Source organism: Varroa destructor, unplaced genomic scaffold, assembly GCF_002443255.2.
Source record: "Varroa destructor unplaced genomic scaffold, Vdes_3.0 BEIS01000007.1, whole genome shotgun sequence".
Lineage (NCBI taxonomy): Eukaryota > Metazoa > Arthropoda > Arachnida > Mesostigmata > Varroidae > Varroa > Varroa destructor.
This window is the reverse complement of record NW_019211460.1, coordinates 16,248,663-16,319,468: the sequence shown is the minus strand read 5'-3', so window position 1 is coordinate 16,319,468 and position 70,806 is coordinate 16,248,663. Positions and strand designations below refer to the sequence as shown.

The 70,806-nt window shown below is 38.8% G+C and overlaps 6 protein-coding genes and 1 non-coding gene across 29 annotated transcripts in view; 2 read left to right on the top strand and 5 right to left on the bottom strand.

Moving 5' to 3' along the window:
* LOC111254393 (uncharacterized) overlaps positions 1-10,292 on the bottom strand; it is a 14,568-nt gene extending 4,276 nt beyond the window's left edge. The window contains exons 1-13 of one of the 16 annotated variants that reach the window (XM_086976203.1): positions 10,113-10,292; positions 9,588-9,848; positions 5,851-5,895; positions 5,310-5,495; positions 3,201-3,333; positions 2,891-3,033; positions 2,624-2,780; positions 2,135-2,361; positions 1,561-1,839; positions 1,254-1,385; positions 894-1,130; positions 574-744; positions 1-265 (exon numbers count right to left, since the gene is read on the bottom strand). The exon at positions 1-265 is cut by the window's left edge and continues 537 nt beyond it. In XM_086976203.1, coding sequence (XP_086832329.1) covers positions 137-265; positions 574-744; positions 894-1,130; positions 1,254-1,385; positions 1,561-1,839; positions 2,135-2,361; positions 2,624-2,780; positions 2,891-3,033; positions 3,201-3,333; positions 5,310-5,462 — 1,761 coding nt within the window. In that variant the 5' untranslated portion in view covers positions 5,463-5,495; positions 5,851-5,895; positions 9,588-9,848; positions 10,113-10,292 and the 3' untranslated portion in view covers positions 1-136. Of the gene's footprint in view, positions 266-573; positions 745-893; positions 1,131-1,253; positions 1,386-1,560; positions 1,840-2,134; positions 2,362-2,623; positions 2,781-2,890; positions 3,034-3,200; positions 3,334-3,513; positions 4,158-5,309; positions 5,496-5,845; positions 5,896-6,315; positions 6,791-9,587; positions 9,849-10,112 lie in introns of those variants that run through there. The other 15 variants (XM_022815179.2, XM_086976199.1, XM_022815175.2 and 12 more) reach the window with 15 other exon arrangements.
* Positions 10,293-10,420: 128 nt separating this feature from the next.
* On the top strand, positions 10,421-14,471 carry LOC111254395 (solute carrier family 75 member 1-like). 2 transcript variants are annotated; one of them, XM_022815191.2, is made up of 2 exons: positions 10,421-10,551; positions 12,153-14,471. In XM_022815191.2, exon 2 carries the CDS (start codon positions 12,158-12,160, stop codon positions 13,565-13,567), a length of 1,410 nt encoding a protein of 469 aa, XP_022670926.1. In that variant the 5' UTR covers positions 10,421-10,551; positions 12,153-12,157; the 3' UTR covers positions 13,568-14,471. The 2 variants fall into 2 exon arrangements, with proteins under 2 accessions (XP_022670926.1, XP_022670925.1); XM_022815190.2 differs by having other exon boundaries at positions 10,492-10,869.
* Positions 14,472-25,073: 10,602 nt separating this feature from the next.
* Positions 25,074-39,323, bottom strand: LOC111254397 (mitochondrial ubiquitin ligase activator of nfkb 1-like). 2 transcript variants are annotated; one of them, XM_022815196.2, is made up of 5 exons: positions 39,186-39,323; positions 27,773-27,984; positions 27,251-27,465; positions 26,715-26,951; positions 25,074-26,134 (listed from the first exon to the last, which is right to left on the bottom strand). In XM_022815196.2, exons 1-5 carry the CDS (start codon positions 39,204-39,206, stop codon positions 25,845-25,847), a joined length of 975 nt encoding a protein of 324 aa, XP_022670931.1. In that variant the 5' UTR covers positions 39,207-39,323; the 3' UTR covers positions 25,074-25,844. The 2 variants fall into 2 exon arrangements, with proteins under 2 accessions (XP_022670931.1, XP_086832332.1); XM_086976206.1 differs by lacking the exon at positions 39,186-39,323 and adding an exon at positions 29,645-30,920.
* bbc (choline/ethanolaminephosphotransferase 1 bbc) lies at positions 30,890-37,213 on the top strand. The gene has a single exon (XM_022815193.2). The coding sequence runs from the start codon at positions 31,871-31,873 to the stop codon at positions 33,044-33,046; it is 1,176 nt and encodes a 391-aa protein (XP_022670928.1). The 5' UTR covers positions 30,890-31,870; the 3' UTR covers positions 33,047-37,213.
* Positions 39,324-39,394: 71 nt separating the features above from the next.
* Positions 39,395-55,434, bottom strand: LOC111254392 (peroxisomal ATPase PEX1-like). 6 transcript variants are annotated; one of them, XM_086976197.1, is made up of 20 exons: positions 54,614-55,434; positions 54,380-54,497; positions 54,095-54,131; positions 53,520-53,644; positions 53,216-53,324; positions 52,798-52,912; positions 52,051-52,346; positions 51,539-51,692; positions 51,104-51,396; positions 50,540-50,809; positions 49,834-50,035; positions 49,484-49,692; positions 49,145-49,279; positions 48,718-48,844; positions 48,387-48,583; positions 47,801-48,000; positions 47,402-47,541; positions 46,569-47,035; positions 44,696-44,947; positions 39,395-39,873 (listed from the first exon to the last, which is right to left on the bottom strand). In XM_086976197.1, exons 4-20 carry the CDS (start codon positions 53,528-53,530, stop codon positions 39,694-39,696), a joined length of 3,357 nt encoding a protein of 1,118 aa, XP_086832323.1. In that variant the 5' UTR covers positions 53,531-53,644; positions 54,095-54,131; positions 54,380-54,497; positions 54,614-55,434; the 3' UTR covers positions 39,395-39,693. The 6 variants fall into 6 exon arrangements, with proteins under 6 accessions (XP_086832323.1, XP_086832321.1, XP_086832319.1 ...); XM_086976195.1 differs by lacking the exon at positions 54,095-54,131; XM_086976193.1 differs by lacking the exons at positions 54,095-54,131; positions 54,380-54,497.
* Positions 55,435-55,588: 154 nt separating this feature from the next.
* LOC111254394 (putative GTP-binding protein 6) lies at positions 55,589-60,050 on the bottom strand. Its single transcript, XM_022815188.2, has 7 exons — positions 59,182-60,050; positions 58,469-58,610; positions 58,095-58,323; positions 57,573-57,719; positions 56,873-57,097; positions 56,129-56,347; positions 55,589-55,791 (listed from the first exon to the last, which is right to left on the bottom strand). The coding sequence occupies exons 1-7, from the start codon at positions 59,648-59,650 to the stop codon at positions 55,666-55,668; spliced, it is 1,557 nt and encodes a 518-aa protein (XP_022670923.1). The 5' UTR covers positions 59,651-60,050; the 3' UTR covers positions 55,589-55,665.
* Positions 60,051-60,944: 894 nt separating this feature from the next.
* On the bottom strand, positions 60,945-61,017 carry TRNAR-CCU (transfer RNA arginine (anticodon CCU)). Its single transcript has one exon. It is a non-coding gene; the product is annotated as a tRNA-Arg (tRNA).
* Between the last annotated feature and the right edge of the window lie 9,789 nt (positions 61,018-70,806).

Below are 70,806 nucleotides of genomic sequence, written 5' to 3'. Positions count from 1 at the left end.
CTTTATCTGCGTCTAAACGACATGATAACAGAGTCGTAAACCGTAACCAGTGGTCGACGACTAGCGTCTAAGATTAAATGAAACATCCGAGATAAACTAGAACAGTCACTGACAACTATACCTTCTTATGTCTGTACTAGGCATTATAGTTAATTCTGTTCATGTGGCGGACACTGTCATAATTCTGTAGTTTTTTAAACTCTTTGTCAGTGAGTGGTCTCCATGACGGGTCTCCCATTAACTGACAGACTTCAGCAAAGCAAGCCTGCAAAAGGGGCATAAAATAGTGCACAATTATTCTTTTACTATCGATTCAATTATACTTTAATAGATATTAAAACCTCTGAGACATCCAGTCACGAACAGAACAAACGCACCGGGGTGGCGGTCAGGTAGACTGATTCTAGAACAGTCAGTCTGCGCGCTGAAGCTGCATACTATTAGCGATTCAATGACTAACCGTTTTTTCCCCAGCGTTTTATCAAGAAAGTATGGTTTGTCTCAGGTGTTTTCAACTGAAACTACCGAAGTACTCTGGGTCTCAAACGCAGATAATATGTTTCAATTGCTTACTTTGTAAGTCGTCGAGCAGGCTTTCACCCATTGTACAAACTCTGGGCTCCATTCTGGGCTGGGCGGGAAATCGAATCTTCGTTTAATTCCATTGGCTCGTACGATTAGCAGTTCGAGATTAGAGCGACTTCCATAGTAGGCAATTAGGAGAAGCGTGCATGTGGAAATTACCTGATACGTAGATATTAATTATATACTGAATTGTGACAGTTTTGTCAGAAAGTCTTATAGTTTGAATGGCAGCCATTGGATTTTATATCATATTACCCATAAGAATTTTTAAGGAAATTGTCTACACATGTTCTCTAGAATGCACATACCTCCCGGATGATAAGTCTCTGTAAGTGGGTACATTGTCTAACGAGAAGCAGCAGTGATGAGTCGCACCTTTCCGAGAATTTCTTGCTTTGTGGAAAGCGGGGTAACCCCAGGTAAATTAAATTACGCAGCCCATTTCCGTACAAAGATGTAGCCAGTACAGCTGCTTCAGCTGTGAGAGGCTTGAATCGTGAGTCTATAACAACGCTTTCAACGGGACACCGCTCCTGCCAAATGAGCTAAGAAAGCACGCATGCCGAAGACACAAAGGATTGTTTACTGACACACATAATTGCAACGGATCTAAAATTTAAGAAAAAAAACTATGTTAAGTACGAAAATCATAAACCTATATCGCTTACATCGGTTCTGGCCCTTCCCTGCAGGACAAGTTGCACCTTGATAGCTGGATTAATCCTATGAAACTCTGTCCAGTACTTTGCTGCAACTACCATGCCTATCTGGGTGTACTGATTTTGAACCAGATGCATCTCCTGTAAAAAAAAATAAGTAACAGCTTTCAAATCCATAGCAAGTTATATATGAATAAAAATAAAAGGGCATAGAAAATGTGTGTTGCGCAAAACCGAAGCTCATATATATATATTATTTCCATCCCCTTTGATTTGGCATTGTCGCCATTACATGAGCATGTCAATCCGTACCTACCTGGAGCCTACGGCAGCCTTCAGCGATCACTCGTAAGGTGTCCTTGTGTAAGTTTTGAGGGGACATGTACAGCACGCGCAGATGAAAGAATGTACCAGGATGCAAAAACGTAACTGGACCACGAGTCAAATTGGTAATGTTGAGTGTTTCTAACGAAAACATGCAATTAGCAGCAGCTTCGTCAAGCAGACTCGTAGCTTCGAAGGCATTATCCAATAGTAAGTTCGTTAGAATCAGGTGACGCAGAAAGCGTAGCTCAGTCAGCAGGTCCTTGACACCCTACTCGATAATTTCGTAGTTAGAAAGATCATTCATTCAATTCTTGTTTTTGCGAGTCAATTAAAAACAGTTAGATTTAAATAATTCCTCGCATCGAAAACAACCTTTCTTTGTCTAAAATTCAACTTTTATCGACGGTTCTATATAAAGCAAATCGATTAATAGAGCAATACAAGCAGATCTATGTAACGCTAGTCACAGACTAACAGGGCTACATTACTGCCTATCACAAGAGATCCTCTAATGGGGAAAATTTAGTATCACGAACTTGTACCGCATGTTTTTCATTTCTTACTTTCAGAAGCTGTCCTCCTGTTCCGTATACCACGTTATCGTGATGCTGACCAGTACCCTGTATGTGATCCGGTGAAAAGTTAAACTCAAATGTGTGCAGGTTTCTGAACGCCTCGACACCGATCCGTTCGCGTCGCGATTTGCTGAAGTGGGCAGCAAGAGTGACAAAGTTGAATAGATTCATCAAAGTCGACATCGGTTGCACGTGGATAGCATGCCAATACGGTGCTGATTGCGCATGAAAAGCATGAAACCAAAGATGAAGGGTGTTAGGTGTTACCATATATGTGAAAAAAATCAAAAAAAAAAAAAACCTTCCGAAAATACCAAAAAAATACACTTTTAAATGATGAATCCTAACCGCGTGTACTTCCTAAGATTGTTCATCATTGAGTGTGTGACATTTTTTCAAAAAGTTCAATCGAATTTACCAAAAAAGTAGCACAAATTCAACATTTTTTTTTTTTCTATTTTTCTTTCGAGTACTTACACACTTTTTGTAAACAAAATTGCATACGGTAATGGTCGAGTTCATATACGTAGCCAAAGTATCTGGTATACTTTCGCTTGGTCAGTGTTCGATCGTTGAGTATGAAATGTCGCCAGCATCGTGGCAGATGAAAGGCACGGTACCAATTACGACACACCTGTATTTAAAAAGAAGCTATTTTTTCATAGATATATCTCAAATAAGAGCCTGTGACGGAAGCAAATTTTCCTGACAACTATGTCCACGTTCATTGGGTTCTGTACGGACCTGTGACATGCTGTGTTTGTCAGGAATATTGAGATGTCCCATTATTTGTTCAAGTACAACGTCTGGTAAATGTTCCCATCGGACAACATAGCCTCGCCAATATTCCGGGTTGAAGACATCTTTCCAATCCTTAGCATGTTTGCCTGAAAATTAAACGTTTCTCTGAGTTTGAGGGTGCAATATCTGTATTTCGCTATAGATTCTATCACGAGCTAATAGTTAACATGATATGATCATCATCATCATCATCATCTAATCTCAGTTAAGTAAATAAATCGTATTTTCCTTACAAATATAGCAAAATAGATACCTTTGTATCGTGCTAGTAGGGAGGTGCCATCTAAAAGCTTTTGTCGAGGTTTGAAGCCGATGGTTTCTCTGTTCTGCTCTTCAGCAGGATCATCTTCTATAACAAATAAGTTCTCGTGGTCGTGTTGGCCTGACTGGCGATTGGATGTTGCGTATAGCCGAATAGGCGATATATGACAATATGTTTAGTAATAGCATGTGATATATTTTTCGGATGGTTTATTAAAAAAAAAAAAGAAAAAAAAATACAATCTCTTGCCATAATTCGCAAAATTTATACACACAAATATTTATGCGTGCATGCATATAACTACCTCATCGTCATGGGGGTTATAAACATCGCAACACATCACGGAGGTAATCGACACAATCTACAACAAATCACGAAACCCTGAGCACATCACAGATCGCCCCAGATCAGGTCGCCCACCATTGCTTTTCATAATGTTTACCGGTCACCTTATAGAGAAAATAATAACCAACCGACCGGCCGAACCACTTTCCAGAAGTCAATGTAAACAAAATTGCCCTGCCGGTCAGTGAGCTGTTGTTATACACATTTTCACTAGAAGAAACCCGTTTCGAAATACGCCAAGTCTTGTGTTTTGTTCACTGAGAATTAATACGCAAGGGTAAATGTTCTTGCGGTCTTGTCTAGACGATAGCCTTTACATTGACTAGTGCTGTTGCCCGTAACAAAGGCAATGTCTAGAATCGGACGAAGCAGCCTTGGCTTCGAGCAGCTAGTCATGGCCTTCCTGCAAATAGAGTCTTTCGCTTTCCCGGGAGATCGTCGAGTAAATCAGAAGAGAAAGAGTTGCGGTTACAAATAATGCCCTGGGGCGAATCTACCGGTGTATTACACAAGAATGCTGTAACAGTGAGTTTTTAAAGGAATTACTGATCCTGCTACAAGCAATTTTTAATTATCATATTTTAGTTACTTGCTCGGCTCCTAGAAAACCTGTTTCATCAAGTGAACTGCATATGCCGTCTGTTAACAGTAATCTTATTTAGTTTAATTAAGTTTTTTTTTTTATGGTTTAGACGGCATACAATAAATGGAAGTTTATCTATCCTTAGATAGACAAAACTGCGGGAATACACCAACTGCCATTTATACAGGTTGGCATTTTTTTTATATATATATATATATATATTATTTATATATACCTTCGACTCTTTTGAAGCAGCAGGTGCTTTTAACTTACGCGTTGCACAACCGTAACTTGATTATCATTAGTTCTGGACCTGACTAATTGACCACTGCGGTGGCAGAGCGAGCAGGACGAAACATCAAATCTTAAGCTTGATTCCCACTAGGTCCGATTTCAAATTATGTCGTATTTATGTGTAAATTACTATGAAAAAAAAATCTAGTCCTCACCATACCACAGGTATTATTGCCCATTGGCGAGGCACTAAATCCGGGAAGTTCGCCAGTACAAAGAGGATACATTAATCATGATCAACGAAAAACTGTAGCATCCTTAGGTTTAGTATGATTTTATTCCGTAACTTTTTACCGCAGCAAAAAGTTAACCGTAAATGTTGCACTCTAGCAGAAGTGAAACATCATCAAAAAAAAGCTGGGGGACGGAATAATCTATTTGTCGAAGACTCTAAACTATCGCTGATTCTGTTGATTAGCTGTACCCGCATCGACCTTAACGTCTAACTGTCACGTAATAGATCAATTTCAATGTCAACAAAACCGTACGCCCGACAAAAACCCTAAGGCATTGATGTGCCTTACCGCGAAACTTCTCTAGCTTATTGGCTTTAGTTATATCAATTTGATGTATTCTTTTTACGATCTTCGGAGCGCATTGCCCGTGACAGGCCCGTCTGAAAAAAATGAAACAGAAATAGAAAAATATCAACTTGTTCCTACCTATTCGGTGGCTGCGAATTTACCTTGTTAGCGTCACTGTGGAAGTACGGCTGACTGTAATTAAATTTCAGCTAGAACGAGCTTAGCACACCCGAACTAGAAAGTAGGCCGCTATGTAACCACTGTATCGCTATGTGGTCAGACAGAAGTGCCCCTTATATGTGCGCTTACTGATTCGTTTCCAATGCAATGAAGAGAACTTCGAGACAATTTTACCGTCACTGCTCGGGTCGAAATTGGATTGACTTTCGTTAGATGCGCTCTTCGGTGGACTCTTTTGTAGACTTTCCTGGAAGCTTTTCGGTGCAATCTCCTGTGGATTCCTGCGCCTGTTTTTAGGTGAGGGCTGACCAAACAGCAATATCTCATTATCTTCTGGCTGAGAAACTTGCCCAAACAAATCTGAGAATCAAGCGAGTGAAAACCGTTTAATCTGTATCACCAGAAAAAAATATTGCAATAAAAGCCACGTTTCGCTTCTTCCGGTCTCCTTAGCTATATAAATTTTGCGCCATTGTTAGTTTTTATACTTTAGCAGTCCTGTAAGGATGCGCGAAAGCTTCCCAAATGACAGGACCACTTGTTAAGTTTCCACCTTGTAAGTGTCTCTTCCCGAGTGTTTAAATATGTACAAACTATTAAGTAGAACATGAACGATGTCCTACCTATCAATTCGTTAAGCACAGGACGATTCTAGTGCAATAAAACAAGCGGCTAATTCTAATACACTCAAGGTTCGTAACGAAAACAACCTCACCTAGCCGTCGCGGTTGGGTAGAGATTACACATTGCGAGACGCCACCTTAAATACGAAATCAATTTATCATATACTAGCAGTCAAGTACGGGTCTGCGAACTATATAACTGATACAGTCACGTACTTTACGGTAACGTATCTAGCTATTTCTTGGAAAATTCGACCTAGACCTAATCTTAAGGCCTTGAGCAGGCGAATTCGGCTGGCTGGCTGCCAGCCAGCCAGTAAAATACACAATCAATTTGCACGCCTAAGCCGCCTGCTTCGTCAAAAACGACTCAAGATCCGTGCATCCAGCAGGTTAAATCCCCTCAGCTAGGACACAATCCTGTCATTTTGTGCGGAGAGGGGACATAAAGTTAGAACTGAGCTCGGTCCACCTATTGGGAAAAACCACAAAAAACACTTTGCTAAGGTACCAGTTAATATAGCAAAACGCGGCAAAGTACACAGGGAAATGCATACGTCGTTGAGTCTTGAATGACGTAGTGTCTTCTTCCGACTCACCAGTGGAAGGGCACCACGTTGAAGGATTTCCTAATCCCAGAACAAGTAAATGACAGTATTATTAGGGCAGGATCCGTGACTTCAGCTGGATTCGTTGACTTTCAGTTGCTCACGAGTACTTCGTTTATTAGCAATAAAAGGAAAGTAAGGAGTACAAACAGAAAAATCTACTTCGTAGATATTTCCACATCCTATAATATTTGGCGTACCAGTATACTATATAGTATGTACGACCGACAATTGCTGCTATCAAAGCCTGGCGCCGATTTGACCGCGCTGAACTATACGTTGTAACTTGTAACTCAAGCAAGCTACCTTTGCGGCCCTGCTTCGAGGTTCCGTTACTTGTGAAGTCATTCATTGACAACAATACAGATGATTATATTTTTCGCTTCTGATAAAGCTCAATTTTGGTCTCGTTGTCTTTGCTTAACAATGTAATAGTAAAGAATGCCCGATGTCAGATTATGTCGCTTAATTGTGTACTATTATGCAAGTAGAGGTGCTCATTTTTGGGTAGATACTTTATTAAAGAGGTAATAACAACATTATTATATCTATTAATTGAGGACTGTGCAAAATTTTTGAATCATTGAAACTTTGAAGAGTTTTCCTTTCAGTTTTTCACAGACTTGCTCTCCGTCGGTTTAAGGAACGCTTGCCATTTAACAACATAGGCTGCCTTTTTTTATATCGAGTACAAAATAAAGATGCAAACGTCATGTACAATCACACAAAGACTTTTGTTTGAAGTGGTAGAATATTTACAGCTAATGTTTAAAAATTATTTTATCTTTATGTCATACGCGTTTTTAACCAAAATTCGGAAGATCTCTATCGTCGGTTTCAAGTTGAGGTTCACTTCACGATCGAAATTTGCTCGTTACGTAGCAACTAATATTTCGATGGAAAGAAACAGAGGGCTATAATAGTTACAGGTAATCTTCGATCCCTTCGTCGATATTTGTCTACGAGAACTTATAAATAAACGAAATTATTGGATGCTTGTGAGGGAGAGTCATCACAGAAGTTAGGTTGCGACCAACGTAGGAGAATAGCTGAGATGAAACTTTCGAAGAGTTCAGTGGTAGACCACAAACAGCTGAATGAAACATTTCCCCGTCCTCAATGCGGGTTCGTTAACACGCTGTACATAGAACTATGTATTGTAACATATACATTTCGAGCAATCAACCATCGCCGTATGTCGGCAAGTCAGTCACAGTCAACGAGTAGCACAGTAGAACGAGGTGACAAAACGTTGTCAGGGTGGGTTACGTTAGTAAAACGTAAATTGGTCCACTCGAATGAGAATAAAGTCTTCCTGATAACACTGACGATGGAAAAACCTTATTACAGTAGTGTAATCTGTTGATCAGAGCTTGTTATTATTCTAGCAAAAGATAGGAGTGTTCTATTATATACAAACAAACTATTGATTATGAGGTTGAACGAAGTATTTCTCACCGTTCGTGGTCTAGCAAGCGATAACCATGTAGCCAGAACAAGTAGATTTTGATTTGACTGATAAGAAACAAGTGATTTTGACCTCAGTTAAAAAAAAAACACAGAACGAGTGCTACATTTGTTAATTATTATTGTGGTACGATTCTAGCTGGCAACAAGCCAGCACCGTTAAGGATCTCTTTTCTGCATCGTTATGGTAGACAAAAGTGCGAACTATCGCTTGCTAACTAGTTCCAACTAATAAACGGGTTCCATTGGTCAATAGTTAAATCGTAACGTGTCTTTATCTCTATTCCTAACTTCGCTCCTCTGTTTCTTTTCGGAGAAATGTGAGCCTTTATGAGCAGTCTCACCAGACGATTTTACCTTTGTCCATAACTTAAAAGAAAAGCCATATGTGAAAAATCATAGAGCAACTGTTTTCTTTTTCAATTCAAATGAATCTAAGCTAATTTCTAGATCCAATCATCGATTGACTGCGTCAACTTTAAGAAGTCCAAGGTCCGAATCTTACTCGCTCCGAATAACTAGACGACAAGCAATATAGAATCACAGAAGGTAAAGTATTGCTAATTATGAACTAAGGTTGGGATATACTAATTTGACTTTGTTCAAAGTATTTGCCCTATATATACTTATAGCCGGCACTGTGGAGATACAATTAGCTTCAAAAAAGCTTTTTTATTAATAACGGTTTTAACTTCAGGGAAATTATGTCATCTCAAATGAGTGGGCAATCTTTAATCGCTAAAGAACATCGCAGTCCCATTGTTCACGCAAAATGCCATGATTAGATCAATACTAAGACACGGTACAACATGCTTAAAAGCTTTCGTTTTCACAACATTTCACTAAGCAAAGGAAACTTTTTTTAACATTAAACTCTTTTTTTTCTTTAGTTTAGTGAATACAATGGTTCAATGCTGCAGTATAGTTACTCATACCTTCTATGGAAATTGTGACATCAGGGAATTAACGAATACGAATAGGGTAAACTTTTACCTTCTATACAGATACCCTACTAGCATTAGAGCTTGAAATAATATAACACTATTCTCAATTTACTATTACTAGATTAATATCAGCTTCTCTGGGAGCTATTTAAAGATAATTTGGTTACCAATTATAGTTATGGCTGTACGACTGACGTTTTGTCGAGAATTTGGTTTGTCCTTGAAGCGTCGTTGTTTCAGGTATCTTGAAGAAGCTTAGGTACAGAGACGTTACCACGTAAACGTGTACAATCGCATTCATTCGGATCCGGTCTTGACTCATTATTTTAATACAGATAGCTATAGGCAATCTTGTCGATTATCGAATTTAATATCTGATTTGTATGTACCTAATATTATATGGTCCATAATAATGTTTTTCAACAAATACATATTTAGTATGTATTTGTTAGATAGGTTTATTTGACTGAGATATACAGTTGTATAGTGCCGATAGTTCGCTTGGAAATACCGAGTTGAGTGGCCATTTCAGCGTGTTAGCTTTAATTTCTCAAACATCCAACAAACTGCTATTAGACTGAAATTGTTGGTGAATACTATTTCGTGCATTTAAAACTTGCCACCCATCGAGCGGCTCGATTCAAAATATCGTCAGCCTTAGACTTCATCAACGAAAACACTAGCCAATAGCAAATAGCGTGTACTAAATGGCCTTAAACATCTTGGCCTACGGCACCCAAATTTTCTGATGCGCAATGGCATGTCTTATAGTATTAAAACGTATTATAATTCTTTGTCTATTATACTTACTGTATCGTATACAGTTTACTGATGGCCATTGAAATCGTTTAGGGGCATCGTTTAGGGTAGAAACAAGTGGCTGTTGGTGGATCGTGACTTCAACCCTCCACCGATTCTCATCACTATTATCTTGACTGACGGACTAACAATTGAAAGCTAGTAGTATCTTTGATTTGTCGTTAGCGCCTGTCTTGATTAACTGTATCCATAGCCGAAAGGTTTATTTTGACCAAACGACGGGTGAGTTAGACGCAAAACACGATAATCTGGCTGCAAAGAAAAATTAACGGATTAGTGGACTCGAACATCCTATGCTGCGATAACACTGAAATTTGTTGAGCGAGATACCGCAGCGAAGATTACAGGATTCGCGTTAACACGATACGGTAGCTTATGTTAAGTATAAGAGAACAAAAGGAAAGTTGAAATTGAACGTTGGGTTGGCCTGAATAGGAAAATATGCTGCTGTAACCCCACGACCAGACGACGTACTACGACGCCCAGAAAAAGGTATTTAACCCATCGAGGTAGTACCTGTAGTCAAGTGTTAGTGACGAATGAGGCAAAGCAGGATGAGTTTGACAAATAGCACCCAGATGATTCTCATAGTGTAACATTTGTCGGTGAAATTCAGTCAGCTGCTAATCTACATTCTTCCCTATCAAGTGCATTAATACTCCACTGCATGTACATACGCTATACGTTACATGTGCTTAGTTTTACGTATATAGCAGGTTTTTAGTATTGTCTGGCAGATGCTGTTTGCACCTCGTTAAGTGTAATTTGTTGACTCTCCATGTTGAGCTACTAACACATAGATGTCTTCAAAACCGTGCATGCTTTCGCGGGCCTCCAGTTCTCATGCGTTCATCTGCAAAACAGCTGGCAGCTCTTGCTTAGGCGCGAATCGAACTCGCACGGTGCGGGTTGCTGCACGGTGCAACTATATGTCAACGTTATGTCATGACGAACTGTAATGTAGTTACTTTCATTGACTAAAATGTATCAAAAACTTACAAGGTGGAGGCACTTTTTAGTTGTTTGTGTTGGCAGTAGTAGTCATTTCTTATAGAAGTGGCTGATACAAAGTGTAAACGACGGTCCACAGATGTTCTCACCGTCAACTTTCTTGCGACGTCTAGGATCCGTTGTTCACAGAAGGCTCCGTTTGGATTCGCTTGCCCCGTAGAGCTGTTTCCTCAGACGGGTTGCTTTGTCGCGGACGGCGACTATGCGAACGAACGACTGACCGATTAAATTAAACTCAGTGCTCATCGATATTTTTTCAACAGTAAGAGCTTTAAAGCAGTTTTTTTTTTTGCCTTTGACTTAGTTGTCCTTGAGGCAATATCAGTTTGTCTGACGTATTGTTTTATTATAATGACTTAATTTTTCTCATTGGCTATTGACCGCTTAGATGGGTCCACGAACAGCAGTGCACGTTATAGAAACAAGCTACTAGACGAAGACTAAAGTACAAGATGCTGCTTATTTATGGTCGGAAATGTAATCACAATTATTACACCGAGATTCAATAGTGGAAAAAATTTAATTCTACTTTGGCAGTGTTGTGATGTCCATAGTGTTTACATCAGAGTCGCACAAAATACAAAGTTATTTGCTTTCGCATGTTCGTAAGCCGTAGTGTGTTGAATGTCGAATTGTTTTGCGACATAAACGGATAAAGGTCAAGTTAATTACAACTTATTTGGCTTTTTTATATTTCATATTTATATTATATGCAGGCTTATTATTTCAACATAACTGATTTGAATTCTTCCAGCAGTTATACTCTTAAGCTATAGGTCTTGCTGTTTTATCGAATTTTGCTATTGATATGTTTATAAAATTGCCTTCACATCGAAAAACCCTGGGCCTTCACATTCAACCTGATGTCACACTAAGCATCCGGCGTATTTAAGGCTTAATGAGCACTATTATAGATATACACATGGTCAGTATTATACACATGGTCAGTATTTTTTGAAATTGAATAAGTGCCAGTCAGAGAAATGCAATCACTACAGGAATTAGTCCACAAAGTACTGCTGACACCTGCTCATATGTGAACGAATGATGTGAAGTCAAAAGTTCAAATAGCTATGCTTTAATGTAATGTTCTTTCCTTAGTTGCAAAGATAAATCAACGATTTCTTGCTATATACTTTCCTTTTTTACAAAAAACACTTGTACTATATTTATATTTTTTGTCAATCAAACAAATAACGATATTTTATCATAATTACTCCATAAAGATTAGGTTAAGCTGACAGCTTTGTATATAAGTAAATATGGCCTCAGTCTAAAGCACCTATAAATAAGAGCAATAGTAATACTTATATCATTAGTTCATCACAGACATACTGAAATTACACATGCATCACGCTGATATTGTTCGTGTTACGCGGTGAAATAACTAATCTAAACCAATCGCCGATACAACTCACACCTGCAAGCCACATTGATACGGGTGTGACTGTTAAAAAGTAATGCTAAATAACAATTTGTTGTCATATTGATTAGCTTGTAATACCGTATACAATATTAATGGGCGATGTCATCTGTTTCGTACAGGACCAATGAATATGTCATCACAGGCTAAATTCGATGAGCGAGACCAGTCCGGACGAAAGGGTGCCGCCTCCTCCTTATCGGCTGCAACATCTGGCGGACGCGCGCCCCGCGTCATGTACCTTGTCTTTAACTCGCTAATCTTTGATCTTCTTGGCTTCACCATGATCTTGCCACTCCTGCCATCGCTCCTTGATTACTACCGTAAACAAGACGGCAGTCCTCTTTATGCCTGGATGGAGAGCGTCGCAGGAACCTGGCGTCGCACCTTTCTCGTCTCCACCACCGAAGACGAAGTCAGCGATATCGTTCTTATAGGCGGCCTGCTCGGATCAATCTTTTCTCTGCTACAGTTCGCTACATCCCCGATCGTAGGTGCTCTATCGGATGTATATGGGCGCAAACCTCTTCTGTTACTTAGCAACCTGGGTTCCCTAGCATGCTATGTTCTTTGGTCGGCGTCATCGAATTTCGAAATGTTCGTCGCTTCACGCATTATCGGAGGTGTAAGCCGCGGCAGCGTATCCATTTGTACGACGATAGTGGCTGATGTTTGTTCACCCCAAGTTCGAGCCAAAGGAATGGCCTTGGTTGGTGCAGCGTTTTCGGTTGGCTTTCTTATCGGCCCGGTGATTGGTGCAATGATGGCAAGATCCTCCGATTTCTGGGTGACTCCGGCCCTGTTGGCAATAGGAAGCACATCTCTTAACATGCTTATCATAGTGGTGCTCTTCAGCGAGAGCTTGCCAGCTTCAAGCCGCTCTGGAAGTATTCGACACAGCATGGCCACAGCTCTCGACTACATCAACCCCCACTCATTATTCACGTTTAAACCAGTGCAAAAGCTGAATGCGCGAGACAAGGCACACCTAACAATGACAGGCTTTGTTTATTTTACATACCTGCTGATCTACTCCGGCTTGGAATACACCATTTCCTTCCTGACCCACTCGCGTTTTGATTATTCGCGAATGGACCAAGGGAAAATGTATTTCACTATTGGACTCGTCATGGTTATTATTCAGGGAGGCTTCGTTCGACGAATTCCACCTCGCCTCGAATTGAAGGCTGCATATTATGCCATTGGCTTATTAATACCGTGCTTCTCGATTATTGCCATAGCACAATCGACGCTTGTCCTGTATGTAGGCATCCTGCTATATGCTTTGTCGACAGCGTTCGTTGTTCCCTGTTTGACATCCCATGTATCCCGCATAGGATCACGCGATCAAAAGGGCACTATCATTGGGATTCTGCGATCAATCGGAGCTCTAAGTCGTGCTCTAGGTCCACTTGTGTTTTCCACAATCTATTGGTCTCGAGGAGCGTCGTTTTGCTATCTACTTGGTTCGCAGCTTTTTATCATTCCGCTTTTCTGTATCCGCTCGAAGCTCTTATCATCAATAAAAGAAGATTAATTAGAATAGGTAATATATAAAGTATTTGATATTTCTATTATTGTTGCTGTTATATATGACACGTACTTACCTCTTCAACATCACAAGTATTTGAAAACAGATTAACTCGTAGTGTCGATCTAACCAAAAGTCAATGTAATAGGTTTCTTATATTATTTTCTTTTTTATATACATCGATCTATATATTTCGCCCTCATAGCTTGAATAATATACTAAATTTCCGCTGTAAATAATGTATACAAACCATACAAAGTCGAAATGCGATTAAATATAGCTATGATCGATTTTTGATACCTAATTAAACGAATTTCATCCAATTGTCTGCGTATTAAAAAAGAGGTATAAATGCGATGCGTTATCTGCTAAAAATAAAAGCATAGCGGAAATGTATATTTGCGCGTCTTTCGATCGAACGTAACCTCTCAGTAGACTTACGTATGCACTGAAATCATTAAATTGACAAGCAGAACTTAATAGTAGTGATATTACATTGCAGTTTTTATATAGAGTTTTAATAATCGTAAATGCAAATATAATAAGATAATAATAAAAGAAACGCTTAGGGATAATGTTCGATAACGGGTAAAATACCTGCAAATCTCTCAAAACCTTTTGTTTTATAACTAACAAATGTACATTGTACTTCTTACAAACCGCACTACAAAGGAATAATAATGTGGTGAACAGGCGAGTTTCAGGAACGAACCGACATGCCTGAAGTTGTACCATTACAAAGACATTTACTATTAGCAATGAAAATTTCAGCTTCGCAAATATCAATGCATCACTGACGTCTTCATGTATCAAATAAGTACGGCTCATAAAGGCCTGCATCAAGAGCTAACAAAAACAGATGGTTCTATCAACCGTCAAACGGAATAAAATTATAAGTTCGTTTGCTTTCTATCGTCTACTTTGTTTAGATAAGATGTTTACCTTTAAAAAAATATGCCATTACGTATAAAGCTTCGAGCTTTCGAAATAGCGAATCAATACCACCATAGCAGTGGTATTGATTCGCTCCATATAAATTCAAATAAATCCAAAAAAATAATAATAAAAAATAAAAAGTGATTAGATGGGGGTCATAAGCCAAACGCAAACGTGTAGAATGGTTCTTATTTTGCTCTATTTCACGGACTTTCACTGGGAGTCCTGGTTCTGTACTGACTCAGACCTCTATGCGTACAAAGTGGGTATGCAAGAAGTAAATATATAGTAGGCAAACGACAGTTTGCCATAAGTGCTATAATTCTGCTATCTGATTGTTATTCTAAACGAAATGATGGGGCCTAACTCGTACCAATTAAACAACCAGTATTTAAACATTGTTACCAAAAATAAAGTGGTAACATTATTGCAGTGTTTTTCGAGATAGAATGACTTGTTAGTTTGCGTCTTATTCACGTTGCACCGTACACGCTACTATCATGTAATAATTCCGTATTATACGTGCGCGTATTCTAAATATTAATAACTGCCAACAAAACTAGATGATTAAGACAAATCAGACGGCTGGAGCTGCATTATTCCGATGGTTGTATCTGCATTGAAATTCGACGCGTAAATGCGCCTCCATGTTTCGAGTTTAAGGTCCGGTAGTGCCCTTAAGCATTTCATCAAACGGCAATGTAAATGCACCTAGACACCAAAATAATAACACCATAAAAAGGCATAAGTTGACCAAAAAATCGGTATGATTCAACCTTTCAAGATAGAATTAATGAAATGAACGCAACTTTTGGATTATTTTTAAAGCAAACTACTGCACATGATTAAGTAGGAATCAAAATAGGATATAGGTTGCGTATGCTCCTGTAAGGTTGAACTTATCATACAGGGTTCATATTCCTTACTGGATTCACAAAATTAACTGTCCTGAAAAATCATATAAAATGTATAAAGCCATATGCAATGGTTGCCTTATTCCAAGCATTTAAGTATATTGAATCCATTGGTCTTACAGTCTGCCTTATATTTACTATAATATCTTGTAAATCTTTTAAATTAATATAACATGCTTTTGGTTAATTACAAAGTCAGTAATTCGTGTGTTTGTTTGCATCATGTCAATATGAGAATTCAGAAAAGATCAATCTGTCCTCGACCACTACGCACTGTGGCGATTTAAAAAAAGAAAGAATCTCTATATTCGTCAGCTATATATATCTAAGCCATTAAAAGTTCATTCATTATCCTTACGACTAGATGTGCGTATCTTTTTGGCTGACAATGCATAGCTCGATTAAAATAAAAGTTAACATTGTTTAAAATATTACGCAATTCTTAAATAATTACATAGTAATTTCTCAACAGGAATTGTAGATCAATTTGTAATGATCCACAGCAAAGTCGCAAAGCATGCCTAGTTATCACTGTGCTTATGGTTCACTGTATGGGTGATCGGATAAGTGTAAATAGTTAAATGTAATACATTTTACTTTTACAGAATTTTTCAGCTTGTCCTAGTTTCTCTACTTGTTTGTGTCATGCACACGTACCATTAAATCAACTAAATTAACTCTCATACCCTGTTGGTCAGACAGTTAGGGAATACTTATCTTCGTCACGTCTGTTCGTATCGCCTGGGAAGGCAACAGTAGCGACTAAAGTTAACCTCGAAAGTCCGTTTTAGTAGTGGTATTCTTCAATAGTATGGAGAATATGTATTGCGGATTGACAAAGTACGATATTAATACCGCATATGATATGAACTATTCATTATGCATCAATTCATTACATAATATGACGCAAGTTATGCGCTATGCCAAAAACTCAGAAGTCGTGAGCAAATTGGAACGTTGTTTATAATAGACGATAAATTGTTGCTCGTACCATTAATGGTTCTTTTATCTTCTAGCAGGACAAATTTACGAAGAATTTGTTTTGTGCTACATGTCTGCTAGCTGAACTTAGTGCCCATATTTTGAACAACATTAATTGACATAGATAAAGTGGCTTACATCGGAAGTTTGGTCGATTCAATCACCTGATAAAGTTATCAAGGAAGCTTGTGAAGTTCCCGATATGAATGAATACTGGCAGAACCGAAATGAAATTGCAAAAATGGCAATCTAGTGAAATCTGCACTGGCATCAAATATATCGTTCACTATTTACTACTGAAAAACGCTTGTAATTAGGAGCAGGTCTGTATCTTTAACAATTGGAGGGATAATGTTGCTTTAAAACTACATGTTATAACGCAAGATTTTCCATTAGATATGATACTTTCTGTCGCGCAACTAATGTCAATATTTGGAAGATATATTAAGATTAACATGTTTGGGTATTATGTGTGAAAGGCTATGTACTACAAGCTTGAGCTTGTGGCAAAATAATGGAGATTTTAACCATATATTGACTGGACCTGGGGCATATTTCTTAAATAATCGCGCCTTCTCTTTTTGTTTGGAAATGGAGGTCGCTTTTATTTTACCAGAATCAGTAGTAAAGAAGATAAAGTACTCTGTGAGACTTCTGCTTATTACCCATAAAGTTGCATAACTTCCTAGAAACTCTGTATATTCTAGCGCCTTCTCTTAGATGCAGTCTTGTCAACGCAACGTATGTTATTATTCTGCACTGAAGTGTTCAAGTGCTGCTTCTAAGCAGAATCGTTGCTTCTTAGCCGGAACCCGGGTTGGACCCCGGTAGCAGCAGAAAAGTCATGGTAACAACGAAGCTTGGGTAGTGGCGTGGTCGCTTTCCGTTTGACAACCTCTTTTGAATTCATGGTTGAAAACAGCCCATGTAGTGAGTTACCACCTCTCACTAATGAATTTCACTTAAGTAATGTGGTCTTAATAGGCAAGAGGATTGATGCCATGGTGGTTATATCCTCCGTTTCGCTAGCCTTTGCTTTCGGCTGTTTTTTTGCTTACTTCCGTTACCATTTGTTCCATCGCTCCATATTCTAGCGACGTCGGACGCTATTCGCACGGAAAAACAAAACTAAACGAATACCGAAGATTCCGAAGAATTCTAATGGAGCGAAGGCCATACCAGTTACACACAATACTTAGGTCAGCTTGTGTCCTGCCAAAGGTACTATGATAGCACCCGATATTTTACAATTTTGGAGGCAGGCTGACCGACGCCGCCATCAGTGATTTGTCGCTACAATCCGTGTTCATCATGTGAAGAAGATAGTGCGGTAGAATCATTGCAGCTTGTTGAAAATCTCATGTTTCCTGTTAAAGATACTGTAATGCATTCATGGACATCAGCAATCGAATCTAATGCAAGGTCTCATAAAAGCAGCGCACTATCGCATTAAAATAGTGTAAAATGTTATAAGTGATGGCGTTTTTTCAACTTTTTCCTTTTCTCTTCACTTTCAGTTGTTTGTTATTTTCTATAGGTCATTCTAAAGAGCTTTTTAGATACACCTGTCACTATTTCATTATGCAGTGAAATGAAATCGAAAATCGCCGCATTCTTTGATACCTGCTCTATTTCATTTTTTGCTGAAATAAAAAGCTAACAAAGCACGCTAGGGCATTTGTGCCGTGGGTTACGGGCCTGACGGGATTACTAAAGGTGATTCGTTAGCTTCAATAAAAGCATTTAGGAACTAAAGGATGCATCCGTCCCCGTCAACCATTTGGTCATTTATAAGAACTGCTTAAAGATAGGTTAGAAGGAACACAATCTTCTCGAATCGGCTCGGAATATGTTCAGCAATCATATTACTGTCAGATTAAGCCAATAATAGGCGAAAGCTACAGGTGAATACGGCTTTTTATTGTCTCTCAACATTTTGCCCTGATCCGGAGAACAAGCAGCCACAGTTACAGGTTTCTACGAAATATCGGAAAGCACTAATCTTGGCTGATCTATTTTTATCAAGCACCCGTCGTATAACTTGTCGAACAGGGCTAGAAGCATCAACCTCTAGTCAATCATTGTTCCATTTTGCTTTAGTATTCGAACTCATAAGAAGACAATTTTTTCAATTCAGGGGATTTATCCAATAGCTGTCACCACTCAGTCTGTTGCACCTGTGATTTCTCATATAATCGAGGTGGACAAAACTGATGGTACTTATAAAAATGAAAGATACTATTTAACAGAGAGATCTAAAACTCACACGGCAGCGATTTTTTTTTATAGAGATCAGTCATGAAGATAAAAAAAAAACCGTGATAGATCGTCGTCAGGTTCGCTTGCAAAAGTGATAATTAAACTCAAAAGAGAATATGTTTAATTGATTTCTCATGCTGCACAATGCTTACCATCAAAATACTGAAGTTATCTATAACGTTATTTGGAAAAGTACTCCTCCTCCGCCCGTTCGATGCCAAATGAGAAGAGTGCTCCCGAGAACAAATCCTTTGTACGTTGTAATCTAAATTCGCTTCTGGTACAAATGATAAGCCACAACGATTGATCAAAAACCACTACGGTGTGCTTTGGATCCCGTTTTTCCTTTTGATCCAACATCTCTGAAATCATAACTCACAAGCCGCTGCGTAGATTTTTTATGAATATAACTCTATTTAGAAGTTCGTAGAGTCTGAGAAAGGTGACAACCAAACATGTTCATTACTTAAGTCCACGAGTCATAGTGTTATCATTTGAGTAGGAAAAGCGAGGACTGCTCTGCCGTTCGTAATTGTTTGCTAAACAATTTTGTAATGTGAAACTCGCAACAATGCCTTTTGAAGGGTCTTCTCTGTCTGTGTTTATCAGCTAAAATTTTTGCCCACACCATACGTAGCTAAAATTTAAAAAAAAAAATGCTTGTTGAAACCTTCGTGCATCAGAAATTGGACGAGGCATTTTATCTAGTCAACATTGCGTTGCGTCGAATAGATCTAACGCCTGCAACAATAATCTCCACACTGTTAATATCACCTACTTATAGAGGTTTCAATTCGTTCCTATTTAAGCGACTTGAAATGATTCGAAAAATAATTCCTAGTGAAAGAAAAAAACAGTAACGAATAATCTCAGTTGTGATATGGAAGTTAGCCGCTGTTTTGTACAAATAGTGAATATAAATGGATGCATATACGTCTTTGTAGGCACAAGTGTGCCATTCTACTGTACAAACAAAATAGTTTTTAAGCATTTTTTCGTTTTACTTTATCATATCACTACTTTTGGTTCCTTTTTGCTGACAAATTGCTGTATTTATTCGTATGGTGACAAATTATTGACGTAAATTTAGTGAAAACTACTTTGATCTTTTCGCTCACCATTAAAATCCCTAAAAAACCCTGTCGGGACCTTTTGTTAGCTCAAAGCAAGAAAAAAAATCACTAAATCGAACAAAATGATTACCATATTATGTCGAATACCCTTTTAGCTTCCCAACAACAGAAAATACAATTTTATAGATTTAAAAAAAACCGCACTGAAAAAGGCCCAGCAGTGTTGAATGTCACATTACAGTTGCTTCGCTGCAAGTTGCACATCCGCCAAACTTCATGTAACTTGTTGCGAATTAGCAGTCAGCAAAGGATACAATTTTGTACGAATAACACATTTAAAATAAATCTTAGCCAGTTTCGGTCACATATAGTTTTCTTTGAACATCTCCCGGTAATAAGAACCATAAACAAAAAGATTCCATGACAGCTTCTGGCCGGCGCCATACGCATATTTTTAGTCCTGAAGATAGCGTGCAGACTCTTGTATCTCCAAAGGGCGGCACTTTTGTTCACGTCGGTATAATCAGGGAGGGTAACAAACTGACTAAAATTTTACTTTTGACACAAAATTGGGACTTTATTACAGTTGTTTCTATTGTAAGAAACGCGCGACACTTCGCATGGTTTGCAGTCCTAAACTCCTGGCCTAATCGGACCTTATATCAAACACTGAAGCCTTGTGCAGCATAACTTACACCGCTCGACAAGCCCAACTTGTGCGATCAGCAAGAAAGTGATAAGTTCGTACCTAACACGTGCTCAGGTATCGTATTCCATACACGATCTGCTCTGTGGGAATTTTCCATAGGCTCCCAAGTCATAAAGCGACAGACACACTAATTGTTTCAAATCGTTGCATAAAACGGTGGGAGCTGCACTGTTGTAAACATTGGACCTCCGAACAACCGTGGGAGACGTCGAGAAGCACGGCTCCCAAAAAGGGATTTTTTTGCCCTTTTTTGCGAGCACTAATTCGATTGCATTTGCAACTTTCTCATAGCGCGAACATTTGAGTAAACCTAATGGATTCCTGTATACGATATAACCTGCCTTCATGATTGTCTAATGATAGCCTGTTTGCATATTAGCAATTGGCAGATTGGCACCTGACATATATCCACCTGTACCGTGCGAACAAGGACCAACCACCAAACAATGCTTGGCAGTACCGGACGTCAAATTGGAAACATTTTTTTATATTATACAACCCTACGCCTGTCCTTAACCATATGGTGACTATGTAGAATTAGGCAGTAGTAATTACGAAAGTAATTACGAAATTGTACGTCTGACTCGAAAATCGTCAGCTTCAACATGATGTCACAACTCGTGGTATCGTTTTCTCGTCCAGGCTTTCCACCAAGTCAAAATATGCGTATTCAAAAATACACCCGAAACACTGACTTCTAAACAGAAGCGAAAAAGGGTATAGTAAATAATTATTAGTAGCTTACATGCATTTACCTTGAGAATAGCCGTCTGCGCAATTATACAGGAAGCCAAAGCAAGTTTTATATCATCGCAGGTTCAAAAAATACATTGATGTAAAACGTTCACAATTCCTCTCTCCAATCTAATATAATGCAGTTTCTTAATTTACGAGGATGAAATGTTATTAAACAGTTGAATGATACTCTGTGTTACATTTAGCTTAGAAGCGGAGACTATGAAGTTCGAAAACGGTTTCTGAACAAAAAATTCTAAGTAATCATTGTGCATACGGTGGGAGCTTCTTTCTAAGTTATACGCATTTTTTACATAATTAATTTCGAGATTGACCCAACTATAGACCTATGGAACAAGAAAACAGTCTTACCACGAGTACTACTTATCTTTTGCTTTATATATTACATATGTAGCCTTTAGGTAAAATTACATTAAGTTACAAAGTGATAATTTAGGTTTAAAAGCACAGGCGAAAGCCGCCACTGTCATGTTTAAATTGTACCAATTATGACCAAGATTTATTTAAGTTTATGCGGTTAGTATAGTTGTCAACATTCGGCAGCACTCGGGCCGCACCAGCAGACCAAGCGAAAAAGACCCGTTATTGACGCCAAGGTTTAACATACCATTATATTCATTCGCTACCAAGGACTTCACGACTACCCTGACGCCATGTTTACATTTCACAATAATCGATACTATAAGGGCAACGGTACTAGTCGTTTAGCTTTTGTTTACTTCTGCACCTGAAACACAGGTGCTGCTATGAGGGTCAATTACCAATTTATACGGAAAACCATTAGTAACAACAAAAAGCGACAACCGGTTTACACCGTGGTGTACTCGTCTGCGGTTTGACTCTTCAAGCAAGTTTTTCTCCTGATATCGATTTCGCTTATTTCACTAGTCGAAAATACCCTCATTGAAAAACCAACTCCTTAGGTGACGAATTGCCAATCTCAGCGGGACGCAAAAAACCTCATATCAAACGGTAAGTCACGGAGATTTTCCACAAATGTGCAATCTCATTCAAAAAGCATGTTGCACCCTAATTTCTTGTTATGTTTCTTAACCTTGATCTACTGTTTGATCTTACTCCGACGCGTTTTTTATTTTCCTTCATGTTTCTTCTAACTTCGCCGCTTAATTTAGATTTGCTGTGTTCAGTCTAAAACCGCTCATTAGTGCCGTCGCCGGCAGTGACCTCTGGTGACGTTCCGTACCATTTTGCAAAGAGGTGGCCGTATCGGAGTTACTTGTGGAAAGTGTGATCATTTCCTCAATAACATTTAAATACGTCCACTGACACAGGTAGCGGAATATGATTCATTTATTAATATTAACAGGGTAGCAGCACCTTTGCAGTTTAGGCATCGTTTGGCTATAACTCATTATGCCATAAGTTAAGCGAACCATTAGTGTCTATCGCTTGTCAAGAAACCCTGCCTCGATAAACAGCGTGAAATCGAAGATTTGATGTAAGACTCGGTAATAATGGTTAAATCAGTGGCACTGGGCCGAACCATCTAATTATTATAATTAGTGTGAATAGTATTAACGTTTAACTGTACTTTTTTTGTGAGGATAGCGACTAATAATAGCGAGATATAATTCAATTTAAAATATATACAAGAACACTGTTAATCATCGGTGCTTATATTGTTATATGTGATTCATCGTAAAGTACTTTCGCATTGGCTCCCCCCCCCCCCCCAGCTTTAGCATTGATTCATAATGAAACTTACTGATCAGCAACGTAGTTGACAACGCCTTTGTTCACTCAAACTCCGGCCATCTTCAAGGCAATCATTACTCCCAGCTACACCAAAAGGTATTTAAAATCCCATGTTCCGTATAAATATAAAATCTGTTGTTCGATATAGTACTAATACTATCGAAAGCACTGTAATCACGTTAAAATTTGTAAAAAACATGGTTAACATCGTTTTCTGGCCGCAATGAAAAACACGGTGCGAAACAGAGCAAAGCCGATAGATGACAGAGGAACGACACGACACAATAGCGTCTGTGTCAGTAGCTTTTTCATGACCCCAACGCAACGAATTGAGTTGGTCACTGCGGCTCCTCTTTCAAGCCACTGTTTCTACTGCTACGAAAATGAAGTGCTCTGTCAAACATAGGCTCTGTTAAATAGCTTTAATCAGAGGACATATTCTAGACGTGTGACGTTTAACGGAAACCTCAAGACTGGTGTGAGATTTTATTTAACAAGTTATGATTTCAGATTATTTGTAGTAACCCCGGTGGTTTAATATGAACTGAAGTTGTATGTTACTTAGTTGTTTCATTGTCATATCTGTCTAATCCATACCTTAAAAGAAGAAATCTTGAAACCGTTATCAAATTTACTAGATATCAAGTTTGAGTTGAATGCCAATTGGTCTATCAAAGCATAAGGCTAAACGATTCAACTAAACGTATTCAAAACAGCCTCTTAAAGTGCATTTTTTGGCGGTTGATTTTTAAACAACAATTTTTAAGTTCTTAAGGGGTTATCTAAGAACGGAGGGAACGAGAAAGACAGACGAAATTTTATTCAATAAAAAACATAAAACGAATGAGGTGTAAATCCCAAGCGTCATTTATCTTCAGTGTGAACACTGCTTGTGATGACACAGATGTTCGGAAAAGCGCGGGGAATTTTCAAGGTACTCAAACCAAGTACATAATATTTACGGGTAAACGTCCTGTAGGCAGCACATCTAAGCCTAATTTCTGCCAGTTCAACGGCAAAGTTGTTACAGTAACTTATCTGTTGACGCTGATGACCTAACAGAGAAAAACGGCAATATCTAGCCATTCTTTTTTTTTTTTTTTTTTCTATAAAGCCATTTTTTATAACGTACTAGTATGTATAAGTTTTGTCAACTTGTTGAGAAGCAATCTTGTCCGATGTGCACGCAACGACCTTCACCATTTGGTAAATTTTTACAATGGTGACTATTTTTCTTGTCGTTCCCATGACGACAAGCAGTAACGTGCTTAGCTACACACCTGTTGGTCTAGGCTTAAATCCGTTTCATGCTGAAAAATCGTTTCTTCCTGACGAATTAAATAACGAATTTTAAAACAATAAAAACTAAAACAATAATTTCAATTTTTACAGTCATTATTAATCATGTAGCAATAAGTGTAGGAAATGTTCTATAAGGAATAATATTTTCCGTATCTAGCTAGAGAGGACAAACTTTAAACAGCTGTTTTTTGTGTGATGTAATATATGATGACAATATATATATTTGTCATTTACAGATTACAATATTTCCCATAAATATTTTGACATTATTGGGTAAACTGAGATAACTAGAGAACTAAAAAGGTAAAACAACTTTACTAGATTTTTACCCTAACTGATCATTGTATTTATTGCCTTAGAAGTAACTACCTTATATGTATAGATGATGTATTCTACTTCATACAGACTAGCCACATTTACTCCATTATGGTTCTATGAGTTGCGGAGCAAAGCCTCAATATGAACCATTTTTCCTTCAAACCTTAAATTTCATAAAAGATAATCTCTGAATGTTTGTTTTTTTTCTAAGGAAAAAAAATTCATCCTTTAACTTTAACAATCCTTTAACATCCCTAAAACTCTCGATGCAAAATCAAAGTCATGATTTTTAGCCAATTATGAAGGTTCCGATGTCTTCCTTAATTCCCCAAATTACCAGTCAATTCAAAACGGCGATTAACTGATCGACTGAAAAGCCCCTAACTGTTTGCGTTTGATCTATATCTATCTAAAATAATCCCGCTGTTCACCTCAGAAAGTGTTAGCTTGATTCTTTTAAATTTCATCTTTAAATGAAATCTCACAGGGATCAACCAGGTAACCATAACCATTACTGCTGTTGAAGTCTATACACAAGCACTTCAATATAGTCCCGAGAAAAAGGTTGTCACCGAAGCAACTTTATTTAAAATCACATGCATTCATTTCAGTGTACCAAAAAACTTACTTCGCTGAGCGTATCCAATTATGTTGTTGATCTGTCCACTGCTAATTGTATTGATCCGAGCAGCAATGACAGATTCGTCGGGGCACAACAGGTTTCCATATATAACCACACTTGCAGCTCTCGTATATGAGCAAAATAGGCTCTCATAGTTTTACTTTGGAGAAAAACCAAGCAACTACATATCAATAATAGTCTACATCTACATGTATCATACAGTCGGTTTGTTGGATCCAACCAGTAATTGTCAAATTGAAAGCAGCTACTCACCATACAACTTTCACAGTTATAAAAACTGTGAAAAAACCTTCTGAAAAAATTCTCCCCAATTATATGTGATACTACTCTAAGCCATTAGTCTTTCCTTGGCTTTTTCCTATTGTTCGGCAAGCTCGTCACCGTACCAACTTTCTACTAACATATTAATTTCATTTTAATATTTGCAAACTAGCCATAGAATAATCTCTGCAATCGTCTTTGCTTTTCCTTTCTACTCCCGCCCTACTTTACCTATACATGGGACTAATAATATCAAGTCAGTAGCTGGTCTACAAAGTAATACAATAACACTGTAGAATTTCAAGTTCAACTGACTGTTTTATCGTGGCAGGCAACCTTCCTGGACGAGCTAAAACCCTATGGCGTTCCCCGTTAAACTGTGGCAGCCCATCTTTTCGGCGTCAATTACCTCTTCCTAAGGCAAATAAGCTGCGACTTGCCGAACTACCCTACAGCGGCAAATCGGACATATGTTGTCCGTTATCTGTTCACAGCAATCCGTGCAGAGGCAAAGATGTCCGCACTCGAGAAGCAGCACCTCTACAGCGTTCGTCAGACAGACGACACACTGCGGAGTTCCACTTAGAGAGCCAACAGCATCAGCTTCTCTCGCCTCCTTTCGGCGTTTCCGGCGAAGCTCGTCCCGACGCATAAAATCCGTGCGATGCTGTCGTTGGCGCCGATAATTTGTATAGATGCGGTACGCTGAAAGCCAACAGCGATACATGCTAAATTGAAACGTGTGTCGCGAACTTACGCATAGTTTATCAAAAAAAGTATTTGAGCCATTAGACATGAGCATACAGGAAATTATATATGGAGTTCATAACGTCAAATAGCTACTCTATTTTTACATGATTTTAGTAAGTTTTTTTTCCGTGTCGTCGGCTTATTCGAATGTTGGTTCATTTGAATGGATTGGCACAAAGTACGTAGATTTTATTTTTTACTGAATGTTAAACATGTAAGTGAGAATACACTTTTTCGATTGGACAAACCTAACCATTTTGTCGGTAAGCATATGCATAATATAAATCCGACCAACGAAGCGCTTCTCAAAAACTGTTCTCAACTCAACTCAAAAAATCCATTAGTTTAGATGGCTTAACTGTCTCTAATCAGCTTAATAGTACGATCTTTAATGGAAGGGTACATTCTAAACTAGTTAGCACAACCTTTCATTTAGTTTCGTTTTTTCTTCCGCAATGTGTCTCGCAGAAACGCTCAAGAGCTATAGCCTACTACAAACAAACCATATTGAATTTAACATCCAGTAAAAACTTACCCATATAGCTTGCTAGCGCTGTGCACGTCATCCCAAAAAAGAAAGCTCCTAACCCTACCCAGCGACACTCTTTGCGGAGCTGTTCTATTAGCTTCGAATGTGTTTCCGTCGTAAGAATCAACTGGGTACCATCTTTAGGTACCACTAGCGATACGGAACCAGTTTCGTCTCTGACTAACGTACCGAAGCCTGTCAAAATGGTATTTTCAGGGAGAAGATATTCCTGTTCTTGGATTCCTAGATTCAACACAAGCAAACGTACAGATATAATGCAATGGTCAATACGTAAAGAGGGACAAAAAATTTAAAAAAAAAGAAAAATTAAGATCGCTATCGTAACTGCACTAAAGTTGTTAGCCTCGAAGTTATCACTATGCCACCTCCGAGAGAATCACTTTATTTTAATGCGAGGCAGCGGTACGCCATTAGATGCACACTTGTACATGCGTAGTTCGTACCAGCATAGGCCTTGAGATTCCAGACCAAACTGCACAAGCAATGCTTCTGGGTTCTTACTAGATCAAGAGGTCGCTTACCCTGTGGTTGTTCACCTTCGAGCCAACCGAAAAAGGATTTTTCGAATCCATCCTTATTTGGCGTGAACTTATCATACACCGCTTTCAGAGGGATCGAAGCACTTTCCAAGGGGTTAGGCACTTCAACACGCGCTCGAGGGTTAGCTGTCGCTAGTGACGTTAATACAAACTGCGTAGTGTCTACGCGGTCCTGAATCACGCGCTCCTGGTGCGTCCTGCAGTTGAATGGACAAACGTAATTAAATACTTGAAACTCTGAAGGCAAATGGCAGTCGTTACTATACTAGAAATGTACTTAGATCTCGGACAGCCAGGACGGATCTTTAGATGTAATATGACGCACTACTTATGTTCTTAATATATTTTCCCTCACAAAAGTTTTAGTGTCTATTGAAGATTTTTTTAAAAGTTTCTTAGTTAGTTATTAAACATTACGATCTACTCGTTCGGTTGACAGATACTACCGTTACTCCCTAGGTGCATAATCCTATGCAGCGTTGAAATGGGGGTGTCTGTTCATACCAAAATCGCGAAATGGGATTCCATTTCATCTTATGTTCGATGACCATTAGCCGTTGAATAACGCCTTTTTGCCCTTGAGCAAATTTAGACTCTAGGGGCTTCTGAGTTGCTTTGACTGTTCCCCGAACGACGGCGTGTACGCAGGTGCCATTGGGATAGTCCTCCCGCAGGATAGTGTCTAAGTGTTCGCTAATCTCTAGCTGGCGAGCTGTCTAAAATAACACAAACAGATTTTCGTTGATGACGGAGCCACTCAAAAACGTTCACTGATCACATATACAAAAAGCGCGGCTGATGAAGGCAACCTAGTACCTACACTAAACGTGTGTGTATTTCCCTTATGTTTGAAGTCCCAGCCCACCAATTTCGACTGCTGGCCATCCTCTCTCCTCAATCCTCATCTGCATGCTGTATGTAGTAGGCTTTTGGAATCTTCTGTCGATTCTCGTTTTTTGTTTTCTTTTTCTAAAAATGGGCTCAACATGTAATCGGAATAAGGTTTTAAATATAAGCGGTATCGGTGTAAGAAAGTGCACTTACGATGCCTGCTTTACTTAGCGTTTCGTCTAAACCAAAATACGAAATTTTCTGCTCAGCAAAGACGACTTAGTTTAAAAAGCTTAACTGGTGATTTCATTCTCGATGCAAGCGATCTACACGACAATATTTACACCCAGTTCTCTACAAAATGCACACCGCCCGTCCACGGCGTAATTAACCAAATAAACAAAAATCTTCCCTTGTGTTAGTCTATGATTCAGTGTCATTGGAAATCTTTTTTATAACTGCACCAGATGCGGGTCAGTTCAGGCAGAACTGATTATAAGGTTTAAAAGGCACTCAATCTAACTTTAACGTTGTACTTTTTATTATCCAGTACAGGTGCGAACTTTAGAAATGAAAAAGTTTCTGTGTATATTTAGCCTTAAAAAAATAGTTTTTTTTTAACACATGATGATTGTATTTCTCGTTACCTTTTAACTAAAGATACGTTTGTATTGTGTAATATTGTTTTGTGAGTTGTCAACACAAACAGCTCGGTGACTTGGTTTAGGAATAATACAATCCAGGAAATATTCCCTTCGACACATTACTGTGGAAGGTGTTTTTTGTCTTAGTCCGTGTCGATGTCGGCGACTCTCCTAACTCTTCTTAAATATCTACAGCGAACGATTTTGAAATACATATTGAGCACCTACCATATCGATAGATTATATTTATAATTAATCATAGACATATTTGGGCTTTCATCATCAAAAGATAAGCCGACTTAAATCAACATTGCGACCAAGTCACTAGACCGCACGATTTCGACATACAAGTATTATAAGGCCAATCTGTTAGCTGTTTAGTTTAAATAAATTCCTTTTTAAGTTACATTTTCCAAATGCTGCAGATGTGCCACCCTAAACAATCATAACCTGTCCCATTCATAATTTAGAAAACCCGGATTATTCCAGGCAGAAATCTCCAATATTCAATAGAGATATCAAATTGATTATTTAAAAGAACGTCAAATTGTTGCGATTAAAATCAGCCGATCACATATAAAAGCACGTGATCAACGTCTGCGATAATCACGATGTTATCGTGCAGTGGACAATAGCCCAGAAAGTCTTCACTAAGAGACTTAATGACGTTAGCACACTTAAATATAGAATGTTTTATGCGATTCCCCTATTTAATTTACATTTTTCTTTCCTTTTTACATAGGATATTTACTTTGTGAATATTTTTGTAACAATTTTACATTTTAACACGCCTGCAATGTGCCAAGACGCATTCGACCAGCTGTTCCAATGTTATCGTAAGTAGGCGAATCATTTGATTTGCCTATACAAATACGTAGCTTATACGAGCATGGCTACATACCTTCACTGCTTCATAATTATGGTATTTGCTGTTGTACACCCGATGCAATATGCCCAATGTAGCCGCGTTAACTACAAAACAGACGGTATCGGCGGTCATGAAATTTTCAGCTATGTCCCACCATATTCCCATTTTGTATGATCTGCCAAGAAGGCGCTCTTCGACTCAGTTGGTGCCGTTCTCGATGTTGTTGTTATCAGATGAGCGTGGGGGCATCCACGACGCAGCAAATTTAATAGCATCCAAGACTGCGTGCTCCTTTGTCGTGAGCACACGCGCACTACGATCCAGGTCCACTGCGCACAGCCGACGGAGTTGATGCAGCAACACTAGCCAGTAACCTGCAATTGATGAGCTACTTTCTATTCTGATAATATAATGTTAGCCATCAGAATTGGTTTCAGTTTACGATCTGGATGACACCGAAAGGTGAAAAGCCGCAAGCAAACCAGCACACACAATCACGCATATAGAAACGGTCCACCGAGTTCGTCTCCACGTGCACCTGGACGCAGCGTCTTGCCCTTGATATATTTTATAGGTTTAGAGTAGGAGAGGACGTTAAGTATCAACAAAACAGCATAACACACCATAGAGTAAATTCAACAGCAGTGGCCATTGAAGCGACTAGGAGAAATCGAACGTCGCTTAGCGCTTCTGTCACAGGGACCACCACCGTAACACAACACTGCGGCAGCGGCAGCGTCAGCGGCGCCACGATAGAACAATCAGAGCACGGCTTCATGTTTACAAATATACGACAGTCAGCTACTAATTCGCGTAGCTTTTGTTCTATTTAACTGTATTCACTTCTTCGAAGTGAATACAATTAAGCAGAATAACAGCTTCTACATTCAACGATGAAATCGAACAGATTCGCGTGGGATGATTTGAAAGTTAGCTTGCTCGGCCAGTCACACAAATACGCTACGGGATAAAAGCATAACAGCCATATCAATATATGTGAGTGATTGTAAACAAGTTATAGGTGCATATCGTGTAAAATAATACATAAGTTCGAGACCAATTACTCTTAGTTTCTTTTACTTAGTTTATCACATAGCTACCCGATGTAGCCCATTGACATGCACTTTATTAATTCATTCACTAAAAATGCGTGCTCTTTCTTGCTTTTCTTTCGTTACTCTTCTGTCGACGATACCTTGGCGCTGCAAAATTTAAACGCCCCTCTCTCACCATCCAAGGCTGGTAATCGCAGCTCAGCGGCGCGCGTCAGGTCTGCGTTTAGTATCTGTCGAGTTGTGCCGTCCGGTCGTTGCTGTTGCCCTGTTTCGTGCAATTCGTCCTCGGTTAATGCGAATAGGAGCACTGCAGAACATTAACAACGGCAGGGCTTGTCTGCCCGCTGCTCTAGTCTGAACTGTCTTCTGCGTTCTTCCGCCCTCGCCGCCGCCATCATCGTGTATCTTCGTGGCTGGAGCTATTGCGGATAGTGCTGTGTGTATATAAGTACTCTATCTTTCCGTGTCTGAAAGGTGACAACAACAGTTGGGGGAGGGTAGTTCTATCAGCAGCCCTGTTTCTACCGCTAGTCCAAGGCCTGTAAACAACCTTTTCGGCAACCACGACCGTTACTGCTGGAGAGTTGTACGTGAGTGTTGATTTAGATATTTTGCTGTGTGAACTCTGTGGTGAGCTAGTGGAGTTCGCCTTGTCAGTAGGACACACACTTTAGGGGTAGTTGATAGAAAAAGTCACAGCGTCAGCTGCAAACAGCATTTACGACAGGCCTGTGTGCTCTCCTTCTAAGCTGTAACTACGGAAAAACAGGAGTACAAAAAGTATTCGAAAGGCCAAAAAACGACAAGGGACGGATATACAGACAGCAAAGGCCGCTGTCTGCGACACGAACGGAGCGGAAAACGTCACTGGTACGTTGACTCTTTCACAGCTAACAGCAACGACAGGAACGGCAAGTACCGCTGACGGAGCCGAACTGCGGTAGACGAACGCAGTTTGGGTCGAAACAAAATTACGTGCAGCTATCTGCCTATCTGGTTAATAACTCTACTCGTCCCGGTGATAACAACAGACAACTGAAAAGCAACTACTGAACAGTGGTGTGTGTGAGGCAAATCTATGTGCGCAACTGGAGTACACGGCAAGTGTGATACGAAGCCCTGAATTTCAGCAGTAAAAACAGCGGATCGCAACGTGTATTTCGGTGTCTCCGACGGTGCCGATGGCTCTAGTCCAAATTCGACCATGTTGAATTGGATCAGCTATGAGAAGGTCCTTGAGCCGTCGCAACTGCGACGGCTCGCACAACACAAGTACAACTGCGAGGGACGGTCTCTACTGGAACCGCTCTTTCAGCCGTTCTGGAATGCTGTCACAGCTCGACTGCCGTTATGGTTGGCGCCGAATCTGATGACAATGTTAGGATTAATTGTTAATGTTCTGACGACGCTACTTCTTGTATGGTACAGCCCTGACGGTAAAAGTCCAGTGCCGTCGTGGTGTCTTGTCCTTTCAGCACTGGGTTTATTTATATATCAGACGCTAGACGCCTGTGACGGCAAACAGGCCCGTCGTACCAACTCAAGTTCGCCCTTGGGTGAACTCTTCGACCATGGTTGCGATTCCGTGTCAACTGTATTTGTTTCAATCGGGTCCTGCATTACGATGGGCTATGGTAACATTCCCGATTATATGTTTCTACAAAGCTTTATTGCCATTTCGCTTTTTTACTGCGCCCACTGGCAGACGTTTGTGTCCGGGGCGCTGAATGTGGGCGCCTTTGACGTTACTGAAGTTCAGTGTATTGTCATTGTTATCTATCTGTTGACGGCTTTTTTCGGTCCACAAATGTGGGCAATCGAGCTACCGTTGATACATACGGAATTGCGGTTCGTGCCGTTTTATGTGGGCTTGCTGTGCGCGGTATACGTGTTTGTCCGGCAATTCCGCGTCATTCTATGGGGAGGCGCGGGGAAAAATGGCTCCTCCGTGGCAGGCACGTCAGTATTATCTCCAAGCATACCTTATGGATTGGTGATAGTACCAGCGTACTGCATTTTCAAAAAAAGCGAATCGCATATTTTCGAGTACAATCCCACTCTGTACATCATCGCGTTTGGTATTGTTGCCGCCAAAGTTACTTGCCGCTTAATTGTGGCACAAATGTCTAAAAGCAAGATGAAGTACACAGACTACGCACTCTTCGGCCCAGTATGCTTGTTCCTTAATCAATACTTTAGCGAATTTTTGCCGGAAGTTTACGTTCTCTACTTTTGCACATTGATCGCTTGCGTCGACATGGTCGCATATAGTCATCAAGTCTGTCGCGAACTCTGTCAGCACCTAAAGATTGAGCTGTTCCGAATAAAGCCAGTGTCTGGTGGTGAAAAACGCATGACCCGCAGCGCCGCCCAAAGATGATGTAATAGGACCCGGCCGTTCTGACGTGAGATGCCATCTCGCAAATGCTCGCCGCTTCATCTCACAACAGCAGGGGGAACAATCACAAGAACAGTAAGCATCGCTACAGCAGTCACATCAACAGTGAAGTCAGCAGCAACATGCATTCTTCAGTCCGTTCGGATTATATCGAGCGTACGGCTTTAGTGTAAAGGACACATTAATTGGGCTGGTAAAGTGCCCATCCATTGAACGACAACGGCAAGCGTGCACTGCGACAATGCATGTTTTCGCAGTTGCAGTCTTCAAACAGCAAGCTCCCGTAAACTAAATGAAGTGACACTCATTTATATCAGTCATTTCTTATTTGCGTCGGCGCCTCGTCTAGTTATCGTAGCCACCTCCCGAACATGTTGACAACTGCAATCGACCGGAGCTCCCCACACTTTGTGATCGCAATACACGAATGTGTGAGAAAGAAAGTTTATGCGCATATATATATATATATATATATAATGACTGTATAACAGATCGGATGCTTAAAATTCCCATAGCGTTTTGTATGTTTGTCATAGAAATAACGTGATCAACATAAACGATCTTCTTCCTCATCAGCAGCAACACAGAAAAGCATACTGTCCGCCGTGTAGTTAGTTTTTAATCAGTTGCAATGGATCAATTTGTGAGGAAAGCAAGATCATTATTTTCGAGGTGTTCAGTATTGAGCCACATAAAATTATCCTGCTGTTTCATTACCATATTAGGGACCTTGCAGTAAATTTTGATGCGTGAACAAAAAGCTGCAGAAAATGGTAATTTTTTCTATAAGTAAATTCTCTTAAACGGTAAGTTGCGTGTCCATTCAAACCTTGGTCACCTCTATAAAAATATACAAATAATGAAAGCTTCGAAAATGACAAGCTCAAAAGCGTCTAAGTCACTAATCTTGTGACATAAACATGTCGATTAAGGCCCAATAACTCTAGAGTAAATCTTAGCACAAACGGCAGTACCTTTCCGAAGACTAAATGTTCGTCAAACGTTCAGTTAAAATAACTGATATGTCAATTTAAAATGAAGCCGTCATCGTTTTAAGCCTGTACACACAATCAATCCTTACGTAGAGTTATGTTATTAATAACAGAGGGGAAGATTAGCTAATGATGGATTTTTTTTGTATTCTGACTTGTTATTGTAATTATGTGCTTGTCTCTCCGTCCGTTGAAGGAAGGTAGTATTGCAAGGATCATAGTTAGCATGGTCTCACATAGCTGAAACGAGTGCTCCAGCATGTTTGACTTCTATAATCTACACGGTTCTTAAACAAAGCACCATGTCTGTAGGTGTTCGTATCAAAGCACGATTATGTGCGCCAGTAGAAAACTTTGTTATTACCGCTACTCCTATTACTGTTTGGAGTTGTTTACAATCTTTTGCTAGTTGTTTAGCAACCATCCATAAGCACTGTATTTGCACTGAAGCACCTGCTCCCAGCATACTGAGCTAATCAAGGCTTCCAAATTGCTGTTTACTGTGGAATAGTTTCTCTAAAGAAACTTTCCAGTTAAGTGTTTAGAATGTGACACCTATATAAACAGCGCGCCTCTTTAGTTGTTTGGGGCGCGGCTGACTCATGCTGTATGCGTCCATACTGATGGTTGTTTAATACCGTGATAGCCAATAGCCTAGGTGCCACTTCCTAGATTCTAAACCATTTACTGCTAAATTTGTCATATTCAGCATACCTTTTTCCGTCGTCTCACTATGTCGCCGATCTAATATGATTTTCAAATCACAAAACTACCACAATTAATTTTCGAAAATAAGTCTACTTCTTATATAATAAGTCAGATGTATGTGGAGGCCAAGGATATGGTACGATTTTTTCTTGCTATTTGTTGAAGCAATAGTTGCGTCGGAGATTATCAGCTAAAATGAAAATAGCTTACAACGTGCATTTAAAAATTATCTAGTAGAGCATAATATCATACGGTTAGTAGGGTAACACAGATATAGTGATGCAACGTGGACACATACAAATAGAAATAAACTACTATAAAGAAATAAACTAAAAATTATGTTGTGCTATGGGTATCCACTAAGCCATTATTGTATGTCGACCTAATTTTAATGAACATCTTAGGGCAGCAATGCGCACTCCCCTTTAGGTTTTTCTAAAATGTCAATTTCAGTGGGAGCGGAAGCTAGGAATAGGTGGGCTAAACCAACCAAATGGGGTAGAAATCGTTCTTGTGGCATCCGGCCCAATTATTGAGCGAACGGTTGGTCATGCTCCTATATGAAAACCTTCCAATATGAACTTTAGTCTGATCACGATGTTTACATTCATTAGTTCGGCAAATTCCACCGGCGGCACCACATCGAGCTCAGTCCGTGCGTATATACTGCCGGCAACGGATGTGTCGTGAACGAATATACGAGCTGATTGAGTGGTTCCACGTAGTTTTCTTCTATTATAACCTTGTTAACCTTTATGTGACTTCCTACTACATAACCATCTCTAAACAGTCAGCAACATTAAGCAACAGAAGTATCGCGGCTTTGAGCGAATCAAGCGGCTGAATCTTTCGATTGTCTTTAACATCGATATCTCAAACACGTCATAACGTATACTCAAATGTAGTGAGAATTACGTAATTAAGATAATGAACAACGAAGTCCCAGTAATACAGTTAATGTTTTCTGTAGGTCTATCTACAGAGTATAATTACAGTCTAGAGTGTAAAAGTACAAATTGATGAAGTGGTGACGTTAATAAAGCATATTAGACAATGCTCCGAAAATAACCCCCTTCTATGATTTAGCCGTCATTCACTTCTTAAGCGCGGTTAGTTGCAACCGGAATTGCGCAAGACCAGTGAACGAACTGATCGAGGAGAGAAGTAATGTGCCTAGACCCTAATAATCGCCCCATAATCGCTAGATGACAGCGACGTACAGGTGCAGCCAAACAGGCATAAGGTCTAAAACACTAAGAGAACAAAAAAAGGTTTCATGAAGGAGGAGACTAAGAAGTGACATGCGCAAACTACTGTATCATTGTATCTATATATATCCAAGTTTGAGGCAAGGAAGCATGCAGATCTAAGGTGAGATCACATAGATCTACGATTTATGTATATTTTGGTCTTTGAGCAAATAAAACGACGCAGCACTCTAACGTAAAACGCCAGTGGAAATGATAAAATATATCAGCATTGATAATGATAGGGTCATGTGTGTAGATAGTACTACAATTATATTATAAATATGATAATTATGACGGCGGTGACGTTTTATTAAAATAACTATTAGTACGTATTTGTGCAACATCGGTTACCTAAAAAATTCTGAATTGATTACTATCACTACCATGAAGGCTCTATTTTTTTTTTATTACAATATTAGTATCGGCGGTGCAGCGAAGCGAGTGTATTTACAATACGAGCTGGTGAGGGTAAACGTTAGTACCAAATGGGTCGATTAATAAAGCATGTAGTATAATAGCTACAAACACAGGGACACGGATACGCACATAGACGAATGCCCTTGTCGACACTCGAATATTCGACTCAACGAAATCCACGACTAATATATGTATATATATATATATGTAGTAGTATTGATAATGACTAACCAAAGTGAATGATATTGAATTCGTCTGATTTACCTGTCAGTCAATACAGACACGTCCAGAATACTGATTAAACAAGAAACATACACACGAAACCAAAGTCATTTGAGTTGTGTACTATGCAATACGGCAAGCCGTGAGGTAAACGGTGAGTGATGTATATGTATCAGAGCAATGTGAAATGCTACGTGATATGCTGTCATTGAATGGACACAGAATGCGAATGAGGTACGATTGGATGGCGCCAGAGAAAAGTTTTTTAGATCGGAGTATCTATACCCTCTTGGTTTTTTTTGAGTAAAATGGGTGAGCTCGAAAAAATGATGGCCTGCCAGGATCTTCTGCTTCGATGGACGCCACACACAACTTGATCGCATTCGACATTGGACTCAATGAAGAAGGCTTGATCAAAGGCAGATAAATAGTAGCTAATCCAAAGGAAAAATAACGTTGGTGTCGTTCGATCGAGTATAATATTAAATACCACCGGTGAATGAGAATATGAAGAAATGTAATAGTGAATAAAAATGTTTATAAGAATCATTTTACTATAATTTTGGTGTTTTTTTATTTTTATTTACTTCTGTTATTCATTATGGTCGCGTTTTCACGTTGTTTGCTCTTGCACATGCTAATTAATTTTAATTCTTAAAAGATCACCTCATCAAAACATTTCTCACCCGTAAGTCCGGTCGAAATTACTAAGTCGTGTATTTTACACATTGTTTTTTGCGGTTCATACTTCCTCAACGGCTGTAATGTTTGTAGAGGAAGCATCTTCATATCTAGCATATCAACGTCAAAGTCAGCATTTAATGCTATTAAGCTATTTTATTTTAAAGAAAGCTTTAGCCCCAGGGAAATTTAAATGGCAGATACGCTTAGGTAGTAAATTGAAAACGTTTCTCTCTCTGCTTATCCTTACGTTTTTCTTTTTGTTGCAGATAAAAATCAGTAGATGGCGGTTATGAAAAAAATCGACTAGGCATTCCAACAACATCAAAAGCGCAATTTTTCCATAGTTGCGATTAGCTTACTATTTGCTTGCGTGAGAATGTTCGACTACCCAAGGCTACAAAGCTGTTTAGTTTATAAAACCTACTAAGAAATTTCAGCATTCGAATATATTATTTGAATTATTTTTTATTTCTTGAAAGAGCTTCTGGAAGTCTTATATAAGCTAATTTTATTGCTAGTGATCTGTCTTTTACCTTAGATATCTGTGTATAGATAACCCCGCTTTATTTTGAAGCCAATTTTGAACTGCAACAATAAAAATCGCATCACCGTGGAAAAATCACCGTTGTTTTTAGTATGTTATTTTGTCAGTCTCAAAGTTGTCATAGCTTTCATTCTAACCGGTACCCTAGGGTCTTACCCAATAAGCTTACATTGTGCGGTTGGTAGCGTCGCCAACAGCGACCAAGAATGGTAGTGCCGAACTTCTGTGCTGTCCTACCCATTAATTGACTGCCATCTAACAGTCGTTCTCTCTTCTTCATCTAAAGTTGTGTATATATATATATATATATATAATGCAGTACTACGGAACCAGTCTTCGACAATGCGGCAGGAAAATGGACCATGCAATAGGTTCTATTCATTCTAGCACACCCAGCCACCGAACTGGTATATTTATCGCTGGTCAACCAGCACCAAGCTGCCGACCAGACCGTTATGCTTAGTGGCAAATATGCTTTTACAAAGGTTACAATGAGTAAGCGCACCGTCTAGGTAAGGGTAATGAGATATTCGCGGCGATCGCTGTCTAAGGCCAACAAAAAAGAGTGGCACTAGAGTCGTGGATCTATTGTCGATAAATATTACTGTAATTGATCTGGAAAGCAACATTTCCACGAGTGCTTGAACCTGAACAGAAACTTTTTCTTGTTTGGAGCTCAACTATAGCTAACAGAGACGAACAACATGCACATCGAATTACGGTGAGATCCAAAACAAATTGGGTTCGTACACTCACACTATGCTCACGGCATTTATAAAACTAAATTGTCACAGGAAAAACTAGAACTTTACACAAATTCTATTTCAGCATATACGAAGTTACTCGTCTTATATAGGCTGTTCCCCTTTAAGCCAGTCTGTAACATAAGTCATCTGCAAGTTCGCCTAGATCGGTTGAAAATTGCAAAAATCTATTAACGCATAATATAATAATAATATTCTGAATTAACATAGCCCTTTAAAAAGTGCACAAACGCAACAATTGTGTTATACGGTCCAGTACTTCAAGACAAGCAAATACGTTTATAATAGATTCATCCAAATAAGAAGAGCTTCGTTATCTTACTTCTAAGTATAATGTCGTCTACATCTTGTTTTATAGTCCATGTGCCCACTTCTGTCAAAATAATAATGAGTATATTTTTCAACTAAGCAACTTAATACAGCAGCGGTGCCATTAATGATTTTTCAGGCGCCCGATCCTAGATACGTTATTTACTGTATCCAGATATCATAATATTATCACTTACGCGTGTGACTGTAGCAATTAAAATTAGGCCCTACCCTTTTGTTTGCAGCGAACATTCAATGAGTAGCTACGCAGACGTCCCTACTGCCAGTGCGTGAGTCAGGTTGGGTCGGCTTATGTAATCTGGTCACAGGTACTGCCCTGAAGAAATCTGTATAACTAGTTAAACTCAAATAAAACCGTACCTATTGTCGCATCCACGTTTCAATAAACCCGCTTTCTGGATCTATTAACCACTACATAGTTTATATCTATATATAGATTTTTTTATTACCTTTTATTTCAGCGACATATAGGTACATCACTGGATGAATCTCCAACTTCAAGGGTTTTTATCGATCATCGCAAGTCATTGCTTGACTTGACTACGGCACAAAATATGGTATCAACTAATTTAGCTTTGTGACGCTAGCATGAACTGAAAGTATAGCTAGACGATCGATGCGTTTGATGTTTTACGTATCGTAAAAGCAGACGCAAGCTTGACCAGTGAAATCGGAGTATCTTTCAATGAATTCTCCGACCCTGAAGCTGCGATCAGATTTACAGCATCCGAAAAATCTTAAGTAATTGACTCGACTCACAGATCTCACCCCGAGGATCAAGTGTTCTTGCCGACGGATTAATAATAATAATTATAGTTACGCCAATGTTGCCCTGAGCTCCTGAATAATTTGCTGCTTCGGTGGTACGGGATGTTTCTCTCCACGAAACTGGGCATAGCTGAAAGTATTCGACCAGTAACAAAAAAGTAGATTAATAAGTGATGTAAATGCTATAAGCGTACTTATTATCTACAGTGGGACAAATGGATACTTACTGCAGGTTAACAATTAACTGACCCTAAATTCGAAAGTGGACGTGTGTACTCCAGTATTGAGCGAAGCCAGCTGTCTGAAGCAATGCATTATGCCAATATTCAATGCGAAAATCGTTTATTTAATAATTAGTTTAATTTCTTTTCTATTTGGGCTCTTTACCTATGAGTACAGGATGATATGAAATTTCCTACTTTCGTGCTGATTAAGGGAAATGGATAAGTAAGTGGACTAACAGATATTCTCAGAGCAAAGTTCGTGAAAAAACTGCGCTTACTCATCAACTTCAATTGTCAAACAGAAAACGGTAAAGGTAACAGCTTTAATTCCTTGTTGAAATCGTTTAGTTAAATTTTCTGACCACCTGACCGACAACAAGAGTCAGATTGCCTCATAATGAGACCTTTATTTTTTGTGGTATTACTCGGAATCGGTGTCACTAAACTGCTTCAATTATATGTTTTATTAACTATTCGATCCACTTATGCTGTGATAAAGCATGTTTTTATCCACATCGTCATGAGCTGCTGTATTCGCGGTTCCGGATTATATTGTTTTTAGCTATCCGATAGCTGTTACCGTAATATTTTTACGAAACCAATCAAAATATTGTCGATTTTTTTTTAAATTTTACCGGATCCTTCGTACTTGAAGCTATTTTTTTTTGGAATTATTAAACTTCGAGCCACATTAACCCTTGTAATTTAAACGGGATAATAGTCAAGCCACTACATAGCTTTTTAATATGTATGGTGCTGATGAACGCTCTACAGCAACTCAGTGGCCGTTAAATCTTTGAAATCCAGTTACGATAGCGAAGACTGCAAATACGATATCTGATCACTATGCATATCGCATCAGCCGTTACAGTTTCGGTCTGCCAAAGAGTCCGGTTTCTTCACATACGAAGAATGTCGGAAAGAAGGTATAACAATGTAATTGCTACCGATTTGCGCTGCTGGTATTTTCACCATCCAGCCTGCTAGACGTCAGTAGTTTTGTGTCAATCCGTTGAACTAACCATCTGATTGATTTGACGGACGTACGGCGTGTATTTCAGGCTGGACTACATATTGGCTGAACTGTTGATGGGTCGATATGTCTAATACCAATTTGCATACCATGTAAGTGATTCAGTTTACTGCAACGTCAGCCCCAATATACTTCAATGACCTGTTGGCCTTTAAAGGTCAACTTATTATAAGTTCACAATGGCTCGCTAGACTAGTACCGCTCGCTGCTCGCATTTGACTACTAAGACCCGCGCCTCAGTTCCGGAAATGTTCTCTCACTAACGGTGACGACGCACATACATGGCTATCGACACTTAGTGGTAGCACAGCAAAATACAGCGTCATCTTCCTACTCCATCAGACACAAAGTTGTTGACCGTTTCTCAGCTATCTTAACTACACCTGTTATTCGACGCATGAATATTCGCTAGATTAAAGAAAGCGCTACCTTTCCGTGACAGCGCTTTCACTCACAGGCGTTCACCAGCACGCAAGTTTGCCCATAGTCTCTCACAGATACCTGGCAGCTGGGCAGCGGTGTTAATTTCATTTTGAGCATAGAAACGCTAAGACCAGATCCTAATATTGGAATATCACTGACATTCTGTGTGTGTAGCCATGTATGTGCTATGTAAGCATACGAACAAGCGGACGACGGTAAGCGGAATCCTGAAAACAATCTTCATTGCGAACAGAAATCTGATTACTTCCTCACGAGTCATGAAGAGGTTACGAGCACAGTGAACTCATTGAGTTATAGTCGAAAAGGAGATGAACAGGAAGAGCACGCTTAGTTCAAGGGCACGTGAATGTTCCATGATGGTGTTGAATAATTTAATGTGCGGCCAAACAAGTGACTTGATAAATCAACCTAAAGGCAACGCTCGTGAGACTCTAAATGCATCTTCTTTATTCTCTTTATGCAAATCGACTACCGAATTTGCCTACGATTTTTAACAGGCATCGTACTTACTCGACATCTCGGAGAAACTTAATCATCCATGCTAGTTTACTAATACCCAACCCTGCAAGACAATAATATGTTTGTCTTCTGATTATATGGGATACATAAAACAAGAATACCACAAAACGTACGCCGAACAAGCAAGCAAATATTGCTGATATATTCACTAATTCAGTTACATTAGAACATGTGTCTCCCAGAAACGAAGGGAACTGCACGGGACTCGAGAAATAAGGCCGAATCAGAATCTAACTGGTTGGGTAAAGTATAGTGATAAGTGCATAGCTGATGGCGACCTCTTAATATGTCGACCTTTCAACCACCTGTGAAACTACCCTCGTTCGTGAAATATCGTTTGCTGCAACCTACTATTCATTATGTGAATTGGATAAACCTAGTTTTAACATTAACACTAATCTTTGAAAGTTGTAGCTAGGTGAGACATATTGTATATATATCGTCTTATACAGGTTAAAGCATGGTTTTTCACGCGTTTTGGAAATATATGAACTTAACAAGCCCATAGATCAAAGATTTCAAATTACGCTTCTATGAAGTTGGTTACAAAATACTCTAAAATATAAATTCCTGATTTTTTTTTATCAGAAAGCAACGGTCGACAACCATGTGTCCATTGAGCACTCAGAATGGAAGCATATGTGAAAGTTACAGGATATTTAACAACGCAATCGGTGATTCAATAACATTACGATACTTCTAAATCGAGAACTACAAAGCGTCTTCCTGTTCTCTACTTATTATATATATATATATATATATATATATATATATATATATATATATAGCGAAGCAGTGAGCACCGTCTATTGATCAACAATATCGCGCATGCTGTGTCACTAGTAAGGGACCAAAGAGAGAGCATCGCTTTAGATATGGATCAATGATTTTATCGACTTGTCCACTACCCTTCTACTAGTAAGAACAAATAACTAGTGTTCGCTGGCTTCAGACGTCAGCAAAATTTCATCGTCATTATCTTGCAATCGAGACTAGTACAGCCATCGCGATGACCATTAATTGCTCTGTTGGGAAAGAACAGTACGATTTTCGCCATACAGACAGACACAGCTAAAATGTTCTATTATGGATATAGACTCTTGTATAATAATATTCAAATAATACTTCGTTTGAGGTCAAGAGTAAATACATGCAATCACGTATTATGAAAATAGAGGATTGTAGTATTACATTTGCAATACAATAAGACATATACGTCGTGAAGATTCTACAAAGTTAGAAATAAGCAAATATAACTAATGGTAAGTAATACAAAACGGAAGTATTCAACATTACCGAGAATTTTAGGATATTTCTTTAAGGCGAAACATAATAAGACAACCTGAATCGTTCCGTTGTATATATGCGAAAGCTTGATGAACCTAGATAATTATTGCTGAACAGGTTTAACCGTAATAACCATATGTACTAGAAAATAAATGATATAAGGAAGTCTCTGCATCGTATCGGAACTAGAATATCATACAATAATGATTAAAATTGTTGCATAGAATGAAATATAAGATCTAGTTATTATATTATAGGCAATACCTGTAATACTATTAATAATGACGGTTTCGTAGTGTGTGTACTACGCTTTTGGTAAAAAAAGGTGTATTTAGTCAATTGTCAAGTTTCCACTAGGACTATGTACGAGGGAGCATTCAAAATGACCCTCCGGGATCGGTCCAACGTTCTCACAGGTGCTATATATAGACGCCATATGAAGTCCCTCTTTGATAAAGAGGAAAGTAAAGTAAGATCTAGATGTCTTATATTTTACGTCCAAGATTACTGTTGAAGATTGCTTCAAACGACTAATAACGTAAACCAAGGGTTCGAATCTAGACAACCTTACGTATCTCTAAGCTGATGTAGTAGACAAAGAAGTTACTACTGCAACATCATGAGGACTTATATGACTACATATCAAAGTCATATCTGACACCCAAGACCCAACCATTCCTAAGTTAATGTGTCTGTTATTAATACACATATAATAATAATAACAAAAGTTAATACACACCATATCACACATCACTCTCGTAGGATATGATCCGGAATTGTGTTGCATAAATATTGATACATTTGACCTAATGTGATGCTACTGTCGCAAACAACGTTATGACATTCAGTGCCCATGGTACACTCAGAAAGGTGTTCTGAAATAACAGTGCGACTAAAAGAAAAGTACTTGTCAATCGGGACAAAACCGAAAATAATTTATAATATGAAAATAAAAACTTCCTTTTAATACGGACACCCTGAGCCAAGAGGAAGTGAAAAGGGCACCTGTTAATACAGGTGGCACTGTTATTTCGCACCGGATTTTCGGTAGTAGAGACTTTTAAGTCCTTCTCTAAAAATCTAACTTTCCATATATCACTATTTCCTACTGAACGTTAAGTTGGAACTTCTCATCGAAAAGCTTTCTTAAAAATTATGTAAAAATGCTTGTTCAAGTTCGGTAGAAAAATATATCTTCTTACAAAAGGAATATTTGAACTAAACCGAACTAAAATGTACCTGAGCTAAAGGTAAATATTAGTTCTTGACTTAGTTCAAAATTATGAAGAGTATATAAGTATGAAATAGAAGCTAACACATGCGAACCTTTAGTGATGACTATGTGCTAAGATTTTTTAATATATAAATTCTCGTGGAGCCTATCTGTAGCCTATTATACAGGTGATGTAACTTTGTTCTTAAATAAATAATTATATGTCTTTTACCACGAGCGTAGCAGAAAGTTGAACGTACATTGCACGATATTTCTTGACCTCGAATTCACTTAGGGAGGGCCGAGTGTCTCGAAGAGCTTTTTCGAGATCCTGGGGAGATATTCTTATTGTATCGGTCTTCAGCCTGCTGCATCGACTTGACCGTTTATAAGAATCTCCACTTTCATATTGCTGAGAGGAAAGATGCCACAGAAGTTCTTTGCGGTCTGGTTCCGGCAAACTGTCGATCACATTCGGCGTTAACTGAAATTCAACGAGTTTCCATATTTTATAAACTGAAGTTCAGTTTCACAGTTGACTACGTCTGGTGTTGAAGCCTACAGTCAGACCAGATAAACAATTTGTTGCGTCGTCAAAGCCAACTATTAAAATGCAAATGAAAATGATTTATTTACTTTTTGCCTACTAATATAGTAGTTAGTTCAAATAAATTCTGCGGCAAGTGTAGAAGTTTCGATATCAAACAGAATTGCGACTAGGACTTCAAAATAAGACATATTCTAAAATTCAATCACGAATTGCTCATATCCATTGGCTAATGTATGCACTGAACGTCTAGTATATAAGCATAGCAGAAACGTCGTAATTTTTTTTTATAAAATTTAGATTATAATAGATGAAAGCGCCTTAACTGGGTCATTTACTAAGCTTTGAGCAATGTTTAGTTATTAAAGGCCCTTATCCTTTTTAAACAAATTAAGAGAGCTTAAGAAGTTCAACGAAATGCGTTAGATCAGCCATTTTTTAACATGTTCACGTTAACGCATTCTCGAACTAAAGGTAAAGTCACTAAAAAAACTGCGGAGGCCAAGTGCACCAGCCTTTGTATAGTAATGGAGAGGCTGCTAATGGTTAACCAAGCAAACAGTAGGACCTTAATACAAATCTAAGGAAAGCTGTTCAGCAGGTGAAAATATTTTGTGGTTCATAACAGGCCGTCGACAATCGAAAATATCCGTCCATACCTTCGGTTGTCCTGTTAGCTTTTCGACGCAATTTCTCGCGCTATTATAGTTTGATGCCTCAGGAATGCAATCTCAGTCAAATGTTCTCGTCTTGTGCTAAGACGGCTTTCTTGTTCAAGCAATAGTAAAGCACACTAAAGCGTTACTAAAACTTTTAAAAGACATTAGGAGTTGTACCTTATTGCTTTCGGTTCACTCTAATAGACACAAAATTATTGCCATCTTAATCAAATGTTGTATCGTGATGTGCTAATAATGTATAACCGTATGATTATACTTATTTACGGGAAGTTGTCAATATTTTTTTTTAGAAAGTTTGTTAAGAAAACCTAAGTGACACATACCACTCAAAAATCATTAACGTTTTTAACGTATACATGGTTTTTGCGAAGCAAGAAAATCGGTTTTCTGGATAATATAGACTAGTTATGAATCTGCGGGCTAGAATACGATGTAAGTTTACGATAAAAAACAAATAGGTTACCATAGTTGAATTTTTACAAGGGTTTTAAGAGGTGGCGATATTATTATGTATCCTCTTGCCACTCACAAGATTTGGTAAGACTTCGAGGGACCGTTCTAACATGAAATTAATTTTTAAAAGCAATTTTTAAAAGATATCGATTCAATATAGGCCATTAGACCGGGTCAATAAATGACACAAAAGACATGAGCAGATAAATATTAACGCAAAGTAATCTTTCTATATGGCTTCGGCAACGCCGAAAATCTTGACATATTACGAATGAGAAATATTTTAAACCTGATTTGGATCATAGACCACGTTAAATGGGACTGCACTTTAGATCCATGCAGCACATCTTGGAAGAAAGCGATCTAAAACCATAAAAAAAATAAAGTGAGTTTTTTTTATCGACATAATATTATACGGTACGTACCTCAATGAATCCTTTACTCAGCGTGGGGGCATACGCAATATTCTTAAAGTCTTGCCGCTCTTTCGACGGCGCGTTTGGTTTGTTAGATGACGCCTCATCAGATACCTTCGTTGCACTGCATTCCTCATCAACATTACTATCTGGCTCCAATGTTATCGAATTAACGGGATTACTGCCAAACCTCGTGTTTCTTTGCAACGCCGCGAGCTGAGCATTGAATAGCACCGCCTGTAGATCTGCCCCGGTGAAGCCGTCAGTCCTTTGTGCAATGCTTTCTAGGGCGTCTTCAGCCTCAGGTAAAAGCAAAACTGACAATCTTGAAGACAGTACTCGAAGAATAGACAAACGGGCTGGAACATCGGGCGGCAACGGACACTCAACTGAGCGATCAATACGCCCCGGTCGAAGCAATGCCGGATCAATCATGTCCGGCCGGCTTGTTGCTGCCAAAACAGCCACACCGGATGCTGGAAATGGCCAAAATAGTAATCCGTATTTGGTATAGTTATTATCAAAAAACATTTTTTATGGTTAATAAAATATCTAAGGTTCATTCATTTTAATTCATGAAAATTTATAGAAGAGCTTGTTCTAAATCGCCAACGTCGTTCAAAAATAAAAAATAACATTAAGGCACTACTAAAAGGTTTTGAGTGATGCATAAAACAAAGGGGCAAATCTGACTTTTTTGTTAATCTTGCCATATATGTGTGTAAGTGTACAAGGGTGCAACATTCAAAATGATGAAGTTATCTACTAAATTATATAATCTTATTCTGTTTATTCTAAATTTTATTTAGAGCGCAGTAGCGATGTTCCCTTCCAATACCGACCGTCAGTCTCCACGCCGTCGAGTAGTGTGAGCAATTGATTTACGCATCGATCTGTGACACCGGTAGAATCATGACCTCGCCGTGGCGCCATCGAGTCGAATTCGTCGAAGAATATTACACACGGAGCTGCACTTTTGGCCCTAAAAACAAATATTTTCGGAACAACAGGATTAGATCTGGAAATTACATACACAAAACCAGGATCCTCATTTGGGTTTTTTTCTGATATTAAAAAACAGGAAATCTTTACTTTCAAAATAGACGATGTATTATAGAAGTCGTCAAAGACTGCAGAAGAGAAAGCGATTTTATTGAACTGCGCATGTTAACTTAGTAGCTATTGCTATTTCTCTTTCAGGGTCGTTAACTATGATAAAATACAGATTTGTAGTTTTGTACCTTAAGAAAATGTCGCGCACAGCCTCCTCGCTGGCTCCGATGTATTTCGAGAGCAGCTCCGGTCCCTTCACAGAAATGAAATTAATGTCCGCCTCTTTGGCAACGCAGGACGCCAACAATGTCTTCCCTGTACCAGGCATTCCATAAAGAAGCAAACCAGATACCGGCCGAATGGGACATTGTGCCAGCAAGTCAGGGTACTGATGTTCATATTACCGAGAAAAAATCATGTTGTGTACTAGTAAATATGAATGAATATCCAAGACGAAGCATTTACCTAAAAAAAATAACGTTCATGTATTACTGAGTTCCAGTGGTTGGAATTCACAATATAATAACTAACGGAGGTTGCTTTATCGCTTTTGAACTACAGTATTTAGGTATCGTCAGAACCGACTTGTATATTTTTTGACCGCAGACGAGAACGTATCTCTATTAAACAGTAGTTTCTGCTCTATAAGAGACCGTCCAGGGATCTTCACATATTTTGACAACTGCCTAACCGCCAAATTTGAATATAAATCTTTTTTGATACTTAATCAACATGTAAAGCCTTTCATTAAACCAAAACAGCAATTTAACTTACTCTGGTCGGCCAAAGAAACGTCTCGTTCAGCAGTTCCTTTTGCTCATCCATTGCGCCGACTGCGTCCCACTCACTCGCCCCATGGCCACGGCTGCTTAAGGCAGATCCCCGTTCCACATTCAAACCCCTCAGCGCTACCGGGGTGACTCGCGCTAGCACCGGTTCTAGGGTTCCCATGCTCACCATCTCGTTGCCACCTGAGAAGCGCAGAACTGCCAACAGTTAGACAATTGAATTTTTTTTATTTACTGATCAAACTATTTAGTATCCTTATCGTTTAAGCATTGCGCAGGTATACACAAACGTTGTTTGAAATAAGTTAATTAATTACCTTCACATGCGTTACTAAGCATAACTCTATCGGCAAGAGTGGCCAAGTCACGCGCGACAAAGCCTTCTGTCCGCTGAGTAAATCCAGAAAGGTCGCCCAGAGTCAGGCCCCGTTGACGACACAGCACCTGGTACAATTGTATAGACAACAATTAACCGAAGCAAAATACACATCTCATTTGATGAGACCTGAATTAGGACAGCAGTTGAGGCAAGATCTGTACTACGTGGCATTCAAAGGTCAATGCCTTTTTTTATTTGTTGTTTATAAATTACACCCAAACAATAGTGACTCATCAATTCAGCAAGCATGAGAAATCATAAGTCGTCTTGTCTCTTGTTATCAGCCTTACCATGGTCGGCCGATAACGTAGTAAAAGTGATTTTTGAATATAAAAGAGTTAGCGATTAGATTGAATGATACGTACCTTGAATATATCTAAGCGTTCCTCTCGAGACGGAGACCGCATTTCTAGTACATCAGAGAAAATATGGAGGCCTTGTGTTCTCGTAAGAGCTCCACAAAGCAGGTTCCAGGAAATGGCCGTAACGATAAAGGAAATCTGTATTATTGATAAAAACAATGTCAAAAATATTATTAACATGGTCTTGAGATGAAGCGCTCGGCAATGTACGCTAAGTTAGTAACACTACTTTGGTCAATACGAATTTTCTTGATGTCTCATATCTAAAATAATTAACATATCCCTAATATAACAATTAACCTAAAACAGCATTCTTATGGGATTCGTTGAATATCAAAATACCTTCATCTGTCGGGCTCGGTGAACAAGGTCCCGAAAAAGCCGGCTGTTCTTCAAGAAATAAATCCCATCATGACTTGTGTCGCCCTCAGGGCCAACAGCTTGACCGCATAGAGCATCCAAATCGTCAAAGATCAGGACGGACGGAGCGCGGAATGAAGCTTCGGCTAAGAGCTTTGACCAGTCCTTCTCAAGCGTCTCCGTACGTTTACCTAAAATGCAAATTAACAAACGTGACACGTTTCTTTTATACCTAATTTAAATGCATCTCTTTTTTTTCATGTACGTGTTCTGCTACGTCGTGCGACGCAAAGATCCGTTTTTATTCAGTTAACAACCCGAACCGCGCTCACCTCTAAGTACCCCACACGACACTGTTTTCGTCCAGACGGCTTCACGCCGACAAAAGTTACGCACAACTGACGTAGTCACATAAGATTTACCCACTCCTCGGGATCCCGTAATCAGTAGAGGTCTGTTACAGACTCCGCGTGAGCCTAGACATCGCTGGAGGTAAACTGTCAGATCTTCGACGATAGAACCGCAGCTACCAACCTTTGAAAATAGAAAAAACGTGAACCAATTTAAGGCTTCTACGGAAGGTCTGCGTCGTTTCGTCTAAACTTCTGCCTTCACCACCTAAGATGTTTACGGTTTACTTAAAGTTATAGCTTTAAAAACCTTAACGCATTTACGTTTTAGTAACTGGGTACATATTAGTGCACTTTCGATGAACGAGCTCTTCCAAAACTACCGAAACTCTATAGCCTACATGATGTTTTTTTATTTTTTAAAGCAATAAACATCCAATACCCTTAGTTTAAGTGCATCTAGGTAAAATTTTTAAATAAAGTAGATTACAGTGTTATCGCTAGCTGGTACTATACTGAACGATATTAATCAGGCACAGAAAAGTCACTTCAACGAAAAGGAAGAACCGTAAAAGAAATCCACAATCACTGCAGTTTCGGAGATACAACATATATCATGTGACCATCAATAATCACATTAACAATACTAACAATTAAAAAAAAAAGCTAATGTACAACATTTTTTTACCTCTTCGAGTGCACTGCCGGTACCCGACATAATGATATTCACTAGCTTAGTCACAGGTAACTGATTAGCGCCGTTTGGAGCTATTGTTTCACCTCGGGTTATCACGAAGGATGATGATTCGGCTTTAAGCCATCCCGGTTTTTCAATGGCAACTATATATCCACAGTCGCCTAGTTGAAGGTAAGACCCATTTGACAATAAGGTCTTACCTGCACCCAGGGTTGATTTAACGAGAGACTGGAGTTCTGAGGTTTCCACAAGAGCGTTTCGCTGCATACATAGTAGTGCATAAAGAAAAACAGATAATTAGTCCGTCTGTTTTGCGCTCGTTGAACTTGAAGAGGCCTGAATCCAAGGGATATTGATACGCCATAAAAGGACGGCTTAAAAGAAAAGTTAATCAGCTTTAAAATCTATAGCATTTTAAAAAATAAAACTACTTTATATAGTTTATTGTGCCAAGTTGCTGTACCTATATCCCTTTTATCACATACTAAAAAAAAAAATTGGAAAGAAAATTTAATTTGGATTGCGGAATTCACAATAAAGTCATGAGAAACGTACCCTCGGATTCTGAGGTAAACACTCATATTTGTGTAAATGTATGCGATCATACAGATCTTGATCGTACCGAGCATTTTCTTTCACCGACACCAAGCGATCGACAGTACGTACCGCGTTAATAACTGGATGCAGCGTAAATGACTTGATCTGACCGAGCTTTTCCTTCTGAAACTCTATCAGTAGTCTCGAACAGTCTTCAAGGCCTAATCGCCTTCTAAGAGAAAGGGGACATAGAGCCATGTCATCACTGTTCAAGGGGTTAAGCCGCACACGAATACTGCATAGCACCGAATCTGAGACATATGAAGAGACAATGACAACAAAATGAATTGGCAGTTTGTAACCGTCATTAAAAATTCCACTATGAGCATTACTTGCACGGTTAGATTACTTTGTTAAATAGAAGCCTAAGCTGTTAGTAATAGAATTGGTTACCTTGCAGTAGATTGGCACCATTTGCTTCGGAGTCAATTATAGGATTTGAATCGGGACCTTTGTTTTTCTTTTGTTCAGCATCACCAGGCGGTAACAAACGCCTTACCATGGCTACAAATCGAGGAGTTTTCACCTTATTCGAAATCAAGATCACCTGGAATACGGAGAATATAAATATGGTTTCGATTCAACTTTTTTTTGAAATTATTTTTTAGAAATAGAAAATAGAGCGCAATCAAAAATGCATCAAAACATCTATAATCTAAGTACTCACATATGCAAGCATAGAGATATACTTTATTAGTTTGGTGCTACTAGGACACAATATTGTTTGACTTTTGCCAGAAAGCTATTGTTTGCTTTACAATGGGTATAGTTACATTTATGATAATTCTAACTGTGGTATTTTGAAAATGTATAGGTTTGGCTTTGGGTTGATTATGCTCAACTAATTTCTATCCGTATCATTATATTACGATTTAGATGCATTAACTAAGAACTAATGAGCTTACCTCTGTCTGAGGAGTTTTCACGGCATTTCCAATAAATCTGGCAGAAATCTTATTTAGGAAAAAATCGCTGAATTCATCGCTGGCCACAATCGCCTCTTCTTGAATTTCCTCCTCCTCTGATGCCCCCATTCCGGACACATTTTTCATTATGTTCATCAAAGATCCAATGACAGATTTAGATGACGTCGTTGCGCTTGCTGAGGCCGGTAGCGTCAGTGGGGTTTCAATTTCAGGTATAACATGCACCTCTGTCATTCTGCTTAGTTCGAGAGGGCCGGTTGTTAAGCTCGTTGCGACTGAGCAAATAGATAACATTAGTGTTAATAAATCCAGTCGTTTAAATGGAAACTTATATAATAAAAAAAGCTTTCTTGTATAACAATGACAAGTAACTTTAATAATAAAAATCGAAACACAAACTAGAGACTCGAGCATATCATTTCTAAAAGATATTCTACGTATGTCTAATGTTCATTGTTAGGTAACCATTTCATTTTATGCATAGCTATAAAATTACGCCGGGACCAATTCTAGAAAAGAAAATAAAAACTGATGCCTTAAGGTTTCCAAAATGTCCGAATACGTGTTTGTTTCTCTAGCGAGAAAAAACATACGACTTTTAATATAAACACTGACACTGTGTAGTTCAGGGTTTAAAAAGAAAACCAACATTTGTGTTCGCCATACTTATTCTTATTTGACAAATGAACACAGCATGACAAAACGGAAATTAAAAGAGAAACTTACCAACCCGAACCATTGCACAGACGCTCGGTTGAACCCATATTGGGAATACCAGATCAGTCCATAAAATCCGTATTTGATCTAGTAAACAGTGCTCCACCCGGGCAATGTTTAATTCCTTCAGAAATTTGAATAACAGCATCATTGTAAGTACAAGCCATGATTAAGGTAGCGTAAAATTGGTTAATTGGTCCGGGTATCCAGAACTGGACACTCTTACTCCAAAGAAAAGACTTTTTGAGTTCACGCCAGAAGTTTGTATCACTTAAACGTGCATTTCTAATGATTAGATCAAAATCAACATGTATTCATGGGTAATGGCTAACTAATTAGGGCACGGTAGAAGTTCAGCAGATTTTATCTGAAACTCGGTAAATTTCATTGAAGAATACATAATAGACGCCCACATCCTAATACATACCAATATTTGCCAGTCTTTTTTGCTAACCGGTTTAAGCGTAACTTGATGACAGGGTCCCACGCCATGCTCCCGGCACACAACAACTTCATCACCTTCTTTAAAACCTAGCCTGAAAAAATGATCAAAACCAAATTCTCAGTAAGAAAAAAGTATAAAGTACCCAATAGTTAGAAAATTATTCCCTCTGCGCATAAACACCGGCCAATAAATCTATAAGTTGACACGTTCTAAATTTCACTATAAGCAGTGACAATACTGGATTTCTTAATCCGCGGAGGTAAATTGCTGTTTCTAAAGTAAGTACCCAGAGGCCATATGTGAGTTGACAAGTATAGCATCGTCGTCAGTTTCGTCTCCATTCCAACTGAAGAAAGCCTTTACTCCCGACGCGAGGCAAGTGACAGAAAAGGTCACTACGTATGTCGGTCGCTAAATAAACGTACAAAAAACAAGCTATTAGCGTTATATCTATATAGTAAACATGAACCTACATACTTTTAAACTATTGCAAACATTTAAGAATGATACGAAAATTGATTACGTAAAAAAATTTCGAGCCGCAAACGTACTTTGAAACTAATATTTGTGACAGATCAAACGAACTCGATTCATAACTTCCACACAGAAACATACGATAAAATCTTGTAGAATCTATTAAATATCTGGCCCGAATCGTCTATGGGGGAAGTGATAATCATTTGATGTATTTAGAAATTAAGGAAAGAATAATCCTAATTTACTTACACGATGAATTATTAATTGACAAAAAATGTTGTGTGATTATAAAGGAATTCTGTTACCAGCAACGAGACGTACATGTTTTGTTTACGTAATTTCATTATTCTATACTGTATTGTATGGTGAAACACGTACACGTACCTTACAACTTTTTCCCGTATTTCCTGAATTTTTTTTACTGCTCAAAAATACGTGGAAGTGCACCCAAAATGAAAACAAAGTGGGTAATTGAACGATTACACTGAGGAATTTTTACGCTCGCTTTTCTGATATAACACAATAACTTTCCAACGCCCTTTTGCTCTATTCGTTTTTTAGGTACTTATTTTTTTAACGCACGAAAAATAGCTGAACATACGGATATTTTATAGGAGTGTTTTTTCAAGATATAATAGGCAATACAGAAACCAAGATAACTACACTCACCATATATGATAGGCAAACTTCTTCAATAACAATACTATTTCAAGTAGAACCAATACAAATTGGAATCATTTCCATCGGTTTAAATCCTCGAAATTTTACAAGATGAACCTTCCGAGTTCTGCAATTAATGTATTATCTCCTTACATTTCATTGAAAAATATGCTTCACCTGTTAATTTTTTTTAACACTTCAGTTGTTCATTAAAAAATTAAGTTTATTTCGCCACTGACCCACCTGTTGCTTCCAGCCGCGGGGTAACGCAATAAAACAATCCTTGCTCGAGCGAAATTTAAGCTCCAACACATCCACAGTTCGGCCCGGCATCTTTCTCTGTTTATTTATACGCCTACAGTGATATGCTACCTGAGAGTTATTCTTCCTTGAACTTTTCTAGCTCTGTTGTTTCTTCATTTAATTCTTCAACGACATCTCTATATGTGTTGTAGTTCTCAGATGTCACTTTTCCGGATGTTTGCTATTCGATTCTGCAGCTGACAGAGTGGGCCTGGATGTGTACCAGACTGGAGTAAGTGTCTGGGACCGCCCGCGCCAAATTTGAACCCGTGAAGGTTGTTGGCAGGTAACTTCGCATTATCCTCGCGATAAAGCAGAGGGTAACGTGTTTGTCTGCTAAGCTTACGAATACCGATGGTCTATGTTCGAATTCGAAGTAAATTGGTAATGTCATTTCCCGACAAACATTAGCGAGGCCCAAATTGCAGCGTTTTCTACATCGCGTACATCGAAAAATCAAATATTCCGCATTTAACAGTTCAGCGTGCGTCTTCACTGGGTTGAAAAATATATGCCATTCCAGTTGAATCGTAATTTCTGCTTTATGTACGGATGGAAACTGAACAAATGGAACTTTTTCCTTAATCAATAAAGAAAGTTTTTAAATATAAACGTTTAAGAATAAACGTTTTGTAAGAATCTGATTAGCGATTTGGTTGGCTTGATGAGCGAAGTCTATACAAGTAGCACACACTATGCATACATTAAATATAATTAAACTTGAAATAAGGTCTTCGTTAAGAAAATAAGATATACAATGGAAACTAATAATTGAAGTTAGGTAAATTAACTGTTGAACGCATACATAAACAAAAAGGAAAACATTAAAATCCAATACACAAAAAAAAATAACAGCTGACTAAACATATCACCCGTCACAAAACAAAACTGAGCATTACAAAAAATCACCCAGCGTTATCGAACTACTCCAGTGATAACCAGTCTTTATTTCACTTATCTGAAAAATTCTAACTTATATTTAAATACAATTATCACGGAAATGTAACATCTTCATTTGAACAATATTTAGCCTGCAGCTTGCTTAAGGCAGCGCTTGTAATGACAACTTCGAGAGTCGTGTAGTTCATATTCACTTCGTCAACGGACATGCTTTTCACCTGGAAAAAAAGCTATTCATTTATTTTTAGCAATTGATAGTGTATAATACTTGGTTGGTTATTAGTACCGATACTTCATTGTGTAACTACGCCTAACTGATGTTTTGCTGGTTTGTTGTTAAGAAAATAGGTCAAACTATCATAGTTTCTTCCCAAGTCGGTACCTGGGGCTGCAGCGAAAATGAATTGTCTTGATTAATCTATTATTATATGCTACTATTAAGCGTTAAATATTTCTATAGCGATAAACATGCTTCCTTTTTAACTTCCATAGCAGTAGTTCGCTACATGTTTAATTACACAGCGAAACTTGCATGTCCCTAACCGTAATACATACCGAGTTGCTCGAACGGAGGATATGACTGTACACTTCAGTTCCAATTGCACATCGAATCTTGACAGTCTTGCGGCCAGTGTTACCTATGATACTATCTTCAACATTGGCTAATACGTCACTGATACCTTGGCCCGTCACTGCTGAAGCGCTGACGGCGGACCGACCGAGAACTCGCTCTGCGCGTGACATCATTAAATCTGCATCATCAATGAGATCCACCTGTAAATATTAACAAAACTTAGCAAGATTACCTAATCATTATAATTATATGGTATCTAACATAAGTCAGTCTGAGGGGTAAAACACGTATAGAATAAATACAGACGAAAAACCCAGGGCAGTGGAAGGTGTGAATTTAGTGGGTACTAATGTGATTATAAAACGCTGACAAAGCTTCACACGAGAAATGCAAATTCCTAGAAGTATTGCTCGATGTTCATTTTCATCTCAATGCTTCAAAAAGAAAGGTATAATATGACAACAGAAGGATTTTAGGCTGTTGTAACGTTCCATATTTACAGATGCTTCTGTACCTGTGTAGTATAGGCTACATATTAACTAGATGGCAACTCTGGAGGCTATGCAAAAGAAAATTATTGTAAACCTAAGCGAGATGTGTAATAGCGGAATAATGGTAGAAAAGTATGATTTGCCTTTAATAAAACTCGTACGTATTTCAAGGTCAGACTTCTCTGTCAGTAATCTATACATGATTTAGTATTTACAATGAAGCGTGGATCAAACCTTATTTCCGACATGAATGGTGGTGTCCATGAGCTTTGCGGATGTCTCAATACTCTGGAGTGTTTTGAGGACAGTTTCACATTGCCTCTCGAGGTCAGGATGGCTTATGTCAAATACATGCACCAACTGATCAGCCAGCAACGCATCTTCGAGGGTAGCTCGGAAACTTGCTATCAACTGGGTAGGGATATCGCTGATGAATCCTACGGTATCTATGTAAATAATCTAGAAATTGTCGAGTGAGTTAAAAACCATAAAATATAGAGAAATTTGTCAGATTTGGCCAACGCACTGTCGACATTCTATAATAAATGCCCTTTTTTTGGCAGCTCACAAACTACCGCTGCTAAGCGGTGTTACTACATCTTCAACTGTAAGGGAAAAATTATTTGATCATAAATTGAATAATTTTTTTTTATAGAAACAACCAGATACCAACTGATAGATTCTACCGAACTAGATGGTGGACCAAAACGTTAAAAATTTACTTCGTAGGATCTTAAATCACCATCTACATATATTAACGAGTAAAACACTCATTTCAGCAGCGAACCTTTAATTTATGGATGGAAAAAGATCGGATCAATGCTGAATCATGGTCAAGGTAAAGAAGTCTGATTAATCCAAAAAACGTTTAGTGCTTTCTTCGAGCAAAAATAATATGTGTCCTTCGTGTGCGTTGTCGAGATCCTAAGCCCACCTTTGAGAGTTTCGGTAGATAGCCCTCATGACAGGTTACATCGAGGGTGGCGAACAACTGATTAAGCGGTACGAGTTTGTTGGAATCCGTAAATTTTTTGATGAGCGAGGTCTTCCCTGCATTTGTATATCCGACGACGGCCACAACCTAACGGACGTAAAACCCAGGCAAAGGGAAGAGAGTACCAATTAGCAACACCAAGCTAACGAAAATCTCTAATGTAAATCCATCGATTATCCAGAATAATCCTATGAAGCGATATCAACTGTGCTGAAATTGTGCTTAACCGTGAAGCGATTTGACGACTTTTTTTATTTATGGACACCATGTTGACACAATGGGCAGAAGGCTTTACAGATAAATTAGCATCGAATCAGCACTTACTACGAAATTCATGATTCTTAATAGCATATAAATTCAGTACTTATAGAAATACAAATCTAAGCTTTAATGTACTAATACTGTAGGATCGCAATATCTAAGTGATATATGAATATATTACGCTCATCTACGACTACTCACGGGCAATTGTAGCTTCTGTCTTTTCTTTCTTAACAAGCTTCGATGTCCCTGAATATATTCTAGTTCTCTTTTTACATGACCTTCCCGCTGCTCAAGCTGGACCAGCATATCTGTTGATCCGTGAAGTTTCATCCGTTGACGATAGTATGAGAGTTCTGCAAGCGAGGTCTGCAGTTTGGCCTCTTTCGTACGGGCGTGCTGCTTGAAGATCAGTAAGACGAGCATGTACCTTAGGTGCGTTTATCAGTCCAAACAAGAATTCAATACGATAAAGAACTAAACAGGTTATAAATGTTCATTATGACATATAGCGGACAACAAAAGTTGATAAACATTCATTATCGTATATCTATTTATCTAATTCGATGTTTTACCTGTCGTATACGTCAACGCCGAGCTCTTGGCGCAACGTATGTTGTTGGACTGCCGTGAGCATGGTGACATTAAAAAATGCTACGACACTGGGTGATCTTCGCTGGCGCTCGTTTATGACATCGCGTATGATAGAAAAATTTCCTGAAAATTTGGTAGATTTAGGTTCCAGCAAGTGAACACACCATCGTGACAGTGACAGGTTATGATAATTCTCTCCTGGCTCTTTTTCTATGCTTGATTTTGTATTTGTGATTTGCTAGTTCATTTTAGAACCCACAAGTCTGATCAATTTTCTAGGTAAGGGCTAATATTATTCTCGATTCTATACTTTATCAGAATGAATTTGGACAAACGTTTTAATTAATTTAACAGTATAAAAAACGCAACTTGTACGTAGCATATATTCAGTAGAGATCTTACACGAGAATTCAAGTCAGTATGGGAAACCGTTAGTGCAGATCAAAATACTAACTGCAGGAAGCAAATATATTATATATATAATAAAATGAATAGAAATCTAGACATGACTTTAAATTGTTTAAGTTCTTAGTAAATGATAAACGGGCTACAATTTAAATAAACTGTTAATGCGCATTAATAATAACGTCATACAAAGTGGTCCGTATGATTTTTTAGCGGTCCTCTGGCCATTGCGTATTTTCTACGTTGATAAAATAAAGTCTGCCATTAATCAAAATAATTTTGACTGTACCTGTTCCAAAAAGGACGCGTTTTTGTTCCGCTTGTGTATTCAATGCGATAGTTTCACATAAGTTCCAGTGATTACCAATCGTTGCTACCAAAGCCTTTGCTTCGGCAACCTGGAGCTGAGTTGTAGTATTCAGTGCAGCTTTCGGAATCCTCTTCAGGATGGGATGAATTAAAACGACATTTTTGCGAAGAAGCGAAGGAACTATTAACGAAGTATGAGACTCCAGTGTTGGACTGTTGAAGACGCCAAGCTCCGTGAGTTTTATATAGGGTTCGTCATTTATTCCGTCGTCAACTTTGCCAGGAGTAATCATAGGAGCAGTGCATAAACGCCGAACGGGCGAAGCAGTAGAAACTTGGCGGGCATACCTTCTTAACAAATGTGCCCTCATTTTGGTATCTTTTAGCTGATATGAGGGCAAATTATATGATAACGCAACACAACCGATTGATGTGTTATATTTGCTCATATATCAATTCTAAATTCGACGATTCTATTGGATGGTCGCAACTCTAAACTTTGGCTTCACAGGTACCTTGAGGAACTTCACGCTATTCTTTCAGTTATATTTGGTGTCCGGCTGTGGATTTTGTAATAATTGTAGTATTCTGTAATACTAGCACAAAACCGCGCCCTCCTAACGTCTTGTTTATCACTCGTGAAGCTTCACTTTCGGTCACTACTAGTCACTAAAGTCACTGCTCATACGCGAATTAATTTCCAAAATATCAACTATTTTAGTATAGTTTCAAATAGGTAAAACAAAAATGTAAAAACAGAAAAAGTTTTCAAGATACAGGCATTATTCAACTGGTTATTTTGACCTTATGTTTAGCCGGCCCACTGTGCATATCCCACACACCAACAGCGCGAATTCGTGTATCGATTTTTAAACTTGTTATTTAAACGTGCCATGATTTCAGCTTTCGTGGAAACGCATGTTCATGAACAGAAATAGAAACTCAATCATCTATGCTTAGACTAAATAAATGTTCAATAACGATACTTCACCGAGTTAATGACTTAATAAAAATCGCTTGCTAACATTATAAAATTTGAACCACCCGAATAATGTGCGTGTCGCGCTCTCTGTTAGCAAGTACATGTATATAGATACTTGCCATAATTAATAGTTCTCAATATTGTAGCAATATTGAGAACCGTTTCAACAAGTAGGCTATAATTAACAATTTAGTGAAACAACATATGCTTTCGCTGTTTGGTTTCTATTTATTATTGCTATCCTCATTTCTCAATTAAAGCAACGAGATGTGAGGTATTTACACATTCAATTCTAATGATTATTCAAAAATTACGAGTTGACTATCACTAACGTTTCTTTTGTACTTTAGTCACCTTCTGTCCATTCTATACAAACGTATGCATAAAAATTCGGTTGTGTTATAAGACTTTTAGCCCAAGCAGATGCATTCGTTCAATCACTTTATATGCGATATTGACTGAGGCTCTGTTGGCAAGTTACAAGTTACCCTCGGATATTATCGTTACACCCATTCCACCATAAATAATATTTTGGTCTGATTGAACATTCACCATTTCTTAGCATTTATAATTCAGTTTTTGCCACAACAAGAAGTATACACATTCGGTTAGAATATAAAGACTGTGTTACATATATACATATACGAATACACAAATTATTAGCAACCTATTAACTCTAACAACCACGACTATAAAAACAAGCATTGCTCGTTACGGTAGAGAAAAAGTCACCGAAAAGAAATTAGATAAAAGTCACACGCGACCCTCGGCGGGACTCGAACCCGCAATCCCCGGTTTAGGAGACCGATGCCTTATCCATTGGGCCACGAGGGCGGACAGTGTGTCGGTGGACGTGGCACCGTTACTCAGCAAAACATTGCAGACCGGACGCGACTACTTCACAGTCACTATTAGATTCATATTTGATACTAACGTACTAATTAAAGCTTTTATATCCGAAAAACAATAACAAGACTGGTTGCGGTCTGCTAAATTGTTTGATGAATGAATTTGATGAGTCACTAATAATAATACTACTACTTTAATAAGTTACTAATAATTATCATTAGAAAATAATGTCTGATTTATCAAGGTGTTGAACCCATTCGCGGAAATAGAGCTTTCGCCGAGCCATTCCAATACTGTGCTTAACTCTACTCGTGTACGTCATACCATAATAAATTTTACTGTTCTAATTGTTTTCCTTATTTTCATTAATGGCAACACGGCCACGTCAATGTGTGAACAGGATTATTTTAGTCATGTTTAATTATCGGATTTGGGAAATCAATCAGATATTCATCAATCTTTAAAACCGTGCCACGAAAGCAGTATTGCACACTGCTACGCCTAAAACGACCACTAGAATTCAAGTGTGCATACACCAGCACATAGCTACCATGGAACTATGTTTTTTTGCTTTCAGGAAAGATTGGCTTATATTCATCCATATTTGCCAGTAAACGACATACATTCTGTCAAGGATTCGCTTGAAAAGTGTCTGAGTGCTTCGATTTTTGAATCTGAAAGTAGCTCTAGTCTTGTTTAGAATTCATATATAATGTTTGTCCTTTGCTTGTTGATTTCAAGCGCCTCTTTTAATGGTTTACTGGCGTATGGTTGATGTACGACGGTTGATTACGAACGGCTAACGTATCTCATACAATATGCATTGTACAATTTATGTAGGCAAGGGGAACTAGCGGAGAGCATGCTCTATACTGAAAGCTAAATCCGTGCTACAAAATGCTTTGATTAATTGTTTCTTATTCATGAAGTCAGCAATGAATGGGTGAGGGTTTACGGTTCGCTTTTTTCGGAAACCAAATGTTTTTAAAGACGCAGCAGTAATCGCCATCAGATACACATTGAGAACATAGGGCTAAGAACATTTAGCAAGTTACATGGGGTTTCGCCTTGACCCACATCAATTCTAGAAAAAGAAGCAAGTTTATCAAATTGACTAGTGCGGACAAAGTGTGCGATGTATCAGTAAACCAATCGATAGTGAATACTCGTAATCATTCCGAAATAAAATTATGAGATAAAGATGCGTCAATGAGTTTCGTTCTCAAATACCTAACGATATTTAGATACACCTGCATTTTTATCTACCCTTTGTAATTATTATAGTGCTTTACGTGTATGCTTTTATAAATGGCTGAGGCTGACTACAAAATAGACAATAACCAGATCATTTTCAGATATCATATTGTTGTCTCCCAGTGTACAGGTTTACGCGATCTATCTACGTGATTTATCTAGTAAAACGGATTTAAACCAAGGCCCCTTGATCTATCGTCAAAGGCTATTGGTATCAACTAGTATTTCTCATATGCTTCGTTGTCGCTCAAAAAAAGCAATAACAAGCATTGTTCTCCGACGTTTTTGCTACTAAATGTTTACGTTTCACTAATATTCGCTACTGTTAGTTAGGGATAAGATCGCGTGCGAATCAGGGATTTTTCAGTTTGCGACAGCATGTTCTACCACTGAACTATATTTTTATGGTTTGTAATAGCATATTTACTTCTACCAGGTAGAACTAATTTTAATTTAGGCTAATATAGGCCTTTTTAATTTAAACTAATATAAGCGAGAAGGTCATGTATTCTTCTATAGATTTTACATCGCTTCATTTAGTTTATATCTTTAGACCTGATCTGCTGTACATTATAGCCATACGAGTTTTTGAAGGGCAGGGCTATTAGTTTTCGGGTCATCTAGGCAATACGAAGTACTTCAATTTAAGGATCTGTCAATTCGGCCATTTTCTACTTTTAACATTAGCAGGCAGACTAGCCACAAACTCGGTCTGTCCATTAAACGTCAGTAGTATAAGAAATACTTTGATGAAGCCGGGTCCAAACCCACCCACCCAGATCCTTCGTTTTTCGAAAGGTATTTAAAAGTCGATACAAATTTGTTAAATATTTGGGAATTGCATTCAATAAGCAACTTCATCTTCTCACTAGGGCTCAAGCGGAAAAAAAATACGCTGTCTTTGTATCTATACGCTGGAAGCACGATCCTAAAACAATTTATTATTGATTTTACCAGAGGGTTTTTTTTTTTACTGACATACATTGACCCACGGTTGTGGCATTTGCTTCCGCAATGCTATATATATATATATATATGTATATATATATAAGTGATCTCGATATCTTGTTTGGTAGCACAACTTAATCGTTCGCATATGAAACCATTTCTAACTCCGTCCAAGTAACATCATATGCTGCAACTTATGTTCTTAAAATCAAAATTACCGTTTGCTTTGGCATTTTGGGCACTCTAGCCTCATTGTACTTGCAATCGGTGTATTATACTTACTGCTTACTTGCTATATATTTAAAGAACGATCTAATTATATATACGATATAATTTTTACAATTTTTAAGAGAAAAATGATTTCAAACTATTCACGATCAATGACAACGGCAAAAGTAGTATCAACTAGAAGAAAAAGAATAAATAGTTAAAGAAAAAAAAAGAGAGGTAGTGAGAGAGGCAATGCGGAACCTAAAATTTAATTTTTTCGATATAAAAAGTATCGATATCCCTTGTTATCGTCACTGAATCATGGTAATTTGTCTGTTTTTGAACGCCTCCTTTTTATAACCATATCGTTTTGTGTCAGTAACTTATTTATTTTAAGATACTTTAATGAAGTTTCTATGTCGAACGGTTTTATATGACAATTTGGCGATTTTCAGGTTTCGCGTATTGATCAGGTTTGACGATTGCTTCAGTGTCCGCATTAACTCAGCATAGTATACCCCTTCAGTTGCGACATCTTCTCTCCCGATTAATATGCGAAATTTGATTTGATCTTTTTCATTTGGTTTTACGTCAACTGTTGTCTCTCTTCCCTTGTTTTTCTTTGTTGTCCATAAAAAAATCATCATATTGGAAGCTACACCATTTTATTCAGTCTGCCTTCTTAGACAATGAACTTGCCACCAGGGTGGGTAAGCCGGGGCGATCGATGGATTTTATCGTCCGCTTCTTTGCCATTTACCTGACTCCCCACCACTTAGCGTTTTGGAGTGGCGGTATACTTGATGTGTGTCCGGTTTATTACCGTAAGTGGTACGTTCTTAATAGACCAATTCTGACTAAACGCGATGGCGCCAGCATGTCCTGCATAAGAGCAATCGATGCTGTGGACGAAGGTGATTGATTATTGTTGCCAATGTTGCTGCTACTGCTGATGAGAGCGACTCGCCCCGATGCACTACCTTCATCGACATACAGCCACAATGGTGCGACAGACGCTTAGTGAGGTACTGAACAATTAAGTTATACGTAAATATGTCCAACACGTCTCCGAAAACTGAGCGTACGCACCTCAATAATTCCGTAATGGTGTCCAAAGAAACAGCACAGTCAGAAGTTGGGCATTTGAAGCCCCGAAAGCGGATCGGCCAAAAAACTTCAATGCATATCTGAAATAGCTGTTAACGGCGAGAATCGGTAAAGCTGATCCGATAGAGCTACTAGCAGCTAAGAAGTGTTGATCGAGCGGAAAAGAGGCATGTGCAGATGACTTGGAAGATTACGTACTACAAAGCTAGGACCATCACCTAGATCAATATCAGCACGACTCTGGCAGCTCGATGTCATTAAGCCCCACCAGACCCATCACAGTCGAAAACCACGATAGCAAACTTAATGCCACCGCCATCATTTCCACACAGTAAACGCATTGGAAGAAGGCTGCATCTATCCGTGTGTAAGAAGCGCGAAGTGATGTGCGAAGTTAAGAGCAAAGCCAACTACATGTATATATCTGTGTGGGGCATTTAGTTGGTGCCTCATTGAAACGGAACTAAAGACTGAGCGAGGGGCTCAGATGGATTCAAAACGAGTGGACTAGACAAAATGGGGGAAAAGAAAGTCAACGCATCAACGAGCGATCAGAAACGAAGTCGTGACACCGTTTTTCTAAGACCAACGATGCCAGCCAATGGTATCTCATCATACGTTCGGATTTTCAGGAAGGAGAGGAGTAAAAGAAGGTCGCAAGATATCGGGGGCTAGCAAAGCGTTTTCGGGGGTGGGTCATGACACCTGCACCGCCATCGAACTGACTCCAGTGGCGCCTCTGTGAGCTGCCGTCTGTGTGCGTGGTCGTTCAGTCTCTTTTGCCTTCTGCGCTTTTCTATAATAGCTTATAGTTGCTGGTGCTCTGTTTTTGCCGCCGTGACTTGGCAGGGTTAGATGCGGCATCGTCGCTAACGGTAGCCATTTCGCCGCTGGGGGCGGTGTTGATGCAGTGGCGGCCGTCTTGGTAATCCAACAAAGTCCAACGATTAGCCCTGCGGCACCACTGTAGTCCTATGATGATTGTGACTATAATGATGCTGACGATGATTATTTCAACCCCAGCGCCCTCCCCTATGTTTGCTTCGTTCTTATGCACACGCGCATGTACGATTATATGCAGCCTCACAAATCGCGGTGGCCTCGGCTGGCAGCGGTAGCTGCTGAGCTACCAGTTTGTCACAGAACGATATGACGTCGTGCTGCTGAAACCCCTACCGCTGTGGCCGACAACTGAACTTCCGTTGTTCGTTCGTAGCGGTTCGAAACAAGACGTCAATACGTATTTGATTCAGTGGCGCCACGAGTAGAAGTTGCATCGCTTGTGGTAGTTAAGGGCGAACTGTGCAAAAATGGTAGATAAAACATACTGACAATGGCCGTTGACAAGAGATCCGCGTTACATTTGACTTCATTAGGCGGATGCGGCGACGGATGTTTTTGGAGACGACGACGACGAAAAAGCAAAAGCCACGTCAATCGTGGCGCCATTTTCTATGGCGGGTGTTTATCTTTTACCTCGTGTCGAGCGCAAGGGTTTTTGTTACGGTCTTCCAACTAATATAATTTTAACACAACATATCTTTTTCTTTATAACGGTACACCTTTTTTTTACGTGAATTGACATGTGTCGCTTCACGCACTCCATAGTGGCACAATCATTGCTAGTATTCGGTACCTGTGACACGAGCATTTCCTATTTGGCTAGAATGTACCTCAACGGAATGCTCATACGTCAGAAAAGTCGCCACTTCTGTCGTTAGCGTGTCGTCAATTCAGCCGATGCCAACGAATTCGCTATTTCTGATTGTCGCTCCTTGTTGCGGCTGTAAATTTGTAATGGTATTGCAAATGTAGTTCAAGGGCCTTTTTGAATATATTTTCCAATTGAATCTATTCTGAGTATGAGTGTCAGACTATGCAGGAATGTATAGTCGAACGAAGGAGTGTGTAGTATGATAATAGGCCAATTTGATTTTAGCGCATAGACAACCAAAATAACACATGTATTTCGTAACGGCTACACGAAGTAAACCTCACCTCGGTGTATTTCAATGTGTCCCTCCAAGTTATTTTATAATGCTTACGCAAAATCGCAGTTATAAGGTGGGAAAATACGTTTGAGATACCAGTACTGTAACTCTTACGTAAAAGCTGCCTATTGCAAGCTGTTGTAAAAGCGAAATTTAATAGATTCTAACAGTTCTTAATAATTGTGGACAAGCGTGATTGCTCCGCGTAAGCTAATATGTAATGGCATAGCACATTCGATAAAAAAAGTAAGAAAGTAACATGATAACGTTTTTTTTTTTTCTTATTTCACTTATATTATCGGAGATTCTGGTCTCCTCTTGACTTTTAAATTAGAGCAAACATTAATAAGCCAGTTACGACATCGACGAACCTCAGCTACCTTAATACTTTCTACATTACTCCTTCAGACATCAGATTAATTGTACCCCACATGAAATGTTTACTGTTTACACAACCTGATTGTAACTGGCCAAGAGCTCGCAATTATACTTATTTTTGTAATATTCAAATAAATGAATTGAAGTAACACCCAATATGGCACCCACGATATTGATGAATCACGTATACCTTTATTCCAGAAGCCAACCATTATTAGCAAGTGCCAAAAACGGAAGATAGATAGGCTTATTTTGAGAGGTAAGCTGAAGGCAATAATTTTCGTAATCTAAGGATCTATGCGAGATGCGCACGCTTAACATTTCCTCGATATAGACGGTGTACCTTATGCCTTTGGCAAAACTTCTCTCGAAATATAGTAGCTTTTATAGAGACATATGTAGGCCGAACGAGTTGTTTGAAACGGTCTACTGGGACGTAGTAGACCGATACGTCTGATTGTGATCCATAATTAGTTGCGTTATCACTAGAATGAGTGGCACCGTTAAGTGGTACCACTTAGTACCATGGGTTTGTTGAAGAAAGAACGCGCACGTAAAGTAAGGCCACAGCAGCAGCATATTTAATGTGAGTTGTAACAGTATTATTATTCGTATATAGACGCCAGTAATGGCCTACCCTGTAGTCATCTACAGGAGAAAAGCGTCCATAGAAGTTAAGGTTTTTCGTACATGAATCAAGTGTGATTTCATAATGGTTCTATAAGTAAGTGTCCTAAATGCCAAGCTGAGGCGATAGAACTCTATAACGAAAAACGACCTTTAGAAGCTTATCTTGGCCTATTATTATACATACCTTTATGTCATAATGGATATAACATTGCTGTTGCTTTGAACGTTTTATAAACAGGTCAAGTTTCTTAAATTTAACGTTTAAAACTCATTTAATTTCCAATTACGCACTACACTTAGGAAGAATTGAAAGTATGCTTAGAATCACACGGAATAACTTTAATTATAGTTGGCAATGTACGTGAGTGTACTTTTTGTGAAGGCATGAATTTAAATAATTTCAGACATCCAAATAATGGTCACGTATCATATCTTTCTTTAGTTGTAATCTAGTATTTTCCAATCGAGTCTGAGATTCTTTATTATTAAGTTTGTTACGTTTCAGCTAAGGAGTAATAAAAACATTTTTATGCTGTTATGACATTCTTATGACTTTTTGAAGTTCTTCGGCTACTCCTGCGGTGTAAACAGCTTTCCAAAATGACTTCTTCTGTATAGCATCAATGACGTGACCCACTATAGCGTCTTTTTTTTTTTTTATAGAGTGCCTCGGTAATGCAGTTTACGTATGACCAGCACCATTGCACTATGATATTTATCTTGCGTGAGTCGAGTATGAGGTAAAGCCCCGTCGGTTGCCGAGATCAGCACTCACTAATTCTTAATCGTCAGAATTCACTGCAGTTACTCAGATCTTCATTTCATAATACTATAGGCTAATAGGACGTAGTAACTAGTGCCGCCGGATAATCTGACCAGCATCATCCTAGTTGGGCTCTCCAGTTTTTCGGCCGAGCTAGTCTCCTTCGAGCGTGCTCCGAATCTAGCAACGCATCGCTTGCCATGTTGCTTGACCTTAGCTTCACGAGCCGTCTGTTATTGTTCAAGATTTCTTTTGCCAGAGTTTCATCCGCCTCCGAATATTCTCACGACCGGATGATGAAGGCTGTGAATCCCCTCATGATGACTAATAAAAACAATCCCATTTCTTTCGCGCTTTGTTATTTTTTTTAACGTAAATAACCGCCATATAGGGCGCTAGCATGCCTTGTCTCGTATCTTGTAGGTTCGCAGTGCATAGGATACTAATTTTAGATGGAGCCTTATTAAGTTTATGAAAATATCTTTGAAAAGACGTATTACCCGTGAAGTTGTAGATAAGACTTATAACGGGAATTTCAGGCCTCTATGTTACAATGAATGTTGTTTACCGCAGTGTCCGGAACAAAATTAGGTATTGCTCCCACTCTTCTTGCCACGTTCCCGAAATTTTGCCGTCCGCATCCTCCGTCGGATCGTGCACTAGCGAGTTGGGTATTGCTGGACTTATTTGGGCTTTACCCAACAGACCTATAAAACGGCAAAGTGAGCATATGCTACCCATGCCATGCCGCTCAAATTCGTGATCACCTACCGCTTATAACACGTGATATCAGTACCCATATTCTTGCTACTCAAGTCGTGTAAGATTTTAGATCTAATAATCCTAGATCGAATGGCGTTCATCAATTGCTTTATTAACATTCTAGTTGATCTGTGAAAATGGTCTTCACATTGCCAACCATTGTGAGGATACGTTGTTGGGTGCTCGTAATGATTTAGGTTCAAATCTAGGCGTAGACGCTGTTCGTCTTGTGCTGGAAGCCAGGCGTCTGACGGAATGCCTAGCGGCTTCTAGGGCTAGGTATAAAATACACCTAAACGTACCGATCCAGTCTTGTAGTTGACTGGACGGCCGAATTCCGAACAGCTAGATCTGCTATATACAAAATTCCGGTTACCCGCCTATTGGTTATAAACGCACTTTTTCGTTTGAGTGGATTCAAACGAGACTCAATAAATTTAGGGAAGTAGATAGTTATGGTATGGGATGTATCCATTGAACAAAAAAGCGAAGACAGCATAAATACAAGAGAAAAAGGATCACAATATAGTCTCTATCAGATAACAAAAACTCTAGGCTCGGGTGCCATCTGTCCAGACGCTGTCAGGTTACTTCCAGGCACGTAAGATAAGGTTACCATTTATCAAGCGACATTCATTCGCCTATTCGAAATTGCAGGAATTTCTAATTCGTGTCTACCGATATCTCAGGAGGAAACTTTACTCTCCTGTGAGACTATTACCTTGAGTTTATTAAAAATTGTTGTTTAACTATGGAAATTTACATTTGGGGATAGCTGTGCTTTCCTAAGTAGTGCAGTGGTCAATATATATATACTTGGCCAAAGACCAGGGTCACATCAGCGGACGTTAAGAACGCGTTTTTTTAGATTTGTTGAATTAGATTTTACATTACTAAACAATATATTCCAGAAAGGGATTATAGGTGCGTATTGGTCTTTATGCGAGGCTGCTGGACTTGAGCAAGTAATAAGAAATACTCAAAGCGTTTGCTTGGTAGTATAGGGAACAACTTGCCGCAATAGATGTACAACATTGTGTATGGGATTAAGCGAATCGCTTATAGGTAAAGAAAGAATGCTTGAATTAAACATAACGTCAAAACGCGTCGAGCACTTCGTATTTCTTACGTTTGTCAGACACCAGCATGAACTGTAATAGGCGTAAACGGGAAAAAAAAAAATGCCCGCCGTATTTATGTGGTAATAAGCCATAGATACACGCTACAAGAAGAGCCATTTCCAATTAAATAAAATCAAATATCCCTATATAGCACCTATAAGGGACTAGTATCGCAAAGGAGAATGACTAGAATAGAAAAGTCGCGGTATGAATCGCACATTCATGAATCATCTTCCTGGATTGTCAGCCAATCAAAATGTTACCAACTTCCCCAATTATCCGATCTAGACTCTTCTTGTGTCTTTAAAATGTCCAATGACATTTGGCTACATGTCAGCGTGCTTCAAGCATATAGAAGAGTTCCTCAGTTCAGATAGTCGCCGGTCACAGCGGAGTGACTGACAGTCGCTCAGGATTACAATAGAGCTTTTAGAAAATATACACAAAGGGTACGAACGACGCAACTTGAAAGTATTCATCGTCAATCACTTTGGATGGTCGATTACATCATACCAAAACGACTCATCATTGAAAAAATTATCCCATCTATTATATATTCCTATTGTATATATATATATATATATATATATATATATATATATAGATATGT

Excerpts from the sequence above, each read along its gene's own strand:
- LOC111254395 (XM_022815191.2), top strand. The coding sequence starts at position 12,158 with ATGAATATGTCATCACAGGCTAAATTCGATGAGCGAGACCAGTCCGGA.
- LOC111254397 (XM_086976206.1), bottom strand. The coding sequence starts at position 29,776 with ATGGGAATATGGTGGGACATAGCTGAAAATTTCATGACCGCCGATACC. Across the intron at positions 27,985-29,644 it reads ATAATTATGAAGCAGTGAAG|ACAGCTCGCCAGCTAGAGAT; the intron begins GTATGTAGCCAT and ends GTGTTATTTTAG. Across the intron at positions 26,135-26,714 it reads AGCGCTAGCAAGCTATATGG|CGTACCGCATCTATACAAAT; the intron begins GTAAGTTTTTAC and ends GTTGGCTTTCAG.
- bbc (XM_022815193.2), top strand. The coding sequence starts at position 31,871 with ATGTTGAATTGGATCAGCTATGAGAAGGTCCTTGAGCCGTCGCAACTG.
- LOC111254392 (XM_086976193.1), bottom strand. The coding sequence starts at position 54,703 with ATGCCGGGCCGAACTGTGGATGTGTTGGAGCTTAAATTTCGCTCGAGC. Across the intron at positions 53,325-53,519 it reads AACTCACATATGGCCTCTGG|GCTAGGTTTTAAAGAAGGTG; the intron begins GTACTTACTTTA and ends TCATTTTTTCAG. Across the intron at positions 49,693-49,833 it reads GTCGTGTGGGGTACTTAGAG|GTAAACGTACGGAGACGCTT; the intron begins GTGAGCGCGGTT and ends TTTGCATTTTAG.
- LOC111254394 (XM_022815188.2), bottom strand. The coding sequence starts at position 59,650 with ATGAGCAAATATAACACATCAATCGGTTGTGTTGCGTTATCATATAAT. Across the intron at positions 58,324-58,468 it reads GGCGTTGACGTATACGACAG|GTACATGCTCGTCTTACTGA; the intron begins GTAAAACATCGA and ends AACGCACCTAAG. Across the intron at positions 56,348-56,872 it reads CCATTCATGTCGGAAATAAG|GTGGATCTCATTGATGATGC; the intron begins GTTTGATCCACG and ends TAATATTTACAG.